This window comes from Lissotriton vulgaris, chromosome 4_1 (assembly GCF_964263255.1).
Source record: "Lissotriton vulgaris chromosome 4_1, aLisVul1.2, whole genome shotgun sequence".
Classification (NCBI taxonomy): domain Eukaryota; kingdom Metazoa; phylum Chordata; class Amphibia; order Caudata; family Salamandridae; genus Lissotriton; species Lissotriton vulgaris.
The window spans coordinates 78,218,970-78,291,058 of NC_141691.1; positions in this window are offsets into that span (position 1 = coordinate 78,218,970).

Genomic DNA, 72,089 nt, shown 5'->3' on the forward strand with positions numbered 1-72,089 from the left:
ACCAACTGAAAGCGGTAATGTTAGCAACAAGACCTCTACCGAGGCCAACACAGTTCGAAGCCCTTAGTGCATGGTTTAGAACGGCACACGAAAAGAGCTTGAACAGGCGCCAAGAAAGAGTGAGACGATCGGTAAGAGCAGTGCAGGATGCTAAATGGGATGATGAAGCAAAAAAGTGGAGGGTGCAAAAGATAGAAGCAGACAAACTGTTCACAATGCTAGAGACTACGGGAGAAAAGAAACCTCTAGAAGAAGATGAGGATAGCGAGTCAGATGAGGATCTGATAGATAGGCTATTATTAGATAGACCACCTCCGTACAACAGAGAAGCCGAAAGTCCCGTACTACAGCAAGAGGATGGGGCTAGATGGGGGAATATAAATCGCTCCCAGTAACAGAGTGGGATCCCAAGAAAGGTGAGGAAGTACCTCAATCCAGTCCCGTACAGAGAGTAGTAGGAAGATTTGTGGTCCAGAAGGTACCAGAAACGGAGCGTGCAAGGTCGTATCAATTGCCAGATGCTCTACAAGTACCTGTAACCATAGGTCCTATAGTGTCAATCTACAACCCGGAGGGAGTCCAGCAGGAGGAACAGGCACGGTGGGACAGGGAAAGGGCAGAGATGGAAAGTAGGAATAATACGATCAATTCCCAAAGGCAGTTGCTAGGACCAAGGAGTCGGAGTACCCCATTGGATTCAGCAACGGGTCCCTGGATAGAACAAGGGGGTCAAAGAGGACAGATGGATCTGAGGGGACCGAAACCGAAAACCTTTAAGGAATTAAGGGAGTATTTGAAAGAATGGGATGCTGCCGAAGAGACTCAGAATAAAAAGTTAGAAACAGAAGCAGAATGGAGAGATCAGGATAACAGGATCCACTCTCACTGGGGAGCTGGCGAAAGCAGCCCGGAGTGGGAAAGAGGGAGTCAAGGAAGCAAAGGAGATACTTGCCATACCACTAGTGGCAGTAGACAAATGTGTGAGGATAAGAGTATAGGATGTGGGGGAGTGCCTCGCGTTATCCTTAGTGAGGGAGAACGAAAGACGCAGGAGTACCGAGATAGTTTCAGGTGCACTCACCATGCCCCGAGAGAAAACGTGCGACATTGGAGTCACGAGAATATAGAGAGTCGCGAAAGGTCTCGCCATACATCCAGTGATCACGGACGGGATCGCGGGAACATGGAGGACCGTGAAGGACCTTTCCGTTTATTGAGTGACACCAGACAGCAAGGGAGTTGCAGTGATGTAGAACAGAATGGAGACTCCTATCTCGCATCTAGAGAAGCCGAGCTAAAAAGGCAGAATACAGTGATGGGGAATAGAACATTGTTCCACCATACCCCAAGGGAGGATGGGAGAGCTTGGGATCTAGAAAGGTGGGAACAAAGAGAAGCAAGAAGGACGCCTCATAACTCACCTGTATCGAGACGTAGGACTCGTAGTGGGGGTGAGAGGGATGTAAACGAACCACCTAGGAGTGAAGTATTGAAAGCTGAGATAAAAGCAAAACGGCTCGATGTAATGAGTTTAAAATCAGACTTGGATGAAATCATAGACGGCACATTGCCAATGGAAAGGATAGAGCTGTATGATCATGATGAAATACTGTTTATGTCTAAGGATGTTACTCGGAAAGCGAGGTCAGTTCATGAAAAATTATCTGAATTGGCAGACAGGTATATGATAGACATGTCACGTACTAAAGCTTTACAGGGTAACCATAGGCTAAATTGCACGGATCAAGATCTAGATGAGCGTAGGATGATTGGGCTGAAAGTACACATAAAGGAACTGATCCTGAGTATCAGAGTATGGAGGGATTTGGATAAATGGGAGGAAAGATGGTCCAAGAGGGGATCCGTCAGAAGGAGTACACTTACGAGGTCCCCGGATGGAGAGCTAATGTGAATGGAAGCTTTCCCTTTGCGAGAAATCGCGAACGGAAGCTACGTGCATGTACCCTGGAGTAGGGGGGATTTAGCGGCATTTACCAATTCCTTTCCAAAGCTCAGGGAGAATCCCGTCGAGTGGTATAAGCAGGTAGAGAGGTTTGTGAAGATCTCTAAGGTACTGTGGATCAATTTGAACACTCTGTTTGATATCGTAGTACCCGGAGATTTGTGGACGGCATGCAAGCTTAGTGTCGAATGGCCCATTTGTGAACCCGCGAGGGATGCCCGGACGAATGGTCCATCAGAGAGAGTCATGGAAAAGTACGAGAGGGTCATTGCATGGTTAAAAGAGAAGGTGCCGGTGCAGGACATAGACTGGGTTAAGATAGATCGAACAACTCAGGAGCCTAAAGAGACCGTTCACGAGTTCTATGAGAGATTGCTGAAAGCATTCAAACAGTACAGTGGTTTGGATGTGATGGATCCTAAAGACATAGGACAGTTCGTGTCGAAGTTCGTTCTGGGATTGAGACCAGACATAAGCTTAATGATTCAACAGCATTTGATTTGTTGGCAAAACAAACCTTTAGATGAGATTCTGAGGTATGCGAGGTACTGTAGCGATGAAATAGATTCAAAGGCAAAGAAACTTAAGGAAAAGCTGATGTTGGTACAGATGCAGTCAGCTGGAAAGGGTGGACAGCGACAACAGGGAACAGGAACACTAGGAAAGAAACAGAACAACCAAAGCAGAGATGAGGAAGAAAGACCGAGACCGAGGGTAGATATCGCCACACTGAAAAAGACAACGAGGTGCCATCAGTGTAACGAGGTGGGACATTGGAGACGCGAGTGTCCCCATAATGTCGAGACGGGGGAAGTAGAACAGGAGGAGGATGAGGTTCAAACCAGCATGGTAAAGGGAACAGCAGTCCCGAAGGGAAAGTTTATCAAAGGGGGGACTCAAACTCCTCGAGCCCCGTTCCCTCAACCGCCTCGAATTGGAAATGGAGGAAAGACCTATAGGCAACTGCCACTGTTCGTAGGAGGAGAAGAATGCTACTACGTTGATCCTCTTACGGGGCAACGAGTGAATAGGGAAGAAGACTGTACTCTAGGAGCAGCCCTGGAAGTAGACCAGAGAGGACCATACGTAGAGGCTGAGGTGGCTGGATGTCCTACGACCTTTTTGGTAGATACGGGGGCCACTCGATCCACTTTGAGATCGGCGGTAGTCCCAGGTTTGCCAATGTCGGGAGAGATGATTCAGGTGGTAGGAGTCGCAAACAGGAGAATGACGAATCCTCTGACTGAACCAGTGTCAGTGAAGATAGGGAACTACAGTGATGAACATCAGTTTGTGATTTGTGATTCTAGCCCTGTGTGTCTGTTAGGAAGAGATCTGTTGTGTAAACTAAATTGCACAATATATTGCACGCCTGAAGGAGTAGAAGTGCAGACTAACGATGATGATGCCGATTTTAAGGTTGTAAACTCGCAGGAATGCGTGGAACTATATCCTACCTTAACAGTGGAGGAGCTTCCACAGGACTTGAAGGAGACAGTGTCAGCTGAGGTGTGGGATTTTACTGGAGAAGAAATAGGACTGATCAAAGGGGTAGAACCGGTAAAGATCATGGTAAAACCCAATGCTGAGTATCCAAGAACACCACAATATAAGTTGACACCGGAGACGATTGCAGGAATAAAGCCTGTGATCGAATCCATGATTAAGCAGGGAATACTGAAGGAGATCGTGGGAAGTCCATGTAACTCCCCGATTATGGGTTTGCAGAAGCCTAGTGGGAAATACAGAATAGTGCAGGATCTTCGAAAGATTAATAATATCGTTGTTTCATGTTGTCCAGTGGAACCGAATCCATCAGTGATATTGTTTCAGATACCGTTCCAAGCTGAATGGTTCACAGTGATAGACTTGTGTCAGGCTTTCTTTTCGATCCCTTTAGATGAAGAGAGCCAGTATTTGTTCGCTTTTAAGCTGGAAAATCGCGTTTTAACATGGTGTCGTATTCCCCAGGGGTATACAGAGAGCCCATCGATTTTTAACCAGCTGCTGAAGAAAAATCTTGAAAGTCTAGTACTGCCCAAGAACTCAGTTCTAGTCCAGTACATAGACGACCTCCTAGTGGCGTCAGAAACTGAGGAAGCTTGCAAAGTAGACACCATCACCTTACTAAATCATTTGGCCGAGAACGGACACAAGGTGTCTCCAAGTAAATTGCAGTATTGTTTGACTGAAGTGCAATACTTGGGCCACAGGATTGAAAAGGGAAAACGGAAGGTGTCTCCAGACAGAATAGAGGCCATCATGAAAATGAACGCGCCTAAGACACAAAGAGAAGTCAGGATGTTTCTAGGCATGGTCGGTTATTGTCGGCAGTGGATAGCCAACTTTTCCCTGAAGGCAAAACCTTTACTACAACTGACGCACAAAGGAGTGAGCGATCCGGTACCATGGGACAAAGATTGTTTGATGGCATTTTTGCAGCTGAGGGAGGACTTATGTCGTGCCCCGGCTTTGGGAATGCCTGATTACGAAAAACCATTCTTGCTTTACTGCTGCGAAAGAGAAGGTTGTGCTTTAGCAGTTTTGGCCCAGATACACGGGAACGCGTGTAGGCCAGTTGCTTACTTTTCGGCTACATTAGACCCAGTAGCCGCAGCGTTGCCCGGATGTCTCAAATCCGTAGCTGCAACGGGTGTCAGCATTGAAAGATGTGAAAATGTGGTAATGGGACATCAGTTAGTGGTGTACGTACCGCATTCTGTGGAATTGTTAATGACCAGGACTAAGACTCAGCATCTGACGAATAGCAGGCTCACACGCTACGAGCAAGTCATATTGGCTGCTGAGAATGTGACCCTAAAGAGATGCTCCGTCTTGAATCCTGCTACTTTGATGCCACTTCCAAATGATATTGATGATGAAATTTGTACAGATCATGACTGCCTTGATGTGACTGAACTATGCACCAAACCGAGACCAGATATCGTAGATGAACCATTGACTGACCCCGATGAAATATTCTTTGTTGATGGTTCATGCGTAAGAGACGATATCGGTCAGCTGAGAGCAGCATATGCAGTTTGTACAATTACCAGAGTTGTGGAAGCCGCTTGCCTGGAAGGAGTACACTCCGCTCAGGTAGCTGAAATCATTGCCTTGACCCGTGCCTGTTTGGCAGGTAACAAAATTCGAGTCACCATATACACCGATAGCCAGTATGGTTTCGGGGTAGTTCACGATTACGGGCAGTTATGGTCTCAAAGAGGTTACATGACCTCCTCGGGTTCTCCTATTAGGAATGGAGAATTCGTGAGATTGTTGTTAGATGCATTACAAGATCCGACAGCCATAGCGGTTGTCAAATGCGCCGCGCACACAAAGAATACCGATTTTGTGTCGCAGGGCAACAGATACGCAGAAGAAGTTGCATGTTATTGTGCAGAACAGGGTTATTCTCACACCAATGTAGAAGTGGGGGGAATACAGGAAAGAACTGAGTTGACTATGTTGTTAGACACTGTAGATACGTGGGACTGACTGAAGTGTGTTCAGGAAAATGCACCAGATGATGAGAAAAAAGCATGGGAAACAGCGGGATGTATCAAAAGTGAAATGAATTTTGGGATTTCTGCAGATGGGAGAGCAGTTTTACCAAACGAACTTGTTAGTCCAATGGCAAGGAGATTGCATGGGCCAGCACACATAGGAAGAGATGCTATGGTGAGAGTATTCAGACAAACGTGGTATAACCCGAAGTTTAGAGTAGCGGCAGAAGCAGTATGTCAGCGTTGTGCGATCTGTCAGCAATTAAACGTAGGAAAGAGAACACCAGTCACATTGAGTCACATAGGAAGGTCTGGGGGACCTTTCTATAGAATGCAGCTGGATTTTATTGAAATGCCCAAGTGCAATCGACTCAGATATGTCTTAGTGATAGTCTGTATATTTTCTAGATGGGTTGAAGCTTACCCGACACGTAGGTGCGATACACTTACAGTAGCAAAATTGTTGCTTAGAGAGTTGATACCGAGGTTCGGGGTGCCATCCTCTTTGGAATCGGACAGAGGAACTCATTTCAACAGCGAAATAGTGAAGATGCTATGTTCAGCCTTGAGTATTGACCAGAAGCTCCATTGTAGTTATCGACCAGAAGCTTCGGGGATTGTAGAGCAAATCAACAGCACAATTAAATCCAGACTCACCAAAGTTTGTTCATCGACATCTCTGAGTTGGCCTGATGCACTTCCATTGGTTCTTATGAGCATACGTAGCACACCAGATAGAAGAACAGGTCTCTCTCCACACGAGGTGCTAATGGGGAGAGCTATGAGACTGCCATCGGTTCCGACTGCAGCGTTGTTGAACATCACAGACGATTTGATCTTGGACTACTGCAAGGGACTATCTGATGCCATTCATTCTGTGTCCCTCCAGGTCCAGGCTGCAGAGGTTCCATCAGCACAAGACTTGTGCCATGACTTGTGTCCGGGGGACTGGGTCCTGGTGAAGAAGCATGTCAGGAAGAACTGTCTAGACGTGCGCTGGAGAGGACCGTTCCAAGTCATACTAGTTACGAATACTGCAGTAAAGTGGGGAGGCTTGCCCAACTGGATACACGCCTCACACACCCGAAGAGTTCCAGCACCTCTGGAAGAAACAGCTCCTCTCTCGGATGAGAATCCAGCGGAAAGCGGAGAAGCCACAGAGAGGGAAAGCCAAGCTGTAGAGGTGAACGAAGAGGCTGAGCCTGTGTCGGAGCAGGCTGACGACGGTCAGGACACCAGTGAGACCGAAGTCGTCTCAGAAGAAGAAAGTAGCTGGGAGTTCGAGTCAGGTACCGAACAAGCTGCAAGTGATCAAGAGACGAGTCCAAGAACAAGGCGCAGGAGGACAAGGAATGGAGAAGCTAGTTGTCCGGAAAGAAGGAGAAGGTCAAGCTTAAAAGTAAATCCAGAGAGCACCCTTGTCCCGATTTCTGAAGATTCAGAGCTAGACGAAGAAGCTACAGATTCAGGCTCTGAGAGTCCGAGAAGATCTAGAAGGGTACGTGTGCCCTGCAGAAGGTACGCCACCCCAGAGTGGACTTATCTAGCAGATGTCTTGGGGACAGAGATCTGGGAGAGTGAGAGAAGTGCAAGTGATCAATCTCGATCCATTTGTGGCAGTGGAGATATGGATGTTGACGCCTGGAATCGAGACTGAGGGGTTACTGACTTTCACACTTCCCATTCCCCTTTACTTAAGTCGGATCAAAGATCTAGTACTGAATCGATTAGAGTTTCCGACTTTTGGTCATCAAATACCAGAACAAGAAGAAAAAGTCATTCGTTTAGAACTATTGGAACATGTTATTAAAGCTGCAGGTACGAGAATCATTGTAGATGCATAAAGACTTTTGTGATTAAGCAGAAGAAGATAACCTAGCGCCGAGTGGAAAGAAGAATAAAATTAGGGATTACATTTAGAGGATGGAGAAGGTTTAGGGTTGTCTGTTGTTAAAGAAAAAGACTTTGTTGTGAAAAAAAGAGACTTTTTGTTGTTTAAGAGTGCTTCACAGACTGAGAAATCGAATAACGTAAATAAAGACCTGAAGAAGAATACTTTTCCTGGAAGAAGAAAGAGCTACGCTGTTTTGATAACATGGAGAATGGCAACCCAAACCGAAGGGCAAGATGCATAATAGGTACACTAATAGCAGTAGTGATTTTTCTCATCATAACAGTAGTTATCATATCATACATAGTAGGACATGCCAGAGAAAAGGAGACAGCAGATGTAAAGCCTGTAACGACTTTGAAACCTGCTCTTGTTGGGAAGAAGGAGGAGAGCAATGTCATCCGTGAAAAAGCGTTACTGGCAAATGAAGCTCGTAGGTTACACGTAGACGAGTCGCAGGGAAATTTTAGATCAAATGCATATGCCAAGCTATTGTATGAGTATATTGATGCCATGGAGGCCAAGGATTGTTATGTATGCATGCAATTGCCGGCTTCCGTAGACGAAGGCATCAGATATCATCATCTCCCACTGACTTATGGGATAACATGTAGTTTATTGCTCAGTATATTTTATGGTAGAGAAGGGTTTGAGTACTACTTTTCAAATTATGATTCGGTACTGCCTGAAGTCCCGAATTATAAACAAATGAACAAGTGGGACTATTACAAAAAGGAAGACAGATTAGCAAAATTCTTTCTTCCTTGGGATACACTAGATACTTCATATGCACGCAGAAATAATCTAACTTGCAAAGTGTCAGAGATTGAGAAGAAGTTTATTGGACAAGTAGATGACCGATACAGAAGGCAGAAGATTCTAAAAATGTCAGGACAGTGAAAAACAGATTGGACCGAAGAGGAAAAAGCACACAAAAAGAAGGGTAGAAATGGTCCAATAGCTTTGGATAGAACGCAGAAAGGAAAGTTATGTTTAACTCGAAGCAAGACGTATTATGAGAGTGTATTTGTAGGTGAAGTCAGTTGCGAACATGCTTTCCGGTTAGAGTATTATACGAAAGATTTCATGAAAGGGATGCAAGCGATTCCTAATGTATATTTTGTATGTGGAAGAAATGCCTATGTAAAACTGCCTGACAATTGGTATGGTTCGTGTTACTTGGCAATTGTCTTCCCCAAAATATATCATGCAAAGGATTTAGAGATAATAGGAGGAAAGGCTTCGACAACAGCGAAAAGGGAAATAGGAGATGCTGAAGTAGTTGGAGACATATTTGGAGCAATGTTTCCTATGTTAGGTTTAATACTTAACGATGTTAAGATCAGGAGACTAGCTACAGTTGTAGATAGACTGTCTGCAAGTACTGCAAGGTCATTAATGCTAGTAGAAGGAGAGATGCAGTCGATTAGAGCAATGGTTCTTCAAAACCGTCTTTCTTTAGATGTTCTGCTAGCAAAAGAGGGCGGAGTTTGCAAGGCTTTGAAGGTCCAGGAATGCTGTACTTACATTCCAGACAATTCAAAACCACTTGAGAAAGTCATACAGAACATTACACAGATACACAACGAAATAGAAGATTTAACAAAAGTAAATGTTTGGGAAAAGGTAGGTCATGGAATGGGAAAAGTTGGAAATTGGTTTGCCAATCTTGGTAAAAGTGTTGTGTGGTACATATTGAAACCTGTATTAATAATATTGATTTGCATACTCACATTGTTAGGTTTAGTGAAACTGTACAAATGGTATAGGTCGAACCGGTTACAAAGGTCCATGAGAGAGCAAGAAAGGAGATTAGCTGCTTTACAAGATCAACAGTGTAAGAGTTTAAGAGCTCTCGAGACGATAAAAAGGGGGAACCTTGTAACTAGTTCTGTGTAAAGTGACATTCAAATTGAATTTAGTGATGACTCCTACAGGTCATCAAAGGGGGGAACTGAGAGAGCGCAATTTGAATAAAAAGTATATCCGAACCATATTTACAAGCATATCGCATAAACGTAGAAGTTGTAACATGAAATAGCACAGTAGTGTAAAGTTAGCCGATGTAACCTTAATAATAGGAAACGTATTCACATGTATGTATTTTACAATGTGCACTAGAATTTGGAAGGCCCGTATACATAAGTTGGGCTAATATAGAAATGTGAAAATGCTTAAGCGTGTTAAACTGAATATACGTATGTAATCATTAGAAGGAGAAACCGGTGCAAATGTAAGATGAAGAAACATATAGATTATATAGCACTGTGTAAGAAACGAGAGTATAAACGTTGTGTTTTATGTAACATGGATTCAAGTATAATGAATGATTTGCTAATACGATTATATAAATGTGTGTTAAAGGTTATACTGTGTAGACGAAGGAGTTTTAGAAAGTGTGGTCATATGTGGTTTTAACCTAACTGACCAAGGGTTCGCAAGAGTGTAGTCCACTGCATATAATTTAGTGGCCTCACAGGAATAGGGGATAGCCTTGATCTGAACGTGCGAGACAAGAGTCAAAGGTCTTGCTAGATTTAAGGTGACAACGTTGGACGAAGTTTATGGCCTAAATGAGATAAGAGACGCTTGGAATTTGGGTCTTGTTTAGAAATGACCGTTCACAGGACCAAACGAGGTTACGAACACAATCGTAAAGACTGGAGTTCTGTTAAGGTGATAGACTTTGCTCTGAAAGTGTCAACTGGAATGTCAATGAAGTCACCAACACGAAGACGAAGATGGTGCCTGAGAAGCTAGGTCAACTTAACGGACGACGCGAAGAGATGAAGTAATGGAAAAACCCAAGAATGAGAGTATGTGTAAATGTATACGTGGTGGGCGTCAAGGGGCGTTCCATCCATACTGTGATTGTGTATTTAGGGACAGCACCCCGGGGAGAAGTATGCGCAGATGACTTGAGCAGATGGACTGAGAAGTCAGAGAACAGAAGAGCAGAGCGCAAGAGAGCAGTAGGCCGAGGACCCTTAGAGAGCGGATGGGTAGGCAGAGAGGGTACTGTTTCTCGATATAAGTTACCATTAGAGGCTAAGAAAGTTTGAACTTCTTTGGAAGTCAAACTGCTGACACCTTTTTAGGTAAGGAACTTGCGAAGTAGGGATGTCACCTAGCATAGAGTAGGGACAGATTTAACTTGTTTATTCTCTTTTTGTAGATGACGCAACGGAACCACTTTGTATCTATGCTTTTAATCTGTAAATTCTGGAATTGATATTGATTATATACTTGTTGAACCTTATCCTGAGAGGATTGTATATGCAATTAATTCCGATTTTATATTAAACCTTAAAACTATATCAGTTGTAAGTGGTTCTTCAGAGTTGCGTCAGTCTATGGGGTTGATTTGACCTATGTGGGTTTGTCTTTTACTCAATGACAGAAAATAATCGATCCAATGGAAGAATGAGATAGGTATCTAGGTAATCAGAAAAGGTATCGAAATCTCATTCCCCGCAGGTGTAACTACGGCCTATGCCTTTTCTTGCGCATAAATTAGTCAACCCTGCTGAATAAATTGGTGCTCCCCTGCTGTATTTTTCCAGTAGCCCTGATTATGCGACATAATTCAGCCCAATTTGCCACGTAATTTGGTCCTCCCATGCCATATAATTCCAGCTGCACTGGTTATGCGGTGCAAGCATGGAACATTTTCAGTGCTGTCTTGACCTGGGAGATGTTTTGGGTTGCACCGTGCATGTTGTCTGTGTTGTGTAGACTTTATGGGTTAGGATTGTGTGTAGGGGAATGTATAACAATGTAGTGTAATCTGTAGAGGGATATTGTGAAGTGCAGGCCCAGTGTTGTGTGTTCGGCGGCTGTCAGTATTTGATTCATATGAAGCAGCAGCACTCAGAAGGTGCATACACCATAGTCTATTCCAAATACATTGACACTTATTGACTGCCATGTCTTTCAAGGGTGTTGTTTGAGTTTTCTGGACTGAGGTGGGGTCTTGGCGTGGTCGCCCAGACTGCTTCTGAAGTACACTGAGTCGGAAAGGCTTAGAGGTTACACACATGGCTGTTTCCACTCAATGGGACTAGCAGAAGTTATGTGAAGTGTGCATCTGGTTCTTAATTTTGACTATATAGACCTGCTACGCATTGTGGGTGTGTGCATACCTGCTATTTGAAGATACTGCACTGCTTGATTTTTTATGGTGCAAACAGTCACTCTTTTACTCCATTGGACTGAGAGGAATGTTGCACACAATTCTGTTTTAAATAGGAGTGGATGGAAGCAGGGTGGGCGCATGGCATTTATCGCCTTCTTACCTTCGCGGGAAGCTTGGGACACAACAGACCCTGGTTTCTGGTCCATTGAATGTGCTTCTGGTGGACAACTCTCATCCTTTTTCAGCAAGGGCAAACAACTCACTGGGTTTCATTCCACAAGCCACAAGTAACACCAGATTGCTGCTATTTTCACTGATTCTAGACTGCCACAAGACAACAGAAAGCAACACTCGCAAATGCCTCACATAGCGGTAAGCGACATTTTTGCATATGCCCTAAAAGAGGGGCTGCTATGGACTGCTTCAAGCACTGATGTCAGGAATATAATAGATGCGGGGGTGCCCGCAGAGTCCCATCTTCAATATGTACAATATACCCTTGATGTGGGGGGGCTCACACAGCTCTGCCACTGCCTCTTTGCACCAGACGGTGGCACACTGAGATCTGCTGGTGCCCTCGTGGTGCAGATCCGACCAGTGCTGTAACAATAGCCCCCACAGCCCCTGCGGTGCAAGGCCCCCGATCTCCTAGGGGCCTCCTCTGGCACTGTGCACGACCCCTGGCCTGAGAGCTCCTGACTGGGTCTGGAGCGTGGGGGGCCCTTCCATGAACATTGTAGGGGGGTCCCCTCAAGTTTTGTTACAACACTGGATGGTACACTCACACATCTGCCGGTACCACCCAGGAGCAGCGGGCAGGTTCGGATGAGCTGAAGTGGGCTCGCTCACCAGTGTGCAAGTCATACGGGGCCTCACTGGGGGAGTGGGGGTTGAGTGTAGCAGATTTACCTGGATGGGGAACATGGGCCTCTGCTATCCATTGCACAAAGCAAGATTGGGGGTTGGAACAATGCAAACAGCGTGTGGGCGCCGCACTCCCAATTGACTGGCGGTTTGGGGGTTGGGGGTTGGTGAGGTAGCAGCATGTCTATGACATGTGGACTGTAGTCTGCCCAGGGATACACAGCATGCTACCCTCAGCCACAACTGAGCTGGGGTGGAGGCAAAGCAACAGAGACAAAGGGGAGAAAGGTGGGGACAAGGAAACATTAGCAACAGAAGGAGGGAAGACATGTAAGAGAAGAAGATGGACAGGGAGGAATACAAAGAGGGGGAAGTGCCTGAGAGAACCAACTGAAGAAGTTGCCCTGTGGTAGGGTGCTCAAACACCAAAAAAAAAGTAGCTCCTAGAAAATTGATGAGGGGATGGACACAAGTAATGCGTTTGTGCTCTAAGGGAGGGCAAACACACGGAGAACAAGAAAGTCTACAGCAGCTGACCAATCAAAAGCAAATTATTGAGAGTGACATTGAAGAAAACCAATCATAAGCAATGGGAGGTCTCATTCCACTGCTAGAAAACAAAATTTCTCAAAAAGACACCAAATGTGCTTTCTAGGAGAGACCTAAGAAGGCGCGCTCATCCATTCTGGACGCTATGCCCTAGGTGAGGTAACGAGGAAAGCACCTGCAGATCATAGCATTTTCTTAGGACTGTACAGCTGTACCAGCCTTTGGAAATAGACAGATCCTTCCTGACTTACAGCCTGGTAGGTGAGCACCAGAGTCTTGAATGGCACCCTCTTGTAGCCAGAGGGAGCCAGCTCACACAGATGTGTTTGGCCTGATACATGTATAAGAAGCTTTAGTACTAATGGGCTGCCACATTCCGGAATGCCTGAATTCTGAGCATGGATTATTTATGCAACCCAAGGGAATCGCCCTAGTCTAATCTTGAAGTAATCTGTGCCCAAACAACATCTGTGCGAATTGATTCAAGTAGAAAGTCCACCATTTTAAGTGATTTAAGGAGCGGAACCCAAATAAAAGAAAGCGTGTAAATCAGAGAAGATCAACAAAAGATCATGGCCTAAAATGATCCCCATATTTTCTGCTTTGGAGGTGGGGATGGGTCTCGCAGTTCACAAAGATTCAGACGAAGCTGGCGTTTTTAAGCGACTATTGAAGTCTGTGTCCAGTGTCCGGATTGAGTTTATAATGAAGCACGTGACAATGCTGCTGCTTATCAAGGGTCACGTGTGTCAGTGCCTAAATTGTTGTTAGTTCAACATGCACAGGACGGTGCATACTTAAAGGTGACAAAAATGCAAGCGGCAAAGCTAGGACTAGGCCGAGGTTCCAAAAACTGAGGAAGATGTTCAAGGGGGTGGCATGACCAGCATCAGAGCTTAACACGATGGAGGAACCCAAGGGAGGACAGAGAGGTATCAGGGCATCCCAGTGAGTAAGAATCTCAAGCGATGGTGAAAAGAAGCAGGACTTCACATTGACTCAAGGGACAGCAGAAGCTGTATCTGAGTCTCTCAGGGAGTAAAAGCTCAGGAGGTGACATAGAAACATCAGGGTATCACAGGGAGTAAGAACCTGAGGTAACGGTGAAATGAATGAACACAGTGACTAAGGGGCAGATTTACAAGCACCTTGCGACACTTTTACGCCGCCATTGCGTCACTTTTGTGACGCAGCGGCGGCATAAACAATGCGCCACGTTGCGACCTATTTACAACGTGACGCATCTAGGCAGATGCGTCACGTTGTAAAGCCCTGCGCCACATGAAACTTGCATCAGGTTTCATGTGGGCGTTCTGTCGCAGGGTGGGCGTTCCCTCGCAGGAAAGCCCCGTAAAACTGACGCAGTGAAATCTACAAGATTTCACTGAGTCAGTTTTACGACGCTGCTGCGTCAAATCCTTGCGCCTGCTTGAAGCAGGTGTAAGGATTGATGCACCACGTTGAGTATGGGTGGCCCCTGTGCATTGCAGGAGTTGCGTCGCACTTGCGAAGCGACTCCAGCAATGCGCCGCCCATTCGCCACAAGATGTGTCACGTATCTTTCCTTCCTTGCACCATGGTGCGCCGCATTGTAAATGCGAGGCATCTGTGGTGGCGGAAGGAGGGGATTGCATGACGCATCTGTTCTGACGCATCCCTGTGGATTTGCAGAGATGCGCCAGAACATGTAAATATGCCCCTAAGTACTTTGGTTGATGGTGGAACAAAGCAGGGCTTCATAATGACTACCTTTGGTGATAAGTTGGATAAATTGTGGGCTTCACAATGAGTTAGAGTTCAGATAATGAGATGCAGACCTGGGGGCATCACAGTGAATAGGAGTCTCAGGTGATGGGGAAACATAGCAGGGCTTCACATTAAGAAGCTAGGGTGGTGGTGTGACAAGTTTGGGGCTTCGCAGTGAGTAAGAAACTGGTGCAATGGTGGGATGAAGCAGGACGTCACAGTGAAAAGAAATCAGGGGGTGTCATAGTATGTTTTGTGGGATGCATAGCGCTATACATGGCTTGCGTATTAGAGGGGCAGACAGACTGCGAGTGGTCACAAACACAGACAAAAGGCAAAGATCATTCTCTGGTCTTCCATTCATACATGGGAAGGTCCTTTATATATTTGTCTGGGTATCAAACTTAGCAGCATTGGTGTATGTATCCATATGGTAGCTAGTTTGACAACACTCATTTCATGGTGGACTTGAGCAACATGACATCTCTACCCCAAAACTGATTTGGACATGCCTCAGCCCAATCTCATAGTCAAGAGACTCTTGGGTAGAAAGGCAAAGGCTACTCCCAGTGCTATGATGGAGCAGTTCTGACAGTGAGTGGAGAGAGCCAACATTGCACCTTCTCATTTGTTATACCTGGTTGGTTTGTGCTTGTTGGTGGGGAGCAGCTACTGCTCATGTCACTTTATGGGGCCTGAGCCCCTTTGAGGGGGTGGTGAGTCACTGTCTAATTAGTGATTGCGGCTACTGCCTCTGCGCATACCCAAAAAAGTGTTGCTGCCTGGTGACAAGTTTGGAGAAGCTGCTGTTGACACTAATTAAATAATTACAAGGGTCGAGATGTAGGATTGGGGCTGTCTGAGTCTTTGTAAGAGCTTTTGAGTTTTAGCAAGACTGAGTCCAAATCTAAATCAAATAACTTACATGAGATAGGATTCCAGGTCAAGCTTTATAGGTTAATTCAAACCTAAGAGAATTACAGAAAGAAAAAAGTGATTAGTTAATCAGTTATGAATTTCCTCAATCAAAATAGTCAAAGTCATAATCTGCTAGAGGACTAAGAGGAGGTCGACTCCTGAAGCAAGCTATTAGGCTGAACCAAATATACCGCAAATAAACAGAGTAGCGTAAAGTCTTTACAGTTAGAAAGTCCAAGAAAGTCTGGCACATATCCCTCAAAGCTCATCTTTTGTTGGGTTTTAGACAGCAAAAGCCAAAGATATTTAATGGTGAGATACAATGTAATAGGGTTGAATTGGCAATGTAGCAGTCTACTAACGCAAGGGCCGTTGCTGCATCGAGAACAAACGGATCCTCACGCTTCGCACTGGGGCGCCAAGTCCACAAGGTCGCTGGGGTCACAGTAAGACACTGTCTCATCATCTCCGCGCACAGTAAAACCGACGAATCAGCTCCCTTTCAGTAAGGAACCGACGCATCACCTCCCCTGCATGGCAGTAAGGAACCAACGCATTACCTCCCCTGGAGTAAAGAACCGATGCGTCACTTTCCCTGCACGTAAGAAACAGACGCATCACCTTCTCTACGTCTGTTCTTGCTTTTGATTTTGAAGCATCCAAGGTATTTTGGGGCAGATTTACAAGCCCCTTGCACCACTTTTGTGTCACTTTTACCATGTTAAAAATGACGCAAAAGTGGTGCAAGGGGCTTGTAAATCTACTCCTTTGTGTTGAAAGTGTCTCATCTGCAATTTGCTTTGAACAGAACTGTTTCTACCTTTTAAAAGTCATATTTTGATAACTGCATTGTGGATTATTGTCATTTTGGTCTTGTTTAGTTTAGGTAAAGATTACCTAATTTTTTTAACTTGTGTGGTGTCCATTTGTAGTGTTTTCGCTGTATTACTGTATGTGTTCGCAATTGCTTTACATACTGCCTCTGAGATAAGCCTGGCTGCTCGTGCCAAGCTACCAAGGGGGTGAGGAGGGGTTATTTTAGAAGTGTATCCCCCCTTACCCTGACTAGGAAGAATGGTCCCTACTTGGACAACAGTGCAAACCATTGCCAACTAGAGACCCCCATTTCTAACTGCCAAGAAAGTGGTCCCTAGAACCATAAATGCATCCTCTTGAAACAACTGTCTGTTAAATATTGTAGGATGATGAATCCCATTCCCAAAGAATTCAGACAACTTTTATCATAGCTGCTATGGACTCATTTGACATTCTTTCACAACCTCTTCAAGGAATTATCCAAGGTGAGGTCAATCCAAGGTGAGGGATCCTCGAGACGAACGGATCCCTCGACCCCTCACAGTCCGGCTTCCGAGCCAAACACAGCACCGAGACCGCCCTCATCGCCGCCACCGATGACATCCGAGCCCTGATGGACAATGGAGAAACAGCGGCCCTCATCCTCCTAGACCTCTCCGCGGCATTCGACACGGTCTGCCACCGCACCCTAATACGGCGCCTCAGCAACATCGGAATCCAGGACAAGGCGCTGGAATGGATCATCTCCTTCCTCGACGGAAGAACACAGCGAGTCCGCCTACCACCGTACAAGTCAGAGGCCTCCGAAGTCATCTGCGGCGTCCCCCAAGGATCATCCCTGAGCCCCACCCTCTTCAACGTCTACATGAGCCCCCTCGCGGCCATCGTACGCAAACACCACCTCAGCATCATCTCCTACGCCGACGACACCCAGCTGATCCTCTCCCTGACCAACAACCCCGCCGCCGCCAGAGCCAACCTACACGAAGGGATGAAAGAGGTAGCCGAGTGGATGACAACCAGCCGCCTGAAACTGAACTCGGACAAGACGGAGGTCCTCATCCTGGGCTCCTCTCCCTCCGCCTGGGACGACTCCTGGTGGCCTCCCGCCCTGGGCACCGCACCCAAACCGACAGACCATGCACGTAACCTGGGCTTCATCCTGGACTCCTCCCTCTCCATGACCAGGCAAGTCAACAGCGTCTCCTCGGCGTGCTTCAACATCCTACGCATGCTACGGAAGATCTTCTGGTGGATCCCCACAGAGACCAGGAAGACCGTCACCCAGGCCCTCGTCACCAGCCGACTGGACTACGGCAACGCCCTCTACGCTGGGACCACCGCCAAGCTCCAGAAGAGACTCCAGCGGATCCAAAACGCCTCAGCCAGACTCATCCTCGACATCCCACGATCCAGCCACATCTCCGGACATCTGAGAGACCTTCACTGGCTCCCCATCAACAAGAGAATCACCTTCCGCCTCCTCACCCACGCACACAAAGCCCTACACGACCAAGGCCCGAGCTACCTCAACAGCCGAGTCAACTTCTACGCTCCCAAACGCCACCTCCGATCAGCCAACCATGCCCTCGCCGCCGTCCCCCGCATCCGAAGAGCAACTACAGGAGGAAGGTCCTTCTCCTACCTGGCCGCCAAGACCTGGAACTCCCTCCCGTCCGACCTGCGCCTGACCCAAGACCACCTCTCCTTCAGGAAGAAGCTGAAGACCTGGCTGTTCGAGCAGTAGCGGCACCCCCCCCCCCCCCAGCGCCTTGAGACCCTACGGGTATGTAGCGCGCTTTACAAGTGTCACTGATTGATTGATTGATTGAAGAGGTTTTATATTACATATTTTTCCTCTAAATAAAATTCAACTGAACACTCTTGTTTCAATTTTCAAAATATATTCTGTCTGGTAGGGTAACTTATGAGTCAAAAAGTTGTACATTGAAGATGCTGGGCCTAGCAGAGACTCAAACTGTTAGCAATGTCCTTGTTACATATGTAATTGAGAAACATATGTGTACAAATAATTTGGAACTTCTGCACTGGACCCTACATATGCAGAAATGAGCCCAGAGGAAATACTATTCACATGAGGTGATCTCTCACACTTTTTCTAACACCCCTGGTCTCCCCTGACACTTGAAATATATTTTTTCCACTTATCCTAACCCCTGAACGTGCGCCTCAATGAGCCATGTGAAAGGGTGCAGTGAGGCAAGAATATTTTAATTTTCATAGTAGGTGTGCAGGAAGGAAAGGCGTTTTGTTGAAAAATACTTTCCATGAAGGAAAAAATTAATAAAATATATTTTGTTCATTTCAGTGATTATGTTGCCCTTTGTATCTGCATCCTCTACAGTGAAGAGTTTGCACAGATAGAACTGGGGAAACAAGTGGTATATTATCAAGGAAATGAGATAATTATCGCATTTCCTGCTTAGCGCGATTTTGCACAACGCCGGCTTATGCTGGATTCAATCGCTGAGATACGGCGTTATTATCAACGCATATCTCCATGGCGATCAAAAATCCGGTGATATCGGCAAAATATGCGTTTATCGCTGGGAATCCAGCGATACACCGGCAGCGTAAGGGGAATCCTTGTTAGTAGGGAGATGTAGATTGAGCCGTACAATCCACCTCTCATGTAACATAAAGGCAAATTAGGATTTTCTTAGACGTTAATTCCTGGCAATAACCGCGGTTAGCGTGGCTTTTTGTAACGCTACGCTTGTCCTGGGCCGTCTTGTAAATACGGCAAAGGACAGTTAGCGATATTTCCCTTTTAGTTTTGTCAGGGAGAGCCTACTTTGCACCTCATTAGAGATGCAATGCGAGACATGTGGAATACGGCTGCTAACATACACTAATGCATGTTAGCGCCGCATTGGTAATAGGATAATATTATTATCTCCGCTTTTATGGCCCTTGTTAATATGCCCCCATGTGCGCACCCAAGAATGAACATGAATTCTAGACCCTAACATGAGCAATTGCACATAAAGTATAGCTTATGCTCAGCTGTGCCTGGAATACCTGAGAACTGGTAAAGAATGTTTTTTATTTTTTATTTCAAAGTATTTTATTTTCATAATAAATACTCTTACTTGTCCGTATCCAGAAATGTACAAATTGCTTAGTGAATCAGTCACTAATTTCACAACTTGATTCTTGGCATTACATGTGGTACAAATCACTTTTATTCACTCAGCTCAATTTTAGGAAACAGACCATTGTAGGAACCTGTCCACTGAAACCCATCTTAATGAAGATCACATTAAGGGGCATATATACAATGGAAGCGGCGAAATGAGGCGTTAGCCATCCTGGCTTAACCCCGCATTCCGCCACTTCAGAAACGCAGGGCTGCACCATATTTACAAGAATATGGTACTGCTCTGCGTTTCCTCCTGCACTCGTGCTACACTTTATAGCCTAGCACCAACGCAGGCACCCATAGTGCAAGGGTGTCTGCATACAGGAGAAGACTGTTTATGTGCAGCAAGGTTCCCCCTTCCTGCAAATAAACAATCTTAAACTGCTGCTTTGTAACTTCTATGTGTGCTGCTTAATGCAGCACACATAGGAGTTGCAAACAGCATTTTTTTTTAATGTTTGTTTATTTGCAGGAAAGGGGACCTTCCTATACATAAACAATCTTTGGCCTTTTGCTGTTTTCATGTGTGCAGCACAACACAAGAAACATGAAAACAGCAAAACAAGGAGAAATGAAACATTTCTGAATCATTTCTCCTTGTTTCGCCTGTTTAAGACCAGGTTTTCCCTGGTCTTAATTTTGGTGCTGCGTCCTATTTATGTCTCCCTTGTAAATAGGGGGTAGCATCAAAATCAATGGGTGATGCGGTAGAACGCCCACAGGAACACTAAAAGTGATGTTGTGATGGTGATAGGGGCTTTTAAATATGCCCCAAAGTTCCTGTTTTAACTTTTATTTTGATCAGACACATCTTAAGGATTTTGGGGCCCTGTTCCAAATGTATTTTGGGGGACCCTGTTTGGAACAACTTTCAATTCATGATCTATTTCCAGCTCTTTCGTGCCGTCTTTAGCCATGTCACTAACAGTGCACAGTCACGTGGTTCCAAATTCTAAATGTGTTTACATGTAATATTCCGGGACAGTGATGTGTGTGTCCAATACTCTAACAACTCACTAACATTACTGCATGTTATCTCTGTGACAATCTCCCATTTCATATTTGAGGTCCTGTTTTGATCTAAAAGATACTTATTTTATGGATGATGCATGAAACATAAACACAACGTTTCTCTGCAAAATGTCTATAACAGACTCTCACACATCACCCACAGTAAATTAATGGAAAGAAGTACTTAAAACATTTCTTTTTAGAATTATTAGAGGTCATCAGGGCAAGACTCTCTGCAGACCAGAATTGGCTCTATCAGGGGCCCCTTGAAAGGCAGGGGCCCTGGGCCAGAATCCACTTTGCCCATGCCTTAAAAAGTCTCTGTTCTTGATGACAGCCGTGCTAGATGTAGTCTAGATTTTATGTTTTAGAAGGGAGCTCTAAATACCACTCCACATTTTTTTTAGAGCCCCGGTCTGGTTTGAATCTTGCAAACAACACATTCTTTTTTGTGAATATGTAACATCATCTCTCTGAAGACCTCCTCTGCTGGACACCATCTTGCCCGCTGTCTCACATAGCACTCATCTCCTGTCCTCCTGGGCTGGCAGCCAGCGGCGTCAACACTCACGGCCCTCCATGATGCTTGTCTACCTCTGGGGAGTATGTGGATACTCTAGCCTCGGGGAAACAGCTTTTCATTTCACATCTGCAATTCTCCTTGTAATTTCCTAGTGTCAATTTTCTTTGATCACTTTCAGATTCTTTCTTCTGAATCAGACATGAGATACCTTTTTGGACATTAGATTTCTGTGTCCAGTGAAAATAACTAAGACAGTTCTACTAGTTTAATGCAGATACCGACCGCAAAGAACTAGACATCAAAAAACATTGGAACCATGTGACTGTGATCACATCTAGGCTGAACTATGCTAACGTTTTATACCTTTGCCTCCCTAATTATTTATAAGGACGCCTGCAGGTGGTACAAAACGTGGCGGCCAGGGCCGTCCTTATGGTCGGCCCCAGGACACATCTGACTCCTCACTTACAGTCTCTGCACTGGCGCCCGGTGCAGAAGAGGGTTGACTTCAAAGCCCTGGAGCTAGCCTTCAAGGCCTTTCACAACATAGGGGCCCCTTACATTAGCAGCAGAATTCAGCGCTATGACCCATCCACAACCTTGAGGTCTTCAACCCTCCAACTGTCGATCGTGCCGAAGTTCAATCGTTCTCGCATGGGGGGTCGCTCCTTTCAAGTAGTGGCCACCAAACTATGGAACAGCCTACCGTCTTCTATGAGACAGATTCAGGATCTCCTCAGCTTCAGGAGAAGTCTTAAAACTTGGCTTTTCCAACACTAACGGAGTCGTAAAGGCGGGTGCAGTCAGTACTGTGTTAAAAGGGTCTTTTAGCGCGGGGACACTCTTTAGAGAAGCCATACGCTTTACAAATACCCAGTAACATAACAGAACATACCTTATATCTCACGGGCATGTCATTGGAGGAGACAACTCATCCTTTCATCCTTCTGAGAATGGCGAACTGGGTGCCAAACTATTGACTAATAGTCTTTGGAAACTGTTGGATAGCGAAGGGGTACAAATTACAATTCCCACACTAGTCAGTGGAACAGTAGGGAAAGTGTTGAATAGCGGAGGGGTAAAAATTACTATTCCCACTCTAGTGAGTGCAACAGTAGGGAAAGTGTTGGATTGCGGGGGGGGGGGTGGAGTAAATGTTAATATTCTCTATTAACAACAAACATATATTTATTTTAAACTAAATACATTTCAAAATATGTAAATATCCAAAAAAATACTAATTTAAATACTAATATATTTAATATTTAAAAAAATTAAAAAACATATAATAATGTTAAATACATATGAAAAATACCTACACATATTATATTAGATAAAATAAAAAATATTTTTCAAACAAATACATATTTATTATTAGAAATGATTTAGAAGCAAAAACATTAATTATAACATATATTTACTTTTTTATTTCCTACCCTATAAGACCACACAATTCACAACCCCCATCTAAATGTTTTAAATGAGGTACTTCCTTAATTAACAAAATTAATAACCAATTAAGGAAATATTATTAATTAAAATACAAATTAATTACCTTCCCACGCTTTACCCCTATAATCCCCACAACTCACAGCTAAAATTAAACTGCAAAAAACATAATTACACAATTAAAACAACTAATTATAAAGTAAGTAAAACTAATTTACTCCCCACACTGTACCCTATAAAAGGAAAACTCACACACATAAAATATAAACAAATACCATAATTAAATATCAATGAATTAATTTATATTAATGATCAACTAATTATTAATTAACTAAACATAAATTACTTACCACTCTTCACCCCTATAAACACTACTGACCACACCCTAAATTAATTACACAATTTCTTAATTTAATTTCCAATTAATTAATGTCTATTATTGATCAAATAATTATTAATCAATTAAACAGAAATTACTTACGACTTTTTACCCCTATAAATCCCACAACCTATACCTAAAATTAATTACAAAATTTCCATAATTAATTTTCAATCAATTAATATAAATTAACAACTAATTACTAATTAATCAAAAATTACATCCCACCCTTTACCACTATGAATCCCAAAACCTGCACCTATTTTTCACACAATTACCATAATTAATTACTGTTGTAATTTACCTTCATTCCACCTCCTTCCCCTTGGTTCCTTGCCTCTCCGCTTCCTTTTTGTTCCACTTAGAACGTTCCGCCTACCAATTAATTTTGTGTACCAATTAATTAATTAATATTATTTAACAACCAATTAATAATTAAAAACTCAATTAAATAAATATTAATACATAAAAATTATTATTAATTTATTATAATTAAATTTCTTCCCAACCTATTCTCCAATAAACCCACCACCCGCTAGGGAACGAAAACACGCATAATTTACATAAAATAAATTTGATAACTACTAAAAATGTAAAACATATCTTAAAAAACATAAACAATAATTTTACAAAAAAACATACATCACATATGTACTAAAATATATAACACTAAGGGCCCGATTCTGATGCAGTTTGGAAATCATTCCGACTGAATCCGTTTTAGAATGTTTCTGACCGACTTGGATCAGGAGAGTCTGACCGACAAAGTACGTTGCATCCGGATGCTTCCAAATATGATTTGGTTGGACACCCATTCACTTTAATGGAAGCCTGTGTTCCGACCAAATGCTCCCATTGAAGAAAGGGGTGGCTGGGAAAAATGTGGCACACTGTGTGGTGGGCACCCCCTGGTGCCCACACTGTGCATGGCTGGTAAGGGGGGGCTCATGGGTACCCCCACGAGCCCAATTGGGAAAGCTCGGGGTTGGAGGGGGGCCTACGGGCACCCAAATTCTGATTCCGACTGCCGATCTAGTCGCACGGCAAGACTGTCTGAATCAAGCATCGTAATTGGTCACGTAATTGGATTTGTTTGCTCCCTTGGTCAAATTCCCCTGTACCAGACACAGGAACTCCCACAGATGGTTTTCCGACGACCTCAAAGCCCGGAAACTTAAAACTCGCCAGTTGGAACGCATCTGGAGACATGATTACTCTGACCTAGCCAAACAATCCTACCTGACTGCCGTAAAGAATTTAAGACAGCTATCCGTTCAGCAAAAACCGAACACTTCGCCAATAGGATCTCTCTGGCAGCTAACAAATCTAAGGAGGTGTTCAGAGTTTTGAACGAGTTAACCACAGACGACAGGACCCTACCAGCCCAGACCCCTACTCAGGAGGCCTGTGACACCCTGAACTCGTTCTTTTTAGAGAAAATTTCCATAATTAAAAAATCCATTCCTTCACTCCCCCAACTGTCACTACCGGATACATCCCTTAACAACCCATCGTCCTTCACTTCTTTCCCAGCTCTAGACTCTTCTTCTCTAGCGGAACTAGCCACTCGTGTAAAATCTGGCTCCCCAAATGACTGCTGCCCACCGTCCGTTCTGCGGAGCATTTGTCTCAATTTACCTGACAGTATCCTACATCTTCTTAATAGCTCCCTCAGTAGTGGCATCTGCCCTACTTCCTTCAAGGAAGCCATCCTGGTACCCTTCCTAAAAAAACCTGGCGCCGACACGTTGGAGCCATCGAACTACCGCCCCATTGCCCTCCTCCCTTATTTCTCTAAACTTATGGAGGCTCATGTCACTCGCTGCCTGTCCAGGTTCATAGAATCCTCTGGTTACCTTGTACCAACTCAGGCCGGCTTCAGACCCGCCCATTCTACTGAAGCCGTTATCCTGGCGGTCCTTGACACACTCAGAGGCAACGCGGACGCGGGAAAACCCCAAGCCCTCGTCCTACTGGATCTGTCGGCCGCGTTCGACACGGTGGATCATGACATCCTTCTCCACCGTGTCGGCCAGGCGGGCATCCAGGGCGTTGCTTTTGAGTGGGTCAGGTCCTTTCTTACGGGTAGAACGCAGGCGGTCCGCCTGGGCCCCTACACTGCAAAAAAAACTCTCACATCCTGTGGTGTTCCCCAAGGCTCTTCCCTTTCCCCGCTCCTTTTTAATCTTTACCTCCGACCACTTATTCAATCACTTCTGAAATGGGACATCGTCACCTATAACTACGCTGACGATCTCCAGATCATCTTCCCCCTCAATTCACCAAATGCCATAAAAACTTTTCATGGAGCCATGACTCATATCCAACTCTGGATGAACCAGAACCAATTGAAGCTGAACCCCGGTAAAACTGAGCTCCTACTCCCTGGACTCAGTTCCACCTACTGGGGTCCACAGTTCTGGCCTCCAGAGTTTGGCCCCCCCCCCGTCCCTGCAAAAACAGTAAAAAGTAATCCTGGGCGAAGAACTACGCTCCGTTCGCGGAGTTTGCGGAGTTTCGGCAACTCCGCGCTCCGCGGAGAACGCGAAGTTGTCAAATACTCCGCAAACTGCTGCGTAGCGTAGTTCTCGCGCGCTCAATAGCATTTTCGCGAGCGCGAGGATGCTTGTCGGTAAGATCGAGTTGCCGAACACGCAGAAACTGCAATCTGGCACAGAATAACTCGCGAACACGTTAGTAGTGACCGGAAATAAGGGGACGCGAGCAGGCGGGACAAACCTCATGGGTAACTTCGCGCGCTACACATCCCGAGCATGCAGGCAATCAATCAATCAATCAATCAGGATATTTGTATAGCGTGCTACTCACCCAGAGGGTCTCAAGGCGCTTGGGGGAGGGGGGTCCACTACTGCTCGAACAGCCATGTCTTGAGTTGCTTCCTGAAGCAGAGGTGGTCTTGGGTCAAGCGGAGGTGGATGGGGAGGGAGTTCCAAGTCTTGGCTGCCAGGTAGGAGAAGGATCTTCCTCCCATGGTGGATCTTCGGATGTGTGGCACGGCGGCGAGGGCGTGGCTGGTTGATCGTAGCTGGCGGGTGGGAGTGTAGAAGGTCAGGCGGTTGTTGAGGTACCTGGGGCCCAGGTCGTGGAGGGCCTTGTGTGCGTGGGTGAGGAGTTGGAACGTGATTCTCTTGCTGACGGGGAGCCAGTGAAGGTCTCTTAGGTGTCCGGAGATGTGGCTGTGTCGGGGGATGTCCAAGATGAGTCGTGCGGAGGCGTTCTGGATGTGTTAGAGTCTTTTCTGGAGTTTGGCTGTGGTTCCGGTATAGAGGGTGTTTCCGTAGTCCAGTCGGCTGGTGACGAGTGCCTGTGTGACCGTCTTCCTGGTTTCGGTGGCGAGCCATCGGAAGATCTTTCGGAGCATGCGTAGGATGTTGAAGCATGATGATGAGACGGCGTTGACTTGTCTGGTCATCGAGAGGGAGGAGTCCAGGATGAAGCCCAGGTTGCGTGCGTGGTCCGTTGGTTTGGGTGCGCTGCCCAGGGCAGGGGGCCACCAGGAGTCGTCCCAGGCGGAGGGTGATGATCCAAGGATGAGGACTTCCGTCTTGTCTGAGTTCAGTTTCAGGCGGCTGTTCCTCATCCACTCGACTACGTCTTTCATCCCTTCGTGTAGGTTGGTTCTGGCCGTTCCTGGGTCGTTGGTGAGGGAGAGGATCAGCTGGGTGTCATCGGCGTAGGAGATGATGTTGAGGTTGTGTTGGCGTACGATGGCTGCGAGGGGGCTCATGTAGACGTTGAAGAGGGTGGGGCTGAGTGATGATCCTTGTGGTACGCCGCATATGACTTCGGTGGCCTTGGATCTGTACGGGGGGAGGCGGACTCTCTGGGTTCTTCCGGTGAGGAACGAGATGATCCACTCCAGTGCCTTCTCTTGGATTCCGATGTTGCTGAGGCGCTGCACTAGGGTGCGGTGGCAGACCGTATCGAATGCTGCGGAGAGGTCCAGGAGGATAAGGGCCGCTGTTTCCCAGTTGTCGAGAAGGGCTCGGATGTCGTCAGTGGCTGCGATGAGGGCGGTCTCGGTGCTGTGGTTGGCGCGGAAGCCGGACTGCGAGTGGTCGAGGCTGGTTGGGCGAGCGCAATTGGTGATCCACTGTGTGAGGTTGTTGGCTGCTTGGTTGGGGTCCGTTGAGCTGGCGGGAGGGTTCTGGCTCAGTGAAGTGGTGAGCTGGTCGGTGGTGATCTTGTTCCAGTTCCTGCGGGGAACCTGTTGCGGGTGGTGGTGAGTCGTGGTCTTTCTGAAGCTGAAGTGGACGCAGCTGTGGTCTGTCCAGTGGAGTCCGGTGGAGTGGCTGAAGGAGATGTACTTGCTGGAGGAGAAGACTGGGTCAAGCGTGTGTCCGGCGTAGTGGGTGGGGGTGTTCACCAGTTGCATGAGTCCGAGGTTGGCGAGGTTGTCCAGCAGGGTGGTGGTGGTGTTGTCTTTGTGGTTCTCCAGGTGGAACTTGAGGTTCCCTAGGAGGATGTAGTCAGCGGAGGCGAGGGCGTGCGGGCTGATGAAGTCTGCGATGTCTTCGCTGAATTGTGTGCGAGGTCCTGGGGGTCTGTAGATGAGGGTGCCTCTGAGTGTGGTCTTGGGGTCGGTGTGTATCTGGAAGTGAAGATGTTAAGCGGCTGTGAGGGTGTCGTCTGAGTTGGTCGTGATGCGGATGGTGTTCTTGATGACGATGGCGATTCCTCCTCCTGCCTCATTGACGCGGTCTCTCCGGGTGATCTTGTATCCGTCCGGGATGGCGACGGCGATGTCGGGCGCTGAGGAGGCGTTCATCCATGTTTCCGTGAGGAAGGCGACGTCTGGAGATGTGGTGTCGAGCAGGTTCCAGAGTTCCACGGCGCTCCCGAAGACGAAAAATGGCTCGCGAACGGGTCAAGCAAGCTACTACGCATGCTCGCGGAGCTATGCGTAGTTTCGCGGAGTGCAAGTGCATCTTCGCGTAGCTCGCAGAGTGCGGCTACGCGAACTACGCCCAGGGTTAGTAAAAAGTCTAGGTGTCATCATTGACACCGAGCTTTCTCTCAGGGCTCAGGTGGGAGCGGTGGTTTCCTCCTGTATGTTTCAGCTTCGGAGGATCCGCAAAATCCGCCATTTCCTTCCCCCGGCAGCACTCACCCAAACTGTTATCTCGCTGATACTTTCCCGTCTGGATTTTTCCAACGCCATCTATCACGGTCTACCACAATACCTGACTCAACGCCTCCAAATCGTCCAGAACCAGGCTGCCCGCTTGATCCATGGAACATCCAGATGGCAATCAGCTAAACCTTTGCTTGTGAATTTGCACTGGCTCCCAGTCGAGCGAAGGGCTGCCTTCAAGGTGGCTTGTCTTACCTTCAAGGCACTTCATTGCCCTTCCCCTGCCTTCCTGAAATCTACCATCCACCCTTACTGTCCTACACGCCATCTCCGATCCGCTCACCTTGACTTGTTGATCATCCCCAGGGGCAAAACTAAGAGATTCGGCGGACGCCGGTTCTCCCAGTTGGCCCCTGGACTCTGGAACACCCTCCCTCTCTCCATCAAATCTTGCTCTTCTTTTCCCAACTTTAGGAAAATGCTAAAAACTTATCTCTTCCCTACCCCCACGTAGATTTTGTTACTTCTGCCTCCTTCACACTCTGTTCTGTCTACCAGCGCCAGGAAGCTTCGGTGTCAGTGCGCTTTACAAGCTACACTTAACATAACATAACATAACTCGGAAATGCGGCCTGTAGAGACGTATGATTCTGCTCCGTACGGCTCGGTCATTCTGAATGCCATCGGGTTTGGAAATGGGATATTCCTAACACCTAACCTGCATCGTACTCGGTCAGTCGGAAACCTTTCTGATTCGGTTGGAAAGACACGTTCCCGATCCGACTCGGAAGCAGCAAATGCCGTTAGGAAGACTTCCTAACCGCATTGGAATTGGGCCCTAAATACTAAATCAGTATTTTAAACAACTATATTTTGCAAATGATATTAATGACTTCTAGATTTTTGGGAAGGATATTTCTTACCTTACATTTGATATTCTTGACCACGACTATATTTCCAACCTAATATTTGTGTAAGTCGACATTTCCAACTCGATATTCTGTCTGAATACTCTTGCTATGCTACTGGTAATAAAACTACATTTTGTTTAAAATCATCCACATGCGTTGACTAGTATTATAAGTATGGCCCTAAGACATGGTCCTCTGTCCCTCCCGAGCAGACTCCAGGTAATAATTCTTTGGTTGCTTAACAGAGATTCTGATGTTTTGGATCATTTGATGCCTCTGTGTGGTCTCCATATGGCCTAGTGGTCCCAACTGAAGGACAACAGTGGCAGCTTTGATATTCGGCTGGAGCGGCCCGTGCAGGTAAGAGTGGTGGGGGAGGGTGGGGGGGATTCGACAGATGACAACGGGGGAAAATAAATTATTTAATTTTCCCTCATTGTCGTCTGTTGAATACTCACCCCCACTCCTCCCCACCGCTCTTACCTGCACAGGCTGCTCCCGATATTCAGTACCGGCCACCCTAATGCTGGAAAGTACCAGAAAGTAGATAACAAAAGAGAGTTGCCAATACTGATCACCAAACAATTCATATACTTTTGGGTACAGTACTTGAAACAACATTCAAGACCAATAGCTAATTAATAACTTTTATTATTCTTTGAGATTTTATCAACACAAAAACTCATATTTTTAACGAATGCATATTCCAAGAGACAAACATAGAAAACATATTCAGCAGGGGGTCAATTTTAGGAATCATTCAACATATCACACATATCACAAGCATACACGATGCAATCATTCAAGAAAGGGAAGGGGTACAATAGCTTTTAGAGCAATACAAAATGTACAAAAGTTTTTCAATATTTACAAGATAACACCAGACAAAAGGGGAAAAGAATTGAGAAAAGAAGCCAAGGTCTGCGAGGCATTTAACACTATAGTCACTTAATAATTAGTCTTGCATCAGGTACAATCCTATAAAGAAATTAAATGTTATTTAGAAAAGGTAATGTACACAAAATAGGGACAAGCAACAAAACAATTCTTAACATCAGTGCTTGTCACTCTTGCAGACAACTGTGTGGCTATGGCCTACGCGTTTCGAATCCCGTTGGCTTGTGGGGATTCTCTTCAGGGCCTTGGGTTTTCTCAACAAGCAACTCAATGCGGGGGGCTGGGGAGCCTCAATTTTATAATAAGGTGGAATATGGCAGAATATTTCTTTCTTGGGAAAGATTTTCACGAGAGGAAGAACCAGGTTCGCAATGAGATACGGTGGAGACCTAAAAATAATCTTGCTAAAGGTTCGCCTACGCCGAGAAAAGAGGAAGTCGAGCTTCAAATGAAATTCTCATGCAGTAAAATGCAGGGGCGACTTATTCCTTTCAGTCCGTTTCGTGTTTTAGGTAATCGAGCTTCAAATGAAATTCTCATGCGGTAAAATGCAGGGGCGACTTATTCCTTTCGGTCCGTTTCGTGTTTTAGATAATCGCGTAGATGGACACCACTCATCAATCTGCGCCGGGCGGGTCGCTAGAATGCAGCCCTTTCGGGCGCCGGCGTGTCAATTGCCCATAATCCGACGGAATTAGGTAGAAAAGGTTAAAATGGAGTTCTCAATCAGTTCAGTTCGGCGGCGTCTAAGGTCAGCACTGGTCACTGGCTCTTGCGTCAAGAGCCAGTGAGTGGTGTCCATCTACGCGATTATCTAAAACACGAAACGGACCGAAAGGAATAAGTCGCCCCTGCATTTTACCGCATGAGAATTTCATTTGAAGCTCGATTACCTAAAACACGAAACGGACTGAAAGGAATAAGTCGCCCCTGCATTTTACTGCATGAGAATTTCATTTGAAGCTCGACTTCCTCTTTTCTCGGCGTAGGCGAACCTTTAGCAAGATTATTTTTAGGTCTCCACCGTATCTCATTGCGAACCTGGTTCTTCCTCTCGTGAAAATCTTTCCCAAGAAAGAAATATTCTGCCATATTCCACCTTATTATAAAATTGAGGCTCCCCAGCCCCCCGCATTCAGTTGCTTGTTGAGAAAACCCAAGGCCCTGAAGAGAATCCCCACAAGCCAACGGGATTCGAAACGCGTAGGCCATAGCCACACAGTTGTCTGCAAGAGTGACAAGCACTGATGTTAAGAATTGTTTTGTTGCTTGTCCCTATTTTGTGTACATTACCTTTTCTAAATAACATTTAATTTCTTTATAGGATTGTACCTGATGCGAGACTAATTATTAAGTGACTATAGTGTTAAATGCCCCGCAGACCTTGGCTTCTTTTCTCAATTCTTTTCCCCTTTTGTCTGGTGTTATCTTGTAAATATTGAAAAACTTTTGTACATTTTGTATTGCTCTAAAAGCTATTGTACCCCTTCCCTTTCTTGAATGGTTGCATCGTGTATGCTTGTGATATGTGTGATATGTTGAATGATTCCTAAAATTGACCCCCTGCTGAATATGTTTTCTATGTTTGTCTCTTGGAATATGCATTCGTTAAAAATATGAGTTTTTGTGTTGATAAAATCTCAAAGAATAATAAAAGTTATTAATTAGCTATTGGTCTTGAATGTTGTTTCAAGTACTGTACCCAAAAGTATATGAATTGTTTGGTGATCAGTATTGGCAACTCTCTTTTGTTATCTACTTTCATGGCTCAGCCTTGCTGATTAGAGCCAACCCTTAGTTGTTTCTTGGAAAGTACCAGAAATCATGACAGAGTCTACTTTTACGTATTCCACTGCGAAACGAGACACATTTTGCTTCCACCACGTCATTCAATGTGCAGCGACATGAGGTGCACTGTACTTCCAACACGTCATTCAATGTGCTGCATCATGAGTTGCGCTGTACTTCCAACACGGCATTCAATGTGCAATGACATGAGGTGCACTGTACTTCCACCACTTCATTCAATGTGCAGCGAAATGAGGTGTACTGAACTTCCACCAAGTCATTAAATGTGCAGTGACATGAGGTTCACTGTACCTCTACCACGTCATTCAATGTACAATGACATGAGGTGACTGTACCACCACCACGTCATTCAATGCACAATGACATGAGGTGCACTGTACCTCTACCACGTCATTCAATGTGCAATGACATGAGGTGCACTGTACCTCTACCACATGACTCAATGTGCAATGACATGAGGTGCACTGTACCTCCACCACATCGTTCAATGTACAGCGACATGAGGTGCACTGTACTTCCACCACATCGTTCAATGTGCAATGACATGAGGTGCACTATACTTCCACCACATCGTTCAATGTGCAATGACATGAGGTGCACTGTACTTCCACCACAATGAAGAGTGGCATCAGTGCAGAATATACTACTAAACACCAACACAAAGAGTGCTGCTGAGCATCAGCATAGAATATACCGCTAAACACCACCACAAAGAGTGCTGTTGAGCATCACCGCAGAATATACTACTAAACATCACCATATCGAGTGCTGCTGAGCACCACCAGAGAATATACTACTAAACACAGCCACAAAGAGTGCTGCTGAGCACCATCATAGAACATACTACTAAGCACCACCACGAGTGCACATCTTTGAGTTGCATTATACTTCCACCACATCGTTCACTGCGCACCGACATGATGTGCACTGTACATCTACCATGTTGTTCACCGCACACCGACATGAGGTGCGCTGTACTTCCATAATGTCATTCAACACGCAGCGACATGAGGTGCACTGTACATCCACCATGTTGTTCACTGCGCGCCGACATGAGGTGCACTGTACCTCCACCATGTCGTTTGTACCTCCAGCACATCCTTCAAACCTCACACACCTCACGCTTCATGTCACACACAGGCCAGACAACAAACAACACCCTTCCAACCATGCACACCAGATGGCATCCAGAAACCCAACACAAACTGCAGCGCTTCACCACCTCCCCTTGGATACGAAGCGCTGTATCAATAATGCTTTCCGATCACCCAGGAAGTCTTCCAAGGAGTACGGAAAGCTCCATATAAACTCCAATATTATGCAATAACTTTGACGTATGGCTCCAAAGCGGATATCGTCCTGCAATAGTTAATATTTTATCTCTCTCTCTCCCTTCTGTAGATATCCCAGAATCCTATCTGCTTTTGAAGCTATTAACATGGCTGTTAATTATCAATCCACTGCTTCGTTATTGTCATGAGCATCAGGAAATTATAGGGTCCTAAAACAATGTGAATTCCTCTACTCAGAAGGTGATAAAGAGGTTTGGCTCAGCGTTCAGTGTGTGGTCAGAAGAAGACAATGCAGGTCACTGCCCGCCGACCAGTGCTACAGAAAGAATTATCATAAATACCTTTATTTCCTGTTAATCCTGCTAAAAACAAATCACCTCGCCCCTTCCTTTGCTTGATTTATAATTGAAATGAAATTGACTCAGTTCAGCTCAACTCAGTTTGACCTCTGGAGGCGGAGAACATTTTTCTCATGATTATATGTTATTTTTCATTTTGTGCTTCAGCCTGCCTTTAATCACTTTAAGTTTCCTAAACTGTCTCGCTATTAATGAATTTAATGACTTCATTTGCACTCAGATTTCTCTGAGAATGACTAATTATACCTCAACTTCTGCTTTCAATTTGTATTCCTGCTGCCCCGTGCCATAATTGTTCTTTCTTACTCACTTCAAGTACATAGTGAAAGTCTGACATTGTTCTGGCATTCAATGGGGCAATGTCTGCTGGTACCCCATGCCACCACCTGTGCTGGTATTCAGTGGCACAGGGTGCTACCCATGGCAGGGTATATGTGGTCATCAGTGGCACAGTGTATGATGGCAGAGGGTATGCTGGTTGTCTGTGGCACAGTGCATGCTGGCAGAGAGTATGCTGGTTGTCTGTGGCACAGCGCATGCTGGCAGAGGCTATGCTGACCGTCTGTGGCACAGTGCATGCTGGCAGCGGGTATGCTGGTCGTCTGTGGCACAGTGCATGCTTGTAGCGGGTATGCTGGTCCTCTGTGGCACAGTGCATGCTGGCAGAGGGTATGCTCATCACCAATGGCACAGTGCATGCTGGCAGAGGGTATGCTGGTCGTCTGTGGCACAGCGCATGCTGCCAGAGGGTATGTTTGTCATCTGTGGCACAGCGCATGCTGCCAGAGGGTATGTTCGTCGTCTGTGACAGAGTGCATGCTGGCAGAGGGTATGCTGGTCATTAGTGGCACAGCACATGCTGGCATTCAGTGGCATTTATGTATACAGGGTATGATGGCATTCAGTGGCATAGCGTATGCTGGTATTTATGGATACAGGTTATGCTGGCATTCATGGGCACATTGTATGCTGTCATTTGTGGCCAGAGGCAATGATGGCATTCATTGGCATGGTGTATGCTGGGATTTATGGGCACAGGCTACACCGGCATTCAGTGGCACAGTGTATGCTGGTATTTATGGGCACAGGGTATACTGGCAATTATAGGCACAGGCTATGCTGCCTTTCAGCGACACAGCGCATCCTGGTAGTTATAGGCACAGGCTTTGCTGGGGTTCAGTTGCATGGCTTATGCTGGCATTTGTGGGCACAGGCTACACTAGCATTCAGTGGCATGGTGTATGCTGGTATTTATGGGCACGGGCTATGGTAGCATTCAGTGGCATGGCATATGCTGGCATATAGGCACAGGGTATACTGGGATTCAGATACACAGTGTTTGCTGGAATTCAATGCCACAATGTATGCTGGGATTATCTGGCTCTATGTATGCCTTTATTAATTATCCCAGTTTCTGCAGGTAGCAAGAAGCAAGTTTGTGAGGTTATTAAGTGGCAGAGTTTCTGCTGGTATGCCTTGAGCGGTTTATGCTTTAATTAAGTGGTACAGCATATGGTGGCACTAAATGGCCCAATTAATGTTGGCATTAATTGGCACGGTTCCTATTTAAATTCAGCGGCACATTTTATGCTTTCATTGTTTTGCACATCATATACTGATATTCACTGGCACAGTTGATGCAGCCATTTAGTGACTGAGTTAAAGTTTATTCATTAATTTAATAGCTACTAAAGTTCACTGTTTAGGATGCACTTAATTGGCACACTATGGGGTGGCGATTAGTGATTTATTATAAGGTGATGCTGAGCTGCACTCTTTGTGGTGGTATTTAGTGGTATTTTCAATGGTGATGCTAAGCAGCACACTTTGGGTGGGGTTTAGTGGTATATTTTAAGGTGGTGCTGAGCAGCACTCGTTGTGGTGTTTTTTTAGTAGTATATCCTATAGTAGTACTCAACAGCGCCCTTTGTAGTGGTGTTTAGTAGAATATTCTATGGTGCACAACAGCACTCTTTGTGGTGGTGTTTAGTGGTATATTATATGGTGGTACTCAGCAGCACACTTTGTGGTGGTGTTTAGTGGTATATTCTATGGTGATGCTTAGCAGCACACTTTGGGTGGGGTTTAGTGGTATATTTTAAGGTGGTGCTGAGCAGCACTCTTTGTGGTGTTTTTTTAGTAGTATATCCTATAGTAGTACTCCACAGCGCCCTTTGTAGTGGTGTTTAGTAGAATATTCTATGGTGCACAACAGCACTCTTTGTGGTGGTGTTTAGTGGTATATTATATGGTGGTACTCAGCAGCACACTTTGTGGTGGTGTTTGGTGGTATATTCTGTGGTGGTACTCAGCAGCACTCTCTGTGGTGGTGTTTAGTAGTATATTTATGGAAATGCTCAGAAACACACTGTGTGGTGGTGTATAGTGGTAAATTCTATGGTGAGGCTCAGCTGCACTCTTTGTGGTGGTGTTTAGTGGTATATTCTATGGTGATGCTAAGCAGCACACTTTGGGTGGGGTTTAGTGGTATATTTTAAGGTAGTGCTGAGCAGCACTCTTTGTGGTGTTTTTTTAGTAGTATATCCTATAGTAGTACTCAACAGCGCCCTTTGTAGTGGTGTTTAGTAGAATATTCTATGGTGCACAACAGCACTCTTTGTGGTGGTGTTTAGTGGTATATTATATGGTGGTACTCAGCAGCACACTTTGTGGTGGTGTTTGGTGGTATATTCTGTGGTGGTACTCAGCAGCACTCTCTGTGGTGGTGTTTAGTAGTATATTTATGGAAATGCTCAGAAACACACTGTGTGGTGGTGTATAGTGGTAAATTCTATGGTGAGGCTCAGCTGCACTCTTTGTGGTGGTGTTTAGTGGTATATTCTATGGTGGTGCTCAGCAGCACTCGTGGTGGTGGTTAGTAGTGTAGTCTATGGTGGTGCTTAGCAGCACTCTTTGTGGTGGTGTTTAGTGGTATATTTTTTGGTGATGCCCAGCAGCACTCTTTGGGGTCCATTATGATGTCGGGCGGTTTGCCTCCGCCAAGTTGGCGGTCGCCACCGCCGGCCTGGCGGAGGCAAACCGCCCGAAATCGCAAGCCCAATTCCCCCCGCCATATTAGGATGGCGGAGGGGAAGGTGGCAGTGCAAAATACCGCCCGCCTGTTTTCCGCCCCGGTCGCCTTGCGGCCGGGGCGGAAAATGAGTAACATGCAGGCGGTGTCTGTCAGACACCGCCCGCAACATTACAATGGGCTTTTTTCAATGCCTTTCCGTGGTGGCAATGCCGCCATGGAAAGGCATGCGGTGTTCACTCTGGGGGCCCCCTGTGGGCCCCCAGAGGGAAGGCCAAATGGCGGTGGCACATGGGGTACCCCCTGCCTTTGCATGATCGAAGAGGCAGGCACCGCGCGGTGCCTCCCGCTTCGATTGTGCAAAGGCGTGCTTTTGTTTTTAACATTGTGGCGGGCGGAGCAGTGAGCACCGCCCGCCACAATGTTAAATTGAGGAATGCGCCCGCCACTATGGCGGGCGCATCGTAATGGCAATGTCGGGACCCCCGCCCTTTAGGCGGGCGGTCCCGAGTTCCGCTAGGGCTTTGCCCGCCCGCCATCCTAATGTGCCCCTTTGTGTCTGTGTTTAGGAGTATATTCTATGGTGATGCACAACGGCACTCTTTGTAGTGGTGGTTCGTAGTATAGTCTATGGTGGTGCTCAGCAGCGCTCTTTGTGGCGGTGTTTAGTAGTATATTCTATGGTGTTGCTCAGCAGCACTCTATCTGTTGGTGTTTAGTAGTATATTCTATGGTGGTGTTCAGCAGCACTTTTTGTGGTGGTGTTTAGAAGTATATTCTGTGGTGGTGCTCAGCAGCTCTCATTGTGGTGGTGTTTAGTTCTATATTCTATGGTGGTGCTCAGCAGCACTCTTTGGTGGTGTTTAGTGGTATATTTTATGGTGTTGCTCAGCAGCACTCTTTGTGATGGTGTTTAGTAGTATATTCTATGGTGATGCCCAGCAGTGCTCTTTGTGTCTTTGTTTAGTAGTATATTCTATGGTGGAGCTCAGCAGCACTCTTTGTGGTGGTGTTTAGTAGTATCTTCTAAGGTGGTGCTCAGCAGCACTCTTTGTGGTGGTGTTTAGTACTATATTCTATGGTGGTGCTCAGCAGCACTCTGTGCTGGTGGTTAGTAGTGTAGTCTTTGATGGTGCTCAGCAGCACTCTTTGTGGTGGTGTTTAGTGGTATATTTTATGGTGGTGCTCAGCAGCACTCTTTGTAATGGTGTTTAGTAGTATATTCTATGGTGATGCCCAGCAGCGCTCTTTGTGTCTGTGTTTAGTAGTATATTCTATGGTGATGCACAACAGCACTCTTTGTGGTGGTGAGTTCTTAGTATAGTCTATGGTGGTGCTCAGCAGCACTCTTTGTGGCGGTGTTTAGTAGTATATTCTGTGGTGGTGCTCAGCAGCACTCAGTCAGCCAAATCACTTTATTTGATACTTTAAAAAAATGTAATATAAAAGTACAAAGATGCACAGTATACAGTTAAAAAAGAGTATACAGCTTTCACAATAAGAAACAGTAATAGTAATTTGATGATAGACATTAGATTTAAAAACAGGACTGAAATATATATTTCCTAATTCATGAAACAGAGTGGTCCCGCCGCCTAGTCTTCCATGAGAGAAGTACACATGAGGCCACAGTATAACATACTAATTCATTGGGTAGTGATTGTAAAAAATACAAAGCTGGATGGCATTGAGTAAAATGATATTTGCGCATTAGCGGCCAGATAAATCTTTTGCTGGACGCTTTATAAAATTTACAAAAGAATATAATATGTAGATTTGATAGGTGAGAAGAACCATCACATGGACAAGGCGGCTGGTCAACTAAGGAACAAATGCCAGCCGGATAGGAGAACATAGACGGAATAACGTTGAGACAAAATCGTACCAAAATAAATCGATGGCGCAAATTAGTTAGCAAGGATAGATATCTCAGGGCGCCGTTTTGTTCGATAGGGCACACTAGATATAATTTTACAGATGCCTTCGATGAATTTAGTTTAGAACGCTCCAAAGCCCTTTTATTGAAAAACAGTGTTTTTATTTCTTTTTTTGATACTGTAATTAGGCCTGGGCAGTGAACTGCGCTCCGTTCGTGGAGTTTGCGGAGTTTTCTGCACTCTGTACTCCGCGGAGCTCACGGAGTGCAAAAAACTCCACTTCGCGATGTGTAGCAGAGTTTTTTCCCCGCTCGCGATTGTGAACGATAAGTTCGTGATTGTGAACGGTAAGTTCGCGAGCGCGCGCTGCCGATCGGGTAGAATTTGTACTCAAGCGGCAGGAATACCAGCACAAACTGCAGTTCGCACTGCACTCCACCACTCGCGGAACTTGGCAGAGTTTTTTTGTAATTTTGCAGAGTTCCGCATAGCAAAACTCTGCGAACTATGCCAAGGCCTAATGCAATACAGTTTAAAGGAGATGTAAATAATCGACCTAAACCAAGGGAGGTGATACTATTTTTAATGTATAGTAACCATGGGTTTCTTAGGGCTTGTCCCAGCATTAGTCTCTATGTAAGGTTTACTGAAGTTCTAATCCAAATGGAGTGCCACAACAATATAGGGGCTCACCTAATTGTGTTGTCTATATATATGGTACATCTAGCTCAACATGACATAAAAAGTTGGAACAGCTAACTGGGAGGCCAATAAGTCTCTTCCAGAAGGAATTTTCAATAATCTGGAGAGATTGGGTGTTGGTATATCCCCAGATTCCTGCTCCGTAGGTTGCCAATGATATTGACTTGGCAGAGTAAACCTTTTTGTAAAGGATTTAATTGCTATTATACTTTTCTGTAGTACTGGTCCCCTAGTTGTGGTCATATTGGACCAAGAAAGTTGTCTCTCAGAGGTTATCCCAAGATACGAGAAAGTATCTGTGCAGGCTATTTCACGATCTTTATGTAGAAATGTGGGGCCCTTCTCTCTCTGCGACGGGTTATTAAGACAAAGGGCTTCGCTTCATTTGTTTTTAAACCTAAACTGTTCATATAATTTACATATGTACGCAGTAGTTGTTGTAGAGCTCAGCCAGTTCGGGCAATCAGGACAGCATCATCTGCGTATAGCAGAATTGGGGTGCGCATGTTCTTAATCAATGGAACATCTAGGGTGGAGCTCAACAGGGGTGTTTCAAATCAATTTGTGTAGATGAAAAAAAGAAATGGGGCAAGAACACAACCCTGGTGCACTCCCCTCAGTTCCCCTCTTGGTAACGACCGGGAACACTCACCCTGATTTCCATAGCACACAGATGCTGATGCAGAAGAGTAAAGCTGTCTAATAAAGGTGGTTATTGCTTCGTCAATACCCATTTCTGCCATTATTTCCCAAAGTTGGTGGTGGGCTACACAGTCCAATCCTGCCGAAAGGTTCATGAAAGCCAGGTACAGTTTCTCCTGCTTTATCTTGGTGTACTTGGCCATTAGTAGGGTCAGGTTGGGGCTTTGATCTTGAGTGCCACCCCCCTTTTTAAACCCGTAGCAGGCTCATTATGTTATTGTCAGTGGCCCATTCCTCAAGTCTATTGAGTAGAACACGACCCATCAATTTGGCAGTGCTATCTAGCAGGGATATTGGCCGATAGATTTTTGGTTGGGCTTTGTCTCCTTTCTTATAAATTGGCACGATAATAGATGTCCTTCATGGTTCTGGCGGACCCACTTTGGCGATTACATTTAAAACATTAGTGAGCAACGGCCCCCAGAGGTCAGGGTGCTCCTGGAAAATATCTACTGGGGTGCCATCCGGACCAGGGGCTCTGTTGGTAGAGAACTGTGAAAGGGTCAATCTAATTTCCTAGAGGTTAAAAGACAGAGGCAAATTTATTGAGTGTCTATTTGACAATAGCTGGTGGACCAACCCCTCTTTATAAGAATTAAAAATAGAGAAAAAATGTGTGATCCAGGGGTCCTCGTCCACATGGTACGCAATACCCGGATCCTCAGGAGATTTGAGAAATGGAGCATTAATGACTCTCCAAAAATCCCTGTGGTTTTTGAAGGGTCCCTTGTTGGAGTTTCTCCCAGGCATCTTCCTTGAGGGTATTTCTTTGCTTCCTAGCCTCAGAGTAACGGTGCTGTAAGGTCTGGACCAGTGCAGCATCCTTTGGGGTAGATCTAAGAGCTTTATGTAACTTTAAAAGGGCCTTCGTGAAGGACTGGTCAAACCTTGTAGGACCCGAAATATTAGGGGTTCTTCTTTCCCTAGTTAGTAGCTTTTTTGCCTCTGATACTATCCTCTCAAAGGCTGTCATTGTTGGTATTGGGTCTGGGGTAGCTGCTAAACAGATCATGATGTCATCAAGACTGTTACCGACCCCAACTCTAATGAGTTTCTCTTTATCTATCGTTTCCCATTTAAGGATTATCCCATTTTTCCTTGTTATCTCTGGGTTAATGTGTCTCATATGCTCTGGAGGAGTTCCTCCCCATACCAGATTAGCAATTAAAGCACAGTGGTCACTGAATCCATATGACATGGCTGCAGTGTTAAAGATAGATTCGCTCAGAGATGAAGAAATCAGTAGATAGTCTAGAGTTGAACCCTGACAAAGGTGTGTTGACGAAGAACAGAACTAGGGACTATAGGATTCATGAATTCCAAATCCTTAATAAAGAATAAGCTATTCAAAGCATCACCATAGGCATTGTGTACAAAATGGGGAGTTGAGTCACCTAGATCATTAAACATACCGCATGTTGTTTTATATGGTAGAGTACAGCAATGTGCATTAAAATCACCTACCCACAAGATTTTTGGGGGCTGCTTAAGGTTCTAAAAGAAAGTATTAGCGTCTGTTTCCAACATAACTACAATCTCTTTCATATTCCAATTAAAGTGGCTATTGTAAACATTAATTAAGAGAATAGTTTCACCACTTAGTTCTTTTAAATAAAGAAAATAATAATAGGTAGAGACATTCGAATAGGCCAAGATTGCTCATTTTAAAATGTTTTTTTAACAAGGTTAGAATGCCTCCCTTCGCCCGTCCAGTGAGCTGGAGAATAGAAAGAGCGATCGCCGTCTAGATGTATTGAACCTATTTCCCATGTTTATTAAAGACAAACCAGGTCGTATTTATTAATAATCGCTAGCCAATCTGGATTAGACATTTTGGATCTTAGACCGGCAACATTCCAGGAAACTAGTTTGACATTTTTGCTAGAAGTGGCCGTATTGTTGGAAGTTGACACAGGAGATTTAGGGAAATTGGGTCCCAGGTTCCTGGCAATTTGAAGTTGATTAATATTGGTCCCGTCCTCCCCCTTTCAATCACACCCGTCCAGATCTATTAGAGGACTAATGCGGTTATTAATGGGGAGGTCAGTAAGAGGGCAGCCTGGGGCACAATAAGGGGTATCATGATGGTATTTCCTATAGAAGGATAGATATGGTTGGGCCGTATTAAAGAGTCTTTCTGGTCTATAGAAGAAACCAAGTGGCAATGCAAACATCTGGGTTTGTTGAGTAGTCCCCCTGAAAGGTTTTCTTAGCATTCCCTACCCATTCCAACCGTCTTGCCATTAGAGTAGATGGTAATAGCTCCTCTCTGCCCCCATGTTTAATGATCCAGTGACTTGCTTTAGTAATGAGCTGGTTCATGGTTTCTCCCTGATTAACCGCTAGCTTGGGAACGCTCACAAGGACTATAACATAGGGGCAGGCTGCAGGGGAAGATCCAAATTAGAGTCACAGGGTATGTTTGTTCCATTTGCTACTTCAATACCACGGTCTGTGGGGCATGTCACTGTCTTGTGAGTAGATGGTAAAAGTGAGCTAGGTGTCCCCTTTGAGCGCAGAGGTTGGTGTTGGAGGGGGGCGGTAACTTGCGGGTTTAAAAGTATTAGATGACGCACAGCTTTACCAGCCCTGATGTCACCTGATTGAACACCTCTTAAGCTGAGGGCCTCACTATCAGGTCTCACACTGTCCCATATGGTTGAGGAATACTGAGGTATTACGCTAGTCTCTGGGGGCAGGGGTGTCATCATAGCCCCAGCACAATTGTGACCAGTGGTGCTAGTTATATTTCATTCAAGGTCTCCAGGATTGTCTCAATTTTACTTAATCTATCGGAAAGGCTCTGTAATAAGCGGGTGAAGGACTGCTCCATTTTTGGTAATAATATGTCCATAAAGGGTATGGGGGCTGTTGCAACTTCTTGTGTGTTAGTGTCAATTGGTTTCGTAGCTAATCTGCCTCCTCCTCTTTTCATTTTTGTTGGGGGTTCGCCATGAACAAGTGGGGAGTGAACTCTGGCAATAACTCTGGGTTTTGGCATTTGGAACGAGTTACAGTTTGCTTAGGTGATAAAAGCGGAGGCAAGTCATCCAAGGGCACAATCGGGGGGGGGGGTCAATGTTAGTGCTATCAGTCATACAGTCAGGCACTACTAGATCACCCATGGAAAATCTGGATGTGTTGGAGTTTTTTCTGAAGTTTTGCGGTGGTACCGGCGTATAGGGTGTTTCCGTAGTCCAGTTGGCTTGTAACCAGTGCGTGGGTGACCATTTTTCTGGTTTCGGTGGGGATCCAGCGGAATGTTTTTTTGAGCATGCGAAGAATGTTGAAGCAAGAAGATGAAACGGCGTTGACTTGTCTGGTCATCGAGAGTGAGGAGTCCAGAATGACGCCCAGGTTCCGTGCGTGGTCCGTCGGGATGGGTGCTTTTCCGAGGGACTCTGGCCACCAAGAGTCGTCCCAGGCAGAGGGGGAGGTGCCTAAGATAAGGACTTCTGTTTTGTCGGAATTCAGTTTCAGACGGCTGTGCTTCATCCACTCGGCTACTTCTTTCATTCCTTCATGCAGGTTGGTTTTGGCGGTGTTAGGGTCTTTGGTGAGTGAGAGGATCAGTTGAGTGTCATCAGCGTAGGAGATGATGTTGAGGTTGTGTTGGCGTGCGATGGCCGCGAGGGGGCTCATGTATACGTTGAAGAGGGTGGGACTGAGTGAGGATCCTTGTGGCACGCCGCAAATGACTTCAGTGGCCTCTGACTTGAATGGTGGAAGGCCGACTCTCTGAGTTCTTCCGGTGAGGAATGAGGTGATCCATTCCAGAGCTTTTCCTTGAATTCCGATGTTTCTGAGGCGTTGTAATAGGGTGCTATAGCAGACTGTGTCGAAGGCTGCGGAGAGGTCAAGGAGGATGAGAGCGACTGTGTCTCCATTGTCAAGTAGAGTTCGAATGTCGTCTGTTGCAGCGATGAGTGCGGTCTCAGTGCTGTGTTTGGCTCGGGAGCCGGACTGTGATGAGTCGAGGGATTTGTTGGTTTCGAGTAAGGCGGCGAGCTGGTTGTTGACAGCTTTCTCGATGACTTTGGGCGGGAATGGAAGGAGCGAGATGGGGCGGTAGTTTTTGAGTTCGGTGGGGTCCGCTGTGGGGGGCGCTGAGTTCGGCGTGTTTCCAGCTTTCCGGGAAGGTGGCGGGGTTGAGGGAGCAGTTGATGATGTCTCGGAGGTGTGGTGCTATGATGGAATCTGCTTTGTTGAAGATGTGGTGAGGGCATGGGTCTGTGGGGGATCCTGAGTGGATGGAGTTCATCAGGCGGATGGTGTCCTCAGTGGAGATTGGGTTCCAGTCATTAAGGATGTTCAAGGGGGGTGAAGGTACGGCGGAAGGTTGGGTGGGTTGGTCTCCGGGTTGGTTGTCGAAGCTGTTGTGGATGTCTGCGATTTTGTCGTGGAAGAACGAAGCTAGGGAGTCGCAAAGGGCTTGAGAGGGAGTGATGTCATTGGAGTTGGCAGTGGGGTTGGTAAACTCTTTGACGATGTTGAATAGTTCTTTGCTGTTGTGTGCGTTGTTGTCAAGTCGGTCTTTGAAGGCGGCTTTCTTGGCAGTCCGGATCAGTTGGTGGTGTATGCGGGTGGCGTTTTTGAAGGCGTCCCTGGTGCTGGTGTTAGGGTCTTTTTTCCAGGCCTTCTCAAGGGATCGACAGAGTTTCTTGGATATCTTAAGATCATCGTTGAACCAGGGGGCGTTTTTGTTGCCTGGTTTGATTTGACGTTCTTTCAGGGGTGCTAGGTTGTCGGCGCTGTTGGTTAGCCATTGAGTGAGGTTAATGGCTGCTTGGTTGGCGTTGGAAGAGTGGGCAGGGGGGTTATGAAGAAGCGATGAGGAGATCTGGTCGATGGTGATTTTGTTCCAGTTTCTTCGCAGAGTAGGTTGAGGGTGGTTGTGGGTTGTGGTCTTTTTGTAGATAAAGTGAACGCAGCTGTGGTCCGTCCAATGGAGAGCTGTGGTGTGACTGAAGGAGATATGTTTGCTGGAGGTGAAGATGGGGTCGAGTGTGTGACCTGCATTGTGGGTGGGGGTGTTAACAAGTTGTTTGAGTCCGAGGTTGGCGAGATTGTCCAGAAGGGTAGTGGTGTTGCTGTCGATGCTCTTTTCCAGGTGAAAATTGAGGTCTCCCAATAGAATGTAGTCCTCGGAGGGGAGGGCGTGTGGGGTGATAAAGTCAGTGATGTCTTCACAGAATTGTGCACGGGGTCCTGGTGGCCTGTAGAGGAGTGTGCCTCTGAGTGTGGTCTTTGGGTCGGTGTGGATCTGGAAGTGAAGGTGTTCGGCGCTAGCAAGGTTGACGTCAGAGCTGGTTGAGATGCGGATGGAATTCTTGTGGACGATAGCGATGCCTCCTCCTGTTTGCTTGGTGCGGCCTTTTCGGATGATTTTGTAGCCTTCCGGGATGGCGATGGTGATGTCTGGGGCTGAGGAGGCGTTCATCCATGTTTCTGTTAGGAAGGCGATGTCTGGAGAGATGGTGTCTAGTAGATTCCAGAGGTCGATGGCGTGTCTGTGGACCGAGCGGGTGTTGAGCAGGATGCATTTTAGGTGGTTGGTGTCAGATCTCTGCTTGGTGTTCGTGGATGGGGAGTTGGTTTTGGTGCCGTCAAACTTGCAGGAGTAGCATGTGAAGGGTCCATGGGTGTGTCCAGGTGCGGCTATGGCGCAGTTAGGGAGTCGGCCGGTGTTTAGGGCTAAGAGGGTGGAAGCGGAGTATGTAATGCGGGTGGGGTGGATGGTAGGGGGCCAGGGTGTCTGGCGCTGGGCGCGGTCCAGATGCGGTGGGGCGTAGACGGGCTTACCTTTGGCGCACCTTCGGCGCGCATGGGGCGCGATCGCTGCGCGTGAACGCTGCACGCAAAAGCATTTGTGATAGGTAGGTGGGGAGGGGCGGGGGAGGAGCAGCTGGAAGGCGGGTGCGTGGTGGAGGGGGCGGGCTCCGGGCACAACAACAACAATAATGGCGGCTGAGACTGAAACGCCGACCGGGATGGGGAAATGCTTCAAAGTAATGAGTTGGTCAGCGAGGCGCCTGGGGAGCGGAGCACACTATGCAAAGGGTCACAGCAGCAGGTATTAAGAAGATAAAGCGATCGGCAATGCGAGCGAGCACAGGTAATTACAGTCAAACAAACAGTGCAGGCAAACAATATAGGCGCTGTAAAAGTACACAAATCAAATCACTTAATGCAGGCACGGAAGAGCGCTAACGATACCCAAGGTAGAGTAGGTACAGTGAGCAGAGGTAGTAGTGAGCGACCGTTTCTGACGAAGTCAGGATGGTCACAGTGCTTCGGAGGGCAGGGGGAAAGCCTAGCTTCTTAGTGGGGGGGAGGAGCAGCTGGGAGGCGGGTGCGTGGTGGAAGGGGCGGGCTCCGGGCACAACAACAACAATAATGGCGGCTGGGACTGAAACGCTGACCGGGATGGGGAAATGCTTCAAAGTAATGAGTTGGTCAGCGAGGCGCCTGGGGTGCGGAGCACACTATGCAAAGGGTCACAGCAGCAGGTATTAAGAAGATAAAGCGATCGGCAATGCGAGCGAGCACAGGTAATTACAGTCGAACAAACAGTGCAGGCAAACAATATAGGCGCTGTAAAAGTACACAAATCAAATCACTTAATGCAGGCACGGAAGAGCGCTAACGATACCCAAGGAAGAGTAGGTACAGTGAGCAGAGGTAGTAGTGAGCAACCATTTCTGACGAAGTCCACGCTGTCCACGCTCCGATGGGCGTGGACAGACCCGCTGCTGTGCAATGCGATTTTAGCATCGGGACGGAAACAGGAACCAGTAGCCAGCGCTAGGGGAGATGGGAGTCGTGGTCCACTCCCCTAATGGACTCCAGCTGGCAGACTCTCCCCCTGGGCTTCTCTGGGTACGGTCTTGATGAGCGATGCACGGCTTTGCCCACGAGCCCCCTCAAGGCAAAAACACACAGCAGGTATCTGGCAGCACACACAAGCCGCTGGTGTGCGACACGCTTTTAGGCATCGGGGCGAAAGCAGGAACCGGTAGCCAGACGCTAGGGGAGATAGAAGTTGTGGTCCACTCCCCAACAGGACTCCAGCTGGCAGACTCTCCCCATGGGCTTCTCTGGGCACAGACTCAGTGAGCGATGCCCGGCTGCCCCACAAGCTCCCTCAAAGCAGGAACACACAGCAGGTATCTGGCAGCACACTCTTCATTCTGGTGCTGTTTAGTAGTAAATTATCTGGTGTTGCTCATCAGAACTCATCATTGTGGTGGTGTTTAGTAGTAAATTCTCTTGTGATGCTCAGCAGCACTCTTCGTTGTGGTGGTTGTTAGACCCGGCTTCCTGGGCACCAGGGCACTCAGGGGTAACTGCGCTCGAATCGCATCAACAGGTGTGTTCCCTCACTGGTGTCCTGGGGCCGCAGTACAAGTGGACCCAAAACTGGATAACCAAGTACTTCTCTCCAGCACTTGACTCTCTCAGGGTAACGAGACAGAGCAGTCCAAAGCTTACTCAAGGAGGTGAGGTGGGGTTAGACCTTCTGAATACAGTGTAAACCGTACCACCAGCTGATAAACTAAATGTCCAGTCAATGCTTTACTTTTTATAAAAGAAAAGTACTTTAATACACGCAAGATAATTATACTACACATAAAACTAGGATAAACAGTGAAAACCAGAAGTCTCTACAACCCTCTGGGACAGAGTTCTGACCCCAAACGGTATTGTAGCACCTAGACACCAAGCACTATAAAAAGACAGTTAACATGAAAACACACAATAAGCATTGCATATTACAGATCATGTTACACAGGGCTGCTCTCATTCCCTGCAGCCTTGATACCAATCTTTGGATTGAAAGGATATAGTTTCAGCATGTGATGTGAAGTCAAATGTTCTTGATCAGCCCCATAACCCCCCACCCAAAGTAACAGAAGTGCCCTCCTGTTGTGAGTGAGGACACCACTCTAGTGGTGTCAGGGATCTGACCACAGGTGCCTGATGTCTTGGCACAGTTTACTGGAGTCCCACTAGTCCAGTAGCCACTGGTTAGCTGTAGGAGGGTAGTGGCTGGTCAGAGTGCCAGTTCACCCTAATACCCCCAGAGATCACAAAAAAGGAAAGGTGGGGGCCTGTTTCACTGGCCTCTTTTCCCAGTTACTGCTTGTACAGGTTCCCAGAGCGCAAGGGAGGAGCTTAGAGATGATTTGATCTCACCTTCAAAGACTAGAATCGAGCTTCCTCCTCTCTGGCTTTTCTTGATGTGCTGCAAGCTTCCTTCCACCAGCTTCCGTGATGTGCTGCAAGCTTCCTTTCCACACCAAATCCTTTGATGTGCTGTAAGCTTCCTTTCCACACCATGGGCAGCTGTCTGTTATTTCCTTGGTCCAAAACGCACGCCCCCAAGCCTCACAGAGACAGCTGGTCCTCAATGTTGCTGATGCCTTGATTCCAGACGCAGTGAACAGAGTCTTATCTCCTACCTTCACACTGCGGGTCATGCCTGCTATCTTCAGACAGACCTGGTGTGGCCGCCTCTTCAGTCATTGACCAGTCTTGAACAACAGCTGACCACTCAGGCCAGACTTTTATCCCCTCTGATTGATAGGCTCATCCAATCAGAGGGTCTGCTACTTTTGCATCCTGAATAAACCTCCAATCAACATGATTGTACTGTTTGCTCTTCTGACTTACCTGTTTGACTATGCTCCCTCATGTACCCCTTCTGTATAAAGCGCTCTGATATCTGCAAAGATCTTGTCCGCGCTATATAAAAATTTCAAAATAAATAAATAAATAAATCACAAACCATTCATGGCGTGTTCAATGCATGGGTAAAGCATGCACAGGTTCCCTTCCTGGTATCAGGCTGTGCAACTCCCTAAAGAGGAATTTTAATTAACTTCAGCCCAGGAGGCCCTGATCAGTGGGGGAGGGTCCTCTTCGCAGAGTTAGTGCAGCTAAACCCAGATAAGAGCTGGGTGTCTATCCCAGCCCACTAGGCCTTTCCAAGGAAATAGGGAGGGGCACCGGGGAGCTGGGATGTCCAGCAGAACAGCTCGCATTCCTCACAGTGGCTCAGCACACCATTCTTCCCCAGTACACCCGCGGGCTCTCAAACACACATCAGGTAGACAAAGACAACAGGACCACAGGCATGGCAAACTGTACAGACTTGGTCAGGAGGGTGCCTAGGGACTCACCCTATAGATTTATTGCTGCCACCACTGTCAGTCTAACACAGCCTTAATAAAGAGGGCAGTATCCACTCTCTGAAAAATAAGGGTGCACTAGGTAGGACTCCTCGACCTCAGAGCCAAGCTCTAGGGTCTCAATCCATGTAAACAGGGAGACCCTCAGTGGACATGTATGATTGTCATGCTCACTGAGGTAGGGATCTAGAAACCATACAGTAGTGTTCGAGTGACTTGCCTGGAAATTAGCATAAGGCAGGGGAAGCACTCTCTCTAGAGACATGCAGGATACTTCCCATCCAACAGTGGTGTTTAGAAGTATATTCTATGGTGGTGCTCAGTAGCACTCTTCATTGTGGTGGTTTGTAGTATATTCTATGGTGGTGCTCAGCAGCACTCTTTGTGGTGGTTAGAACTATATTATATGATGGTGCTCAGCAGCACTCTTCATTGTGGTGGTTTTAGTATATTCTACGGTGGTGATTAGCAGCACTCTTCATTGTGGTTGTGTTTAGTAGTATATTCTATGGTGGTGCTCAGCAGGAATCTTTGTGGTTGAAGTTAGAAGTACATTCTCTGGTGATGCTCAGCAGTGCTCCTTGTGGTTATGTTTAGTAGTAAATTATTTGGTGATGCTCAGCTGCACTCTTTGTGGTGGTATTTAGTAGTAAATTCTCTGGTGGTGTTCAGCAGCACTCTTTCATTGTGGTGGTGTTTATTAGTATATTCTATGGTGATGCTCAGGCGCACTCTTCATTGTCGTGGTGTTTAGAAGTATATTCTAAGGTGGTGCTCAGCAGCACTCTTTGTGGTGGTGTTTAGTTGTATATTCTCTGGTGATGCTCAGCAGCACTCTTTGTGGAGGTGTTGTGTAGTCAATTCTCTTGTGGTGCTCAGCAGCACTCTTGATTGTGGTCGTGGTTAGATTATATTCCATGGTGATGCTCCGCAGCACTCATCATTGTGGTGGTGGTTAGATTATATTCCATGGTGATGCTCAGCAGCACTCTTCATTGTGGTGGTGTTCAGTAGTAAGTTCTCTGGTGATGCTCAGCAGCATTCTTCATTGTGGTGGTGTTTAGTAGTATATTCTCTGGTGATGCTCAGCGGCACTCTTTGTGGCTGTGTTTAGGAGAATATTCTATGATGGTGCTCATCAGCACTCTGTGGTGGTGTTTAGTAGTATAATTTATGATGGTGCTCATCAGCACTCTTCATTGTGGTGGTTTGTAGTATATTCTCTGGTGATGCTCATCTGCACTCCACTGTGGTGGTGTTTAGTAGTATTATCTATGGTGGTGCTCAGCAGCACTCTTCATTGTCGTGGTGTTTAGAAGATTGTTCTATGGTGGTGCTCAGCAGCACTCTTTGTGGTGGTGGTTAGAACTATATTATATGGTGGTATTCAGCAGCACTCTTCATTGTAATGGTTGGTAGTATATTCTATGGTGGTGCTCAGCAGCACTCTTCTTTGTGGTGGTTTGTAGTATATTCTATGGTGGTGCTCAGCTGCACTCCATTATGGTGGTGTTTAGTAGTATTTTTTATGATGGTGCTCAGCAACACTCTTTTTGGTGGTGTTTAAAAGTATAATCTATGGTGGTGCTCAGCAGACCTCTTCGTAGTGGTGGTTAGAACTATATTCTATGATGGTGCTCAGCAGAACTCTTCATTGTGGGGGTTTGTAGTATATTCTATGGTGGTGCTTAGCAGCACTCTTCATTGTGGTTGTGTTTACTAGTATATTCTATGGTGGTGCTCAGCAGCACGCTTTGTGGTGGAAGTTAGAAGTATATTCTTTGGTGATGCTCAGCAGCGCTCTTTGTGGTGGTGTTTAGTTGTATATTCTCTAGTGATGCTCAGTAGCACTCTTTGTGGTGTTTTTTTGTAGTAAATTCTTTGGTGGTGCTCAGCAGCACTCTTTATCGTGGTGGTGTTTAGTAGTATATTGTATGGCGGTGCTCAGCAGCACTCTTCATTGTGGTGGTGGTTAGATTATATTCCATGGTGATGCTCAGCAGCACTCTTCATTGTGGTGGTGTTCAGTAGTAAATTCTCTGGTGAGGCTCAGCAGCATTCTTCATTGTGATGGTGTTTAGTAGTATATTCTCTGGTGATGCTCAGCGGCACTCTTTGTGGCTGTGTTTAGTAGTATATTCTATGATGGTGCTCATCAGCACTCAGTGGTGGTGTTTAGTAGTATATTCTATGGTGGTGCTTTTGCAGCATTCTTCATTTTGGTGGTTTGTAGTATATTCTATGGTGGTGCTCAGCAGCACCCTTCATTGTGGTGGTTTGTAGTATATTCTCCGGTGATGCTCATCTGCACTCCACTGTGGTGGTGTTTAGTAGTATCTTCTATGGTGGTGCTCAGCAGCAGTCTTTGTGGTGGTGTTTAGAGTATATTCTATGTTGGTGATCAGCAGCAATCTTTGTGGTGGTGGTTAGAAATATATTCTATGGCGGTATTCAGCAGCAATCTTCATTGTAGTGGTAGGTAGTATATTTTATGGTGGTGCTCAGCAGCACTCTTCTTTGTGGTGGTTTGTAGTATATTCTATGGTGGTGTTCAGCTGCACTCCATTGTGGTGGTGTTTAGTGGTATTTTCTATGGTGGTGCTCAGAAACCCCCTTTTTGGTGGTGTTTAAAAGTATAATCTATGGTGGTGCTCAGCAGACCTCTTCGTAGTTGTGGTTAGAACTATATTCTATGTTGGTGCTCAGCAGCACTTTTTGTGGTGGTTAGAACTGTAGTCTATGATGGTGCTCAGCAGCACTCTTCATTGTGGTGGTTTGTAGTATATTCTATGGTGATGCTTAGCAGCACTCTTCATTGTGGTTGTGTATACTAGTATATTTTATGGTGATGCTCAGCAGCACTCTTTGTGGTGGTAGTTAGAAGTATATTCTCTGGTGATGCTCAGCAGCGCTCTTTGTAGTGGTGTTTAGTTGTATATTCTCTGGTGATGCTCAGCAGCACTCTTTGTGGTGGTGTTTTTTAGTAAATTCTCTGATGGTGCGCAGCAGCACTCTTTATTGTGGTGGTGTTTAGTAGAATATTGTATGGCGGTGCTCAGCAACACTCTTCATTGTGGTGGTGGTTAGATTATATTCCATGGTGATGCTCAGCAGCACTATTCATTGTGGTGGTGTTCAGTAGTAAATTCTCTGGTGATGCTTGTGAGAAGTTGGCCTGATATATAATGTTCACTATTCTAGTGAGCACTTTGTATCAGTCCAAACAACCCTTATGGTGATTGATTGTAAGTCAACCTTATAGACCAGCTATCCTAGTAGCGTAGATACGAGCAGTCTTCGGGCTAAACTCTAGAGGGCGTGTTAAGCCAGCTGTTATACCATCACATATACCCCTTGAACACCAAGTGAAAGGACACCACACAAGTGTTATGAAAATAAACAGTGTATTTATTTAGATCACAACAGCCCTGTACTCTTTATGAGGACAGGGTACTAAGCACACAACAAAACTCTTAAGAAAATACTTTAAGTCGCACAATTTACACAAGTGCCCGAGGGGCACGGAAAACCATATACTATGGAAGTGGAATGCGATATTACTAGCAGGTAAGTACTGTACTAATAGGCTTTGGAATCGCTAGGACTTGACTACTGAACCTTCAGATTACTAACAGGAGGCCTAGGGGACTCGGGTGCAGAGTGTGCACTCTCACGCGTGATGCGGGACAAAGTCTATGGGAGCTAGTAAAAGCAAAGTTAGTGTTCTCGGGCGAACCCGACCTGGTAGGAAGAAAACGACAGTGGATCCTGACCCTTGGATAGTGAGGCTATGCTGGGGCACCGAAATGCCGAAGTTACCTAGCCCAGGGGCTGCAGCTGCATATGTCTCAAAAGACGTCGGGAATCCTCGTAGACGAACCAGGAGCCTGAAGAAAGAAGTTGCTGGCAGGCGACCAGTGAAGATAGTTCGAGTGATCCAAGCCTGGATCGAAGATGGATGACACCTGAAAGCAGAGGGGACCAAGTTCGTGACTACTAGCCAGTAGTCAGGTGGCACCAGGAGGGCACCGGATGGTAGTCACCTCGACTAGGTGAGTGGGCGACGCTGTGCTCTGCAGATCTCACGGACCAGGAGGCGTTGTCGGCAACCAGGATGGAGGTGCGAGCTGTCCCACGATGGATGATGCTGTCGACGTCGCTGGACCCAGGATTGGGCAACAAAGCCTTGGCAAATTCAAGCCCACGCGGTGGACTCAAAATGGCGTCTGGAGTGGACCAGGAGGGTCCGGGGTGCTCCTCTTTTGGAAGGGAGCAAGGGCCAGTCTGGAGCAACCAGACCAGCAGCAGTGATGTCGTCGGGCGTCGTTAAGAAGGCCACAAGCCAGCGGGCTAGTAGCCAAACAACGCGGTGAGCAGCAAAAAGCAGAAGGGCCCCACGCAGATCGTGGAGATGCTGGGAGGCTGAACTTCGGTGCTGGAGCTGCTCCGGGTCGGGGCTTCTCGGACCCCAAAGCACTCACCAGAGGATCCTTCGGCGGTCGTGCTGGAAAGAAGTTGTGCAGTCTTGAAGATGGCCGGTCCCTCGAGGTCTCGTCGCACCCACGGGTCTCAGCTTTGCTGTAGAGGTGGGTAGAGGTCAGAGGTGCCAGGGAAGCCGGTTCTCGTCGAGCTGGGCAGTCGGATTCCGGAGGAAGGACTTGCAGCAGACCGCAGTGTTCTTAAGATGGTGCCTGCGGATGCAGGGTGACTACTCCTTAGTCACAAGGGAGAATGTTAGAATGGGACCCGGAGGGTCGGCCGAGGACAAGGGGAGAGGCCTCCAGTGAGGGCCGTCTCCAGCGATCGTACAGACGAGTAACTTCCCCCCCACAGATGGACACCACACAAGGATGAGGTCAACACTCTTTATATATGATTCTTGAAGCAAGGTTATCAGCGATACAGTGAGATTGGGACTCGAGGGTCCTCTCAATTCTAGTCTCTGAAAGGAAAAGGGTAGCGGGACAGTCTTGGTACCGGTCTGGTACGGGGGGTGGCAAGATGGGTAGCTCACAATCCTCGAGCTCGGAGTTGTGGAACGTCGGGCCGCGGCAGCGCCGGCAGGCTCGGATGATCAGTCTTTGTTGGAGAAGGGCCACGGCAGCGCCAGCAGGCAGGAGCAATGGTTCACAAGGGTGGGCCGCGGCAGCGCCAGCAAGTCCCGACGAAGGTGTAGGTTGCAGAGGGCCGCGGCAGCGCCAGCAGGCAGGAGCGATGGTTCACAAGGATGGGCCGCGGCAGCGCCAGCAGGTCCCGACGAGGGTGTAGGTTGCAGAGGGCTGCGGCAGCGCCAGCAGGCAGGAGCGATGGTTCACAAGGATGGGCCGCGGCAGCGCCAGCAGGTCCCGACGAAGGTGTAGGTTGCAGAGGGCCGCGGCAGCGCCAGCAGGCAGGAACGATGATTCACAAGGCAGGGCTGCGGCAGCGCCAGCAGTCCGTCAAGGATGAGTTCTTCAAGGTGTCTCTCGACTCCAGGATACAACTGCCTTCCTGCTCTGGAGCTGCCCCAGTTATAGGTCTGGCCTCCTTTGATGTCCGGACCCTCGCTCTTGGAGGTCGGGAGGTCCGGGATGAGGAAGTCCAGACACCCAGCAGGGGGGTGGAGCCAGCGCCCGGGGAGGCAGGGGGCGATCGGCACCTGGCGGGGGAGAGCCATCAACACTCCTTTCTCCCACTGACCTGCCAAGTGGTCTCTTCACCTCCTGGGTGGATGGTGGTGCCTCGATTTCGGGGCCTGGCCAGGTCCAGGGTTGGGGTCGAGCTGAGGCCACGCGGCCTCGTGGTGCAGGGTCCAAGATGGCGGCAGGGCCGGGGCAATGTTGTTGACGGCGGCCCGGGCCGGCCGGTGTCGGGGTGTTTGGGAGCAGGCGTCCCGTTGGGGACGGGTTTGCGGGTTGCGTCGGTGGGTTGCCGGGGTGGTTCTTCTGGTGACACCGGGAGAGCTGGTGTTCGGTCCGTATTATGCAGGGAGGGAGCGGCCCCTTCACGAGGCCGTCCGCGTTGGCGTGGTCTTGGCCAGGGCGATGCTCCACAGTGAAGTCCATCCCCTGCAAGGAGATGGACCATCGCAACAGTTTTGGGTTCTCCCCCCGCATCTGCATCAGCCATTGCAGGGGTCGGTGGTCTGTCTGTACCCGGAAATGGGTACCGGAGAGGTAGGGCCGGAGTTTCTTGAGGGCCCATACAACTGCGAAGGCCTCCCGCTCGATGGTGCTCCAGCGCTGCTCTCGGGCTAGCAGGCGCCGGCTGATGAAGGCCACTGGGTGATCGACTCCCTCGGCATTGAGTTGAGAGAGTACTGCCCCAACGCCATGATCTGAGGCATCCGTCTGGACGATGAATTCCCGGCTGTAGTCGGAGGCCTGGAGCACGGGGGTGGTGCACATGGCGCCTTCAGCTTCTCGAAGGCCGCTTGACAGTCTGGAGTCCAGTTGACGGTTTTGGGGTTCTTCTTGGATGTGAGTTCTGTGAGGGGCCCCACAATGCTGCCATAGTCCTTTATGAACCGCCGGTAGTATCCGGTGAGCCCTAGGAAGGCTCGGACCTCGGTTTGGGTGACCGGTGGTTGCCAGGACTGGATGGCAGCGATCTTGAGCTGAAGGGGGGCCACCACTTGGTGTCCGAGATAGGTCACGGACCCCTGGCCAACCTGACATTTGCTGGCTTTGATGGTGAGGCCAGCCTGCTGGAGGGCGTGCAGGACTTCTCGGAGGTGGTGAAGGTGGTCTGCCCAGTGATGACTGTACACAGCGATATCATCCAGGTAGGCGGCGCTGAATTCTTCGAGGCCCGCCAATACCTGGTTCACGAGTCGCTGGAAGGTAGCTGGAGCGTTTTTCATGCCGAATGGCATCACTTTGAAGTGGTAGTGGCCATCCGGGGTAGAGAAGGCGGATCGTTCTTGGGCCCTGGGGTTGAGGCCGATCTGCCAGTAGCCTGCTGTTAGATCGAAGATGCTCAGATAGCGGGCAGCCCCCATGCGGTCAACCAGCTCATCCGCCCGGGGGATGGGGTGAGCGTCGGTTCGGGTAACAGCGTTCAGGCCCCGATAGTCCACACAGAACCGGAGCTCGGGGGCGACGCCCGGGGCGGCAGCCTTGGGGACCAGTACGACTGGGCTGGCCCAGGGGCTGTCGGAGGGCTCAATCACTCCTAGGGCCAGCATTTTAGAGACTTCGTCCTGGATGCAGGTGCGCACCCGATCTGGCACTCGGTACGCCCTGTGTCGAATCGGTGGACTATCCCCAGTGTCCACGTCGTGAAGGCACCAGGGGGTGACCCCTGGGGTGAGGGAGAACAGGTTCGCAAATTGTAGTAGGAGAGCCCGACAGTCTTGGCGTTGTTCCGGGGACAAGGCCTCGGAGAGTCTGACCCCTTCCACTGAGCCATCTTTTTCACGGGTCCTCAGTAGGTCAGGGAGGCGCTCGGAGTCTTCTTCCACCCCACTATCTGTTGCCATTAGTAGGCTGAGCTCCGAGCGTACGAAGTGGGGTTTGAGTCTGTTGGCGTGGAGGACTCGGAGTGGGTTCCGGGGGGACTCCATGTCTATCAGGTAGGTGACAGGTCCCTTGCGCTCTATCACCTTGAAGGGTCCTGTCCATTTGTCCTGCAGGGCACAAGGTTCGACTGGAGACATCACCCATACTTGCTGGCCTGGTTCGAACTCGATGGAGGAGGCATGTTGATCGTACCAATTCTTCATGTCCTCCTGACTGGCCTCAAGGTTGGCTCTGGCGAGTTCCCTGAATCGCCGGGGCTGGTTGCGGAGGGTCAGGAGATACTTATAGACATCTGGAGGGGTCTTCTGGGGGGCCATCTCCCATCCTTCCTTGACCAGGCTGAGGGGGCCCCGGACGGGGTGTCCGTACAGGAGCTCGAAAGGGCTGAAGCCGAGGGATTTTTGGGGAACTTCTCGGTATGCGAAGAGGAGGCACGGGAGCAGCACGTCCCATTGGCGGCGTAGGGGTTCTTCCAGGCCCATGATCATCCCCTTGAGAGTGCGGTTAAACCGCTCGACCAGTCCATTTCCTTGCGGGTGATAAGGGGTCGTGAACCGATAGGTGACCCCGCACTGCTGCCAGAGAGACCTCATGTACTTTGAGATAAAGTGCGTGCCCCTGTCGCTGACGACCTCCCGGGGGAAGCCCACTCGAGAGAAGATTCCCATTAGGGCTCGGCCTACCACAGGTGCTGTCACGGTCCGAAGAGGAATGGCCTCGGGGTAGCGGGTGGCGTGGTCCACCAGGACTAGGATAAACCGGTGCCCCTGGGCCGTTCGGGGGTCTAGGGGCCTCACAATGTCTATTCCCACCCGTTCGAATGGGGTGGTGACGACGGGAAAGGGTTGCAAGGGTGCTTTGATCTTCCGGCCGCTCTTCCCGCTGGCCTGGCAGGTGAGGCAGGCCCGGCAGTGGTTGGAGACATCATTTCGCATTTTGGGCCAGTAAAAGTGGGTTACCAGGCGGTTATATGTTTTGTCTTGTCTCAAGTGTCCCGCAAGGGGGACATCGTGCGCTAAGTTCAAAAGGAAGTCTCTGAAGCGGAGGGGCACCACCAGCACCCAACTGGCCCCCAGCTCAGCAATTCTTTGTTCGCTGTAGAGCAGGTCATTGTCCCAATAAATCCAGTGGGCCCCCGAGGTGTCTCCTGTGCTCTGGGCGATGGCTTGCTGCCGGAGTCCCTCGAGGGAGGGACAGGTCTTCTGTTCTTGTCGGAATTGTTCCTGGGTGGGACCACCCTCTTGACGCCACTGGGCCAGTTCGGGAAGGTCCTGGAGTTGAGCGGGCACTTCGTCGGTTGGTTCTGGGGGATAGGTGCGTAGGGCGTCTCCCTCCGGGACGATCGGGGGCGGAGGTTCTGGCCACTTGGGTTCTTCGGGACTGGACATGGCGCGGGCGGCCATGGACCGGGTTGTTATGCAGGCCCACTCAGGGAGGCCCAACATCCCCAGGTGCTCCCTTCTTTCAACGGCTGCCCAGGGGGAACTTTCGAGGTCGTTTCCCAGGAGGCAGTCCACTGGGGCATCATCGCGGACAGTCAACTTCAGCATACCGGACACTCCTCCCCACTCGAAGGGGACGCAGGCCATCCGACACAGGCTCTCGGAATTGTCGGCTGATCGGACGGGGCAAAGGACGTTTGGCAGGATCTGTTCCGGGGTTACCAGGTGACAGCGGACTGCCGTCACACTGGCCCCGGTGTCGCGTAGGGCTTCCCCCTTTGCCCCATTTATGTTTACCCACTGGCTGTATTTTCTCGTATTGGCGGGTAGGGGAGCCCGCGGGATCATGTCTCTTTCCCCTAGGCAGACCAAGGACATTGCGGCTGGTTCCCACTCGGGCTGTTCCTGTTCGTATTCTTCATAATCCTCTGGGGCTGGCTCCTCCTCCAGGGCGGCGGCAGCGACCTGGCGGGGTATAGGATTCTGGTTCTTCGGGCAATTAGGGTCGTTGGCATAGTGGCCGGTTCGCTGGCACCGGTGGCAAGTAACGTTGGCTCGGAACCCTGGACGCATCGGGGGGTTTCCCCTGCCGGCCGGGGGCGGGGTGTTGCTGGCGGGAGCCGCCGGGACGGCGCCTCTGCCCCGACCCTGGCCACCTCCTCCTCGGGGGCGATGGGGACCTTGGTTGGTTCTGTTTGGCTCGCTGGGCCCGCTTCGGGCAACTCGAGTGCTTTCCCATCGGTCAGCTTCGGCGGCAAGTTGCCGGGGTTCAGTCAGTTTACTGTCGAGGAGGTGCTGCCTGAGCTCGACGAAGCAATTGTTGGAGAGGTGCTCCCACACGATGAGGTTAAAGAGCTGTTCGTGGGTGGTTACCTGGCTGCCCTTGATCCACCCCTCGAATGCTCTGCTGAAAAAGTTCACGTACTCCACCCAAGTTGTACCCGGGATCCGTTTGCAGTCGCGGAACCGCTGGCGGTACATCTCGGGCGTGAGTCCGTATCGAGTGAGGAGGGCGGCCTTCATGTGGTCGTAGGAGGTCATCTGATGGTCCGGGAGTTGTAGCAGGACGTCGCGCCCTTCGTTGACGAACCTCCCCCATAACCCGGCTCCCCAGTCACTTCACGAAATCCGGTGGGAGGTCATGGCTATCTCGTAGGCTTTGAACCATTGCTGGATATCGTCGTTCCGATAATATTCTCTGACGACATCCTTGGGGATGTGGACTTTAGGGTCTGTAGTGCCAGGAGTGTTTGGGCGCTCGGGCATCCCGAGATCTTTATTCTGTTTTCGAAGCTCTATTTCTGCTAGATTGCGTTCATGTTCGTAGGCCAGTTTTTTCTCTTCTAACTCCCTATGTCTTTGCTTTTCTTCTCGCTCCTCTCGGAGCCGCAAGTGTTCCAATGTTATCTTTTGTTCCGCCAATTTCAGTTCTCCGTCCAACCGAAGTCGTGCCAGTTCTAATTCATGGAGTCTGCTTTTCTCTCGTTCTCGGATCTCCTCCGGGGAGAGACCCGATCTTCATTCTTCCGTCGGAGTGGTGCTCGTTTCCGGTGCCTCGAGGCTTTGGCTTTGGGGTACGGTCGTACCCGTCTCTGTCCAAGATTCTAGGGCCTTTTTGAAGTCTTCTTTCGTGCTCAGTCCTGTGGTAGCAATGCCTAGTTCCATGCAAAATTGTTTTAGCTCTCTGTGGTTGTACTCTTCTAGTTTCTCCATCTGGAATTTTTCTGTGGATCCGCTCTCTTTTGTTGTCATTGTGGTTGAGTCGTGGGGTGAGTTACTCTCTGTACGATTACGCGTTGGTTCGGATCGCGCCGCTGGCCACCAATGTTAGACGGGGACCCGGAGGGTCGGCCGAGGACAAGGGGAGAGACCTCCAGTGAGGGCCGTCTCCAGCGATCGTACAGATGAGTAACTTCCCCCCCACAGATGGACACCACACAAGGATGAGGTCAACACTCTTTATATATGATTCTTGAAGCAAGGTTATCAGCGATACAGTGAGATTGGGACTCGAGGGTCCTCTCAATTCTAGTCTCTGAAAGGAAAAGGGTAGCGGTACAGTCTTGGTACCGGTCTGGTACGGGGGGTGGCAAGATGGGTAGCTCACAATCCTCGAGCTCGGAGTTGTGGAACGTCGGGCCGCGGCAGCGCCGGCAGGCTCGGATGATCAGTCTTTGTTGGAGAAGGGCCGCGGCAGCGCCAGCAGGCAGGAGCGATGGTTCACAAGGGTGGGCCGCGGCAGCGCCAGCAGGTCCCGACGAAGGTGTAGGTTGCAGAGGGCCGCGGCAGCGCCAGCAGGCAGGAGCGATGGTTCACGAGGATGGGCCGCGGCAGCGCCAGCAGGTCCCGACGAGGGTGTAGGTTGCAGAGTGCCGCGGCAGCGCCAGCAGGCAGGAGCGATGGTTCACAAGGATGGGCCGCGGCAGCGCCAGCAGGTCCCGACGAAGGTGTAGGTTGCAGAGGGCTGCGGCAGCGCCAGCAGGCGGGAACGATGATTCACAAGGCAGGGCTGCGGCAGCGCCAGCAGTCCGTCAAGGATGAGTTCTTCAAGGTGTCTCTCGACTCCAGGATACAACTGCCTTCCTGCTCTGGAGCTGCCCCAGTTATAGGTCTGGCCTCCTTTGATATCCGTACCCTCGCTCTGGGAGGTCAGGAGGTCCGGGATGAGGAAGTCCAGACACCCAGCAGGGGGGTGGAGCCAGCGCCCGGGGAGGCAGGGGGCGATCGGCACCTGGCGGGGGAGAGCCATCGACACTCCTTTCTCCCATTGACCTGCCAAGTGGTCTCTTCACCTCCTGGGTGGATGGTGGTGCCTCGATGTCGGGCCTGGCCAGGTCCAGGGTTGGGGTTGAGCTGAGGCCACGCGGCCTCGTGGTGCAGGGTCCAAGATGGCGGCAGGGCCGGGGCAATGTTGTTGACGGCGGCCCGGGCCGGCCGGTGTCGGGGTGTTCGGGAGCAGGCGTCCCGTTGGGGACGGGTTTGCGGGTTGCGTCGGTGGGTTGCCGGGGTGGTTCTTCTGGTGACACCGGGAGAGCTGGTGTTCGGTCCGTATTATGCAGGGAGGGAGCGGCCCCTTCACGAGGCCTGTCCAACAGAGAATCTTGAAGAAGAAATCTTGAAGTCCTTTCGTAGAAAGTCGTGTCTTGATTCCAAAGATGATCTAATTTGGAAGGGTCCCCGCTCCTGCCTTTATCCTAAAGAAAGGGGTGGGTACGCGACTAGGTCCTGCCCTAGGGGTGGGACCAGGAAGGGGGGTGGTTACACCCCTCTCCCATGCCGGACTTTCCCCAGGCCAGGGGCTGGTGTGCCCCTGGAACTGGTTCTAGCCGGCAGATGCGTAGTGAGCACCGGGGTGCCACTCAGCAGTCACCTTCCTGTAAAGCCCTGCCTACCCAGGATACACAAAACCCTGTCTGGTATGGTGCTAGCACCGCCCCTTACAGGAAACCCTTTGTCCAAGCTCTCCTCGCTGGAAGGACTCCCAGCAGCAGGAGGTCAGACTCGTGTCTGTGGTGGCAGCATCCATTTTGTGGAGCTGAGGCTTCAGTTAACTTTAACCGGGGTTCACAGTTACATACATGTCGTGTCCCTCTAGAAGGGTGGAATGCTAACCCCGTCGCCAGAATTGGCGAGGGGTTAGTATTCCAATTCGTATGACACCTTACTCGACATGTTTTGATAAAGCAATACCAGAGATAGCATATAACCGCGAGGATTATAATGCACTTAAGAGTATATGGTATACGTTATCATGGAACAGCTATTAGGACTTGGTTCCGCAAGCTGCAAACGGGCTCAGCTCATGCTAGAGCACCATTTCACACGATTCCATGCACTCTGCCTTCAGGATTGTCAAGGCCTGCCATAGGAGTGACTGATAGGAATCTGTGTGTCCATTTTTAGGGTTAGATATAGGTATACTATATCTAAAGCAAAGGGTGATTACACCACCTTGCCCCAGCTGTTGTGCAGCCAGTTGTGTCAGATTTAGATGGCCATCCAGGGGTGGTATAATACATGCTTCAGCCCCTGGTAGGCCCTGGGTACACCTATGCCCTGAGTTACAGGGTCTGATAAGGTGGCCCAGTACCAATTGGAAATGTACCTAAGGTACATGGAATCCATTTTAGAGAGAGAGCAGTGGGCCTGGGGTCCTGAATAGCAGGGCCCCAGGTCAACTAAGTCAGAAAACCAGCAAAACACCAGGAAAAAAGTTGGGGGTAACCATAGTCAGGTATCTACCTTCCTACACAACCCCCCCCCCCCCAAACGAAAGGAGATAAGGCTATCCTTGTCTAGGTAAGCCTATATTGCCTGAGTGGCCATATGAGGTGGTACATGCACTGGCATGGTTACCCCCTGTATCATGGTCCACTAAGCAATCCCTCACCCTAAGGGTATCTGAGGGTCTCCACCATAGGGAATCACTACCTGTGGGGTGCTTTGGCAAAGTAAAAGGCTGGTGTGGGAATGGAGCACTGAAGTGAGACTCCACTACTGTTGGGCTCAACTTCCTCCAATCACTATCCACCATATGTGCCTTTCTTTCCAGTACTGAGTTGCTATGAGCTCTCAGGGTCAACCTCTGGCTACCTAAAGCTGGAGGCTGAGTCCCTCTGTTTGGCTTACTGGAGGGACAGGTCAGGTTTGGGGTTTTTAGGCCCCAGGTTTGGCTGTGCCCAGCAGTGTCCAGCTGTGGGAGTTCCCTAACTACTTTTAAGGGGGATCCCTCAGGAGTCTGTTTTATTTTCACTTGGCTAAGTCTACTAGCTTCAGTGATCCTAATCTGTTGATTGGGGAGTTCTTTTGGACAGGGGGCCCTTTGGGGTCCACCACTGGCCTCCCTGACCTCTACAGCCCTGGGCTGACTGAGGCAGGGTAGAGAGGGGCAGGTTACCTGCTCCAGACTGGGTCCCACCTTGGAAGGGTCCACTGACATCAGGGGCTCTGCCAGGCTAGGCCTGACTACCTCTGGGGCAGTTCCTTCACAAGGGGTCAGATCAGTTCCCTGAGGAGGCTGATCCTTTCCTAGAGTCTGGTGGGAGGGAGATTTCTCTTCCTCCTCAATACTCTCTGTCTGAGTGGAGTGATCCATTGTTTCAGGCTTCACAACCTCACTATCTGTTTGAGTAGAGGCTGAGACCATTACAGCCTTGCCAACCTTTTCAGGAGGGCACTCAGTTTGTGTTTGGGCTGTGACTGTCACAGCCCTCCTATCCTGTTCTGGAAAGTCTGTCTGAGCCTGGGCAGTGGCTACCACTGCCCTTCCAACCTTTTCAGGGAGGAATGGTGCTTGGACTGGGGCTGTAGCTATTACTGCCCCACTAACCTTTCTGGGTAGGCCTATCATTCTGGAGTGAGTTTCTTGCTCCACCTCAGCCCATGCTGAGATTTCCAGGTCATTCCCCAATAAGCAATCTACAGGTAGGTTGTCTGTCACTGCCACTCTCATGGGCCCTGTGACATTACCCCAGCTGAGCTCGACTACTGCCATGGGATGCCTTCTTTTCACTCCATGAACGTCTGTCACCTGATAAGTGAAACCAGGGGTCAGTTGAGCAGAGGGGACCAGATGGTCAATCACCATGGTGATGCTGGCCCCTGTGTCTCTGTATGCCTCAACTTTCTGACCATTGATAAGGGGCTCTTGTCTATACTTTCCCAAAATGTGGGAACCAGTAGTGAAGTTGGCAAACCCCATGCCAGTCTCACAGACAAGAGTGTTGTTAGGGGACCTGGTTAGGCCATAGTCCTCCTGGTTTCCCAAAGTAATGCCCACTACATTCTTGGGGGCGCTCCCACCACCTGGGGGATTACCGCTTGTGGTAACAGGAGGTCTGGGAGTATTACCTGGGGGTTTGGTCTCCTTATTGTTGTTGGCCTTGGGACAACCGTTGTCACTTTTGTAATGGCCTACCTGTTTGCAGGTATGACAATAAGGTTTCTTTTGGGTTTTGGGAGAAGTTGGGGACCCACCCTTTTCAGAGGAATTTCTGGCCCTGTGGTTTGATCAGAAGATTTATTCCCACCCTTCTCTTGAGGCTTGGTTGATTCCTTCTTTTGGTCACCACCCTGGTTCTTAGGCCTGACCCTGGTTCTGACCCATTTGTCTGCCCTCTTACCCAATTCCTGTGGAGAGGTCAGATCAGAGTCTACCAGGTGCTGGTGTAATAACTGGTTCTGACAATTACTTAAGATTTGCTCTCTCATAATTAGATTGTACAATCCTTTAAAATCAGTAACCTTACTTCCCAGTAGCCAGCCTTCAAAAGCCTTAGTGGCACAATCAACAAAGTCAGTCCAATCCTGAGACTGAGTTTTCTGGGTGTCTCTGAACATCAACGTGTACTGTTCAGTGGTTAAACCAAACCCATCAACTAATGTATTTTTCAGGACTTGGTAATTGTTAGCATCCTCAGCTCTAGTAGTGAGGAGCTTATCTCTACCTTTGCCTTCAAAGGAGAGCCACAATATAGCTGCCCACTGACTCTGGGGGACACACTGTACCGTGCAAGCCCTCTCCAAAGCAGTCATCCATTTGTGGATATCATCACCTTGCTTAAAGGGGGACACTATCTTACTCAGGTGTCTTGTATCAAAACTCCTGTCCCCATTGCTAGGTATAATGCTGCCACCAGTGGGGTTTGCCCCACTCAATTCTTGCTCTCTAGCAAAGGCAAGTCTCTCTTTGGCCAGGGCAAGTTCTTCCCTTTCAATCCTCAGATTGACCTCCCTCTCTTTAGCTTCATACACTCTCCTCTGAGGGGATGTCATCCTCCTTTGAGCAGAGGCCTGAGAGCCATTGGTTTGAATGGATCTGTTAGAGCCTCTTGATAGAGATCTAACTCGTCCATTCCCAATGTTAAGCTGGCCTGAGAGGGGTCCCAGGGGTCTCCTAGTACCATTATCATGCCTGCTTAAGTTGTCCCTAGTTAGCTGACTAACTACTTCTGGACGTTTGTCTGCCTCATCATCAGATGGCTCCAGATCCTCATCCTCCTCTTCACCTTCTGCAGAGAGATGGATAAGGTCTGGGTCACCCCCTGGTTCCCTCTAGGGGAGGCATGTTCCCATCTGGATTAGAAGGGTCTGGGTTACCAGCCCTCCTGGCATCATAAGTCTCTAAGAGACCAATCAGGAATGGGATTATGGGGTTAGACCCCTGTTTTAGCTTCCTGGAGGTACGCACTTGTCTCATCTCCTGGAAGCTAAGAGCAGCATATCTGGAAGCGACCTGTGGAAGGTCTACTGACACAAGGGGAGACTCAGAGTTTCCTCCTTTGTCTGACATGCTGATTCTAGTGTGGTGTAAGTGATGCACCTACCTACACTATATGTTTGCCTACTGATCCCTTGCTAAGAGTTGTAGCCAAGGTGTGCTAAGCCTTGAGGAGCTACAACAGCTGGTTCAGTAGAACTCAGAGTATTCTAAGCTAAGTTATATGTACCTGAAGTACTTATGTGATCTTTCACAAGATATTCTTAGGATACGTGTGGTAAAACAACAGCAAGCTCAAATCCCAACCGCTGCTCACCAATGTGAGAAGTTGGCCTGATATATAATGTTCACTATTCTAGTGAGCACTTTGTATCAGTCCAAACAACCCTTATGGTGATTGGTTGTAAGTCAACCTTATAGACCAGCTATCCTAGTAGCGTGGATACGAGCAGTCTTCGGGCTAAACTCTAGAGGGCGTGTTAAGCCAGCTGTTATACCATCACATATACCCCTTGAACACCAAGTGAAAGGACACCACACAAGTGTTATGAAAATAAACAGTGTATTTATTTAGATCACAACAGCCCTGTACTCTTTATGAGGACAGGGTACTAAGCACACAATAAAACTCTTAAGAAAATACTTTAAGTCGCACAATTTACACAAGTGTCCGAGGGGCACGGAAAACCATATACTATGGAAGTGGAATGCAAAATTACTAGCAGGTAAGTACTGTACTAATAGGCTTTGGAATCATCGCTAGGACTTGACTACTGAACCTTCAGATTACTAATAGGAGGCCTAGGGGACTCGGGTGCAGAGTGTGCACTCTCACGCGTGATGCGGGACAAAGTCTATGGGAGCTAGTAAAAGCAAAGTTAGTGTTCTCGGGCGAACCCGACCTGGTAGGAAGAAAACGACAGTGGATCCCGACCCTTGGATAGTGAGGCTATGCTGGGGCACCGAAATGCCAAAGTTACCTAGCCCAGGGGCTGCAGCTGCATATGTCTCAAAAGACGTCGGGAATCCTCGTAGACGAACCAGGAGCCTGAAGAAAGAAGTTGCTGGCAGGCGACCAGTGAAGATAGTTCGAGTGATCCAAGCCTGGATCGAAGATGGATGACACCTGAAAGCAGAGGGGACCAAGTTCGTGAGTACTAGCCAGTAGTCAGGTGGCACCAGGAGGGCACCGGATGGTAGTCACCTCGACTAGGTGAGTGGGCGATGCTGTGCTCTGCAGATCTCACGGACCAGGAGGCATTGTCGGCGACCAGGATGGGGGTGCGAGCTGTCCCACGATGGATGATGCTGTCGACGTCGCTGGACCCAGGATTGGGCAACAAAGCCTTGGCAAATTCAAGCCCACGCGGTGGTCTCAAAATGGCGTCTGGAGTGGACCAGGAGGGTCCGGGGTGCTCCTCTTTTGGAAGGGAGCAAGGGCCAGTCTGGAGCAACCAGACCAGCAGCAGTGATGTCGTCGGGCGTCGTTAAGAAGGCCACAAGCCAGCGGGCTAGTAGCCAAACAACGCGGTGAGCAGCAAAAAGCAGAAGGGCCCCACGCAGATCGTGGAGATGCTGGGAGGCTGAACTTCGGTGCTGGAGCTGCTCAGGGTCGGGGCTTCTCGGACCCCAAAGCACTCACCAGAGGATCCCTCGGCGGTCGTGCTGGAAAGAAGTCGTGCAGTCTTGAAGATGGCCGGTCCCTCGAGGTCTCGTCGCACCCACGGGTCTCAGCTTTGCTGTAGAGGTGGGTAGAGGTCAGAGGTGCCAGGGAAGCCGGTTCTCGTCGAGCTGGGCAGTCGGATTCCGGAGGAAGGACTTGCAGCAGACCGCAGTGTTCTTAAGATGGTGCCTGCGGATGCAGGGTGACTACTCCTTAGTCACAAGGGAGAATCTTGAAGAAGAAATCTTGAAGTCCTTTCGTAGAAAGTCGTGTCTTGATTCCAAAGATGATCTAATTTGGAAGGGTCCCCGCTCCTGCCTTTATCCTAAAGAAAGGGGTGGGTACGCGACTAGGTCCTGCCCTAGGGGTGGGACCAGGAAGGGGGGTGGTTACACCCCTCTCCCATGCCGGACTTTCCCCAGGCCAGGGGCTGGTGTGCCCCTGGAACTAGTTCTAGCCGGCAGATGCGTAGTGAGCACCGGGGTGCCACTCAGCAGTCACCTTCCTGTAAAGCCCTGCCTACCCAGGATACACAAAACCCTGTCTGGGATGGTGCTAGCACCGCCCCTGACAGGAAACCCTTTGTCCAAGCTCTCCTCCCTGGAAGGACTCCCAGCAGCAGGAGGTCAGACTCGTGTCTGTGGTGGCAGCATCCATTTTGTGGAGCTGAGGCTTCAGTTAACTTTAACCGGGGTTCACAGTTACATACATGTCGTGTCCCTCTAGAAGGGTGGAATGCTAACACCGTCGCCAGAATTGGCGAGGGGTTAGTATTCCAATTCGTATGACACCTTACTCGACATGTTTTGATAAAGCAATACCAGAGATAGCATATAACCGCGAGGATTATAATGCACTTAAGAGTATATGGTATGCGTTATCATGGAACAGCTATTAGGACTTGGTTCCGCAAGCTGCAAATGGGCTCAGCTCATGCCAGAGCACCATTTCACACGATTCCATGCACTCTGCCTTCAGGATTGTCAAGGCCTGCCATAGGAGTGACTGATAGGAATCTGTGTGTCCATTTTTAGAGTTAGATATAGGTATACTATATCTAAAGCAAAGAGTGATTACACCACCTTGCCCCAACTGTCGTGCAGCCAGTTGTGTCAGATTTAGATGGCCATCCAGGGGTGGCATAATACATGCTTCAGCCCCTGGTAGGCCCTGGGTACACCTATGCCCTGATTTACAGGGTCTGATAAGGTGGCCCAGTACCAATTGGAAATGTACCTAAGGTACATGGAATCCATTTTAGAGAGAGAGCAGTGGGCCTGGGGTCCTGAATAGCAGGGCCCCAGGTCAACTAAGTCAGAAAACCAGCAAAACACCAGGAAAAAAGTTGGGGGTAACCATAGTCAGGTATCTACCTTCCTACAATGCTCAGCAGCATTCTTCATTTTGGTGGTGTTTAGTAGTATATTCTCTGGTGATGCTCAGCGGCACTCTTTGTGGCTGTGTTTTTAGTAGTATATTCTATGATGGTGCTCATCATCCCTCTGCGATGGTGTTTAGTAGTATATTCTATGGTGGTGCTCAGCAGCACTCTTCATTGTGGTGGTTTGTAGTATATTCTAAGGTGGTGCTCAATAGCACCCTTCATTGTGGTGGTTTGTAGTACATTCTCGGGTGATGCTCAGCTGCACTCCACTGTGGTGGTGTTTAGTAGTATTTTCTATGGTGGTGCTCAGCAGCACTCTTCATTGTGGGGGTTTGTAGTATATTCTATGGTGGTGCTTAGCAGCACTCTTCATTGTGGTTGTGTTTACTAGTATATTCTATGGTGGTGCTCAGCAGCAGTCTTTGTGGTGGTAGTTAGAAGTATATTCTCTGGTGATGCTCAGCAGCACTCTTTGTGGTGTTTTTTTGTAGTAAATTCTTTGGTGGTGCTCAGCGGCACTCTTTATCGTGGTGGTGTTTAGTAGTATATTGTATGGCGGTGCTCAGCAGCACTCTTCATTGTGGTGGTGGTTAGATTATATTCCATGGTGATGCTCAGCAGCACTCTTCATTGTGGTGGTGTTAGTAGTAAATTCTCTGGTGATGCTCAACAGCATTCTTCATTCTGATGGTGTTTAGTAGTATATTCTCTGGTGATGCTCAGCGGCACTCTTTGTGGCTGTGTTGTTTAGTAGTATATTCTATGATGGCGCTCATCAGCACTCAGTGGTGGTGTTTAGTAGTATATTCTATGGTGGTGCTTTGCAGCATTCTTCATTTTGGTGGTTTGTAGTATATTCTATGGTGGTGCTCAGCAGCACCCTTCATTGTGGTGGTTTGTAGTATATTCTCCGGTGATGCTCATCTGCACTCCACTGTGGTGGTGTTTAGTAGTATCTTCTATGGTGGTGCTCAGCAGCAGTCTTTGTGGTGGTGTTTAGAAGTATATTCTATGTTGGTGATCAGCAGCAATCTTTGTGGTGGTGGTTAGAAATATATTCTATGGCGGTATTCAGCAGCAATCTTCCTTGTAGTGGTAGGTAGTATATTTTATGGTGGTGCTCAGCAGCACTCTTCTTTGTGGTGGTTTGTAGTATATTATATGGTGGTGTTCAGCTGCACTCTTCATTGTGGTTGTGTTTACTAGTATATTCTATGGTGGTGCTCAGCAGCACTCTTTGTGGTGGTAGTTAGAAGTATATTCTCTGGTGATGCTCAGCAGCACTCTTTGTGGTGTTTCTTTGTAGTAAATTCTTTGGTGGCGCTCAGCAGCACTCTTTATCGTGGTGGTGTTTAGTAGTATATTGTATGGCGGTGCTCAGCAGCACTCTTCATTGTGGTGGTGGTTAGATTATATTCCATGGTGATGCTCAGCAGCACTCTTCATTGTGGTGGTGTTCAGTAGTAAATTCTCTGGTGATGCTCAGCAGCATTCTTCATTCTGATGGTGTTTAGTAGTATATTCTCTGGTGATGCTCAGCGGCACTCTTTGTGGCTGTGTTTAGTAGTATATTCTATGATGGTGCTCATCAGCACTCAGTGGTGGTGTTTAGTAGTATATTCTATGGTGGTGCTTTGCAGCATTCTTCATTTTGGTGGTTTGTAGTATATTTTATGGTGGTGCTCAGCAGCACCCTTCATTGTGGTGGTTTGTAGTATATTCTCCGGTGATGCTCATCTGCACTCCACTGTGGTGTTGTTTAGTAGTATCTTCTATGGTGGTGCTCAGCAGCAGTCTTTGTGGTGGTGTTTAGAAGTATATTCTATGTTGGTGATCAGCAGCAATCTTTGTGGTGATGGTTAGAAATATATTCTATGGCGGTATTCAGCAGCAATCTTCCTTGTAGTGGTAGGTAGTATATTTTATGGTGGTGCTCAGCAGCACTCTTCTTTGTGGTGGTTTGTAGTATATTATATGGTGGTGTTCAGCTGCACTCTTCATTGTGGTTGTGTTTACTAGTATATTCTATGGTGGTGCTCAGCAGCACTCTTTGTGGTGGTAGTTAGAAGTATATTCTCTGGTGATGCTCAGCAGCACTCTTTGTGGTGTTTCTTTGTAGTAAATTCTTTGGTGGCGCTCAGCAGCACTCTTTATCGTGGTGGTGTTTAGTAGTATATTGTATGGCGGTGCTCAGCAGCACTCTTCATTGTGGTGGTGGTTAGATTATATTCCATGGTGATGCTCAGCAGCACTCTTCATTGTGGTGGTGTTCAGTAGTAAATTCTCTGGTGATGCTCAGCAGCATTCTTCATTCTGATGGTGTTTAGTAGTATATTCTCTGGTGATGCTCAGCGGCACTCTTTGTGGCTGTGTTTAGTAGTATATTCTATGATGGTGCTCATCAGCACTCAGTGGTGGTGTTTAGTAGTATATTCTATGGTGGTGCTTTGCAGCATTCTTCATTTTGGTGGTTTGTAGTATATTTTATGGTGGTGCTCAGCAGCACCCTTCATTGTGGTGGTTTGTAGTATATTCTCCGGTGATGCTCATCTGCACTCCACTGTGGTGTTGTTTAGTAGTATCTTCTATGGTGGTGCTCAGCAGCAGTCTTTGTGGTGGTGTTTAGAAGTATATTCTATGTTGGTGATCAGCAGCAATCTTTGTGGTGGTGGTTAGAAATATATTCTATGGCGGTATTCAGCAGCAATCTTCATTGTAGTGGTAGGTAGTATATTTTATGGTGGTGTTCAGCTGCACTCCATTGTGGTGGTGTTTAGTGGTATTTTCTATGGTGGTGCTCAGCAACCCTCTTTTTGGTGGTGTTTAAAAGTATAATCTATGGTGGTGCTCAGCAGACCTCTTCGTAGTTGTGGTTAGAACTATATTCTATGTTGGTGCTCAGCAGCACTCTTTGTGGTGGTTAGAACTGTAGTCTATGATGGTGCTCAGCAGCACTCTTCATTGTGGTGGTTTGTAGTATATTCTATGGTGATGCTCAGCAGCACTCTTCATTGTGGTTGTGTATACTAGTATATTTTATGGTGATGCTCAGCAGCACTCTTTGTGGTGGTAGTTAAAAGTATATTCTCTGGTGATGCTCAGCAGCACTCTTTGTGGTGGTGTTTAGTTGTATATTCTCTGGTGATGCTCAGCAGCACTCTTTGTGGTGGTGTTTTTTAGTAAATTCTATGATGGCGCGCAGCAGCACTCTTTATTGTGGTGGTGTTTAGTAGAATATTGTATGGCGGTGCTCAGCATCACTCTTCATTGTGGTGGTGGTTAGATTATATTCCATGGTGATGCTCAGCAGCACTATTCATAGTGGTGGTGTTCAGTAGTAAATTCTCTGGTGATTCTCACCAGCATTCTTCATTTTGGTGGTGTTTAGTAGTATATTCTCTGGTGATGCTCAGCGGCACTCTTTGTGGCTGTGTTTTTAGTAGTATATTCTATGATGGTGCTCATCAGCCCTCTGTGGTGGTGTTTAGTAGTATATTCTATGGTGGTGCTCAGCAGCACTCTTCATTGTGGTGGTTTGTAGTATATTCTAAGGTGGTGCTCAATAGCTCAATAGGGGAGTGTTTTTGCCCCGAGTCTTGCTAATTTGTATATGCACCAGTTTGAGCAAGACCATGTTCTGAACCACAGCAACCCTTTATATGGACAGGTGTTGCTGTGGCGCAGATACATTGATGACATCATTGTCATTTGGAGAGGCACTTGTATCGAGGTCACTGATTTCCATACCTGGTTGAATTCTAGGAATCAATACCTCAACTTTACGATGGAATATAGTAAAGAGCAGTTGCCATTTCTAGATCTTCTAATCTTCCCTGGAGAAGGGGGCTTACATAGTCAACTCTATAAGAAGCCTATGGCATATCTTATCATACCGGAGTTTCCACCCGCAGTCACTTCGTGACAACCTACCTGTAGGTCAATTTCTGAGGGTGCGAAGAAATTGTTCCTCTAACACTCTGTATGAACAACATGCTAAGGAGCTATCATTGCATCTGAAAGAACGTCACTACCCAAACCATCTGGTACGTCGAGCGCACAAGAGAGCGTTCAATAACAATCGAGAGGCACTCATAGAACATCGA